This window comes from Scyliorhinus canicula, chromosome 6 (assembly GCF_902713615.1).
Source record: "Scyliorhinus canicula chromosome 6, sScyCan1.1, whole genome shotgun sequence".
NCBI classification, from domain to species: domain Eukaryota; kingdom Metazoa; phylum Chordata; class Chondrichthyes; order Carcharhiniformes; family Scyliorhinidae; genus Scyliorhinus; species Scyliorhinus canicula.
In genome coordinates this window covers 101,839,452-101,911,540 of record NC_052151.1, presented here as the reverse complement: position 1 = coordinate 101,911,540, position 72,089 = coordinate 101,839,452, and the positions used below count along the sequence as shown (strand labels likewise).

The following is a 72,089-nucleotide window of genomic DNA, read 5'->3' as shown; positions in this document are numbered from 1 at the left end:
TTGTAACTTAGGGAACTTTGATGTGGAGATGCCGGCGTTGGACTGGGGTGGGCACAGTAAGAATCTTACAACACCAGGTTAAAGTTCACCAGGTTTGTTTCGAATCACTAGCTTTTGGAGCAGCTCCTTCCTCAGGTGAATGAAGAGGTGAGTTCCAGAAACACATATATAGACAAGGTCAATGATGCAAGACGATACTTTGAATGCAACTCTTTGCAGGCAATTACGTTTTTACAGATCCAGAGGTGTGAATTGTCTCAAGCCAGGACAGTTGGTTGGATTTCACAAGCCCAAGCCAGATTGGGGGGAGGGGGGGAGGGGGGGGGGGGGGGAATGTAATGCAACACAAATCCAAGGTCCCGGTTGAGGACGTACTCATGTGTGCAGAACTTGGCTATCAGTTTCTGCTCGGAGATTCTGCATTGTCGCGCGGCCTCACGGCCGCCTTGGAGAACGCTTACCCAAAGATCAGAGGCTGAGTGCCCTTGACTGCTGAAGTGTCCCTGACTGGAAGGAATTGTTCCTGCCTGCCGATTGTCATACGATGTCCAGTCATCCGTTCTCACAGTGTCTGCATGGTCTCGCCAATGTACCACCCCTTGGGACATACTATTCTGCAGCGTATGAGGTAGACAATGTTGGCCGAGTCGCACGAGTGCAGATAGGACTTTACACTAAATAAAAGCAAATTACTGCGAATGTTGAAATCTGAAACCAAAGAGAAAATGCTAGAAAATCTCAGCAGGTCTGGCAGCATCTATAGGGAGAGAAAAGAGTTAACGTTTCGAGTCCAGATGACCCTTTGGAATTCAGAATGTCCAATTCACCTAACAGCATGTCTTTCGGGACTTGTGGGTGGAAACCGGAGCACCCGGTGGAAACCCACGCAGACACAGGAAGAACGTGCAGACTCCACACAGACAGTGACCCAAGCTGGAATTGAAGCTGGGACCCTGGCACTGTGATGCAACTGTGCTAACCACTGTGCTACCGTGCCATCCTACCGTGCTACCAATGGTGAGCAGGTTCTTGTTGGGGGCGCCGATGGTGCTAGTGAATGTTTATGCGCCCAGCTGGGACAATGTGAAATTTTTAAGGCACCCATCCTGGACTTACGTTCACATCAGTTTGTAATGGGAGGGAGGTGTGACTTCTGTGGTGAATATAACATGGTAATTCACACTGTATCTTTGTAAGCGCAGTAGCGTTATCCAACCACTAGGGGGAGTAGCTCTGGGAATGCTCAGGAGCTTGTAAGGACTCCACCCTTGGCTCCGCCCATGACTCCTCCCCATTGTGCTGCTGTATAAATACCCTTGTCCAGAGTCAGCCTGCAGTTCACCGAGAGTTCATCAACGGGTAACAGGCTGGCTCTGTAGTAAGTGGATTAAAGCTTATATTCATATCGGAAAACACGTGTCTGGTGAATTACTGGTTCCATCAACTTCAATTGCATGTTAGACCCCAGGGTGGATAGGTTGAGCCCCAAGTCACTGGCCAAGTCGGGTATGGCAAGGGAGCTGGGGGGATTTATGAACCAGATGGGGCGTGGATCCACTTAGGTTTAGGCATCCGGGAGAGGGCGATTTCCTTCTTTTCCCATGTACATCAGGTATATTCCCGCATGGAGGTTCAATTCAGCGCTCTTGGCAGACACAAAAAGTTCTACGAGAAGGTGGTCTTGGTGATAAAGACTACGTGGAGTTCAACCAGAATGAGACGTCTCACCCTCCACATTTTGGGAGGCATTGAAAGCGGTGGTCCAGGAAGAGGTTATATCCTACAAAGCCCACAGGGACAAGTCGAGAGGGTAGAGAGACAGACGTTGGTGGATGACACTGTTGAAGTGGACCAACGTACTCGATGGCCCCGACTGAGGAATTGTTAGCAGAACTGAAGAAACTACAAGGGGAGTTTGATCTAATGATGACAGAGATGGGGCTGGGTCAGCTTTGTCGCTCAAAGGGAGTGTTTTATGTGTAAGGCGAGGCCAGTCGACTGCTAGCCCATCAGTTGAGGCAACCAGAAGATTGCGCAGGTGAGGGTTGGGGATGATGCAAGAGAAAATGGCAGTGAAATTGAGATTGAAGAAGATAATGGAATACATTGGGTTGATGCAGTCAGAGAAGGCACCGAGGCTGGATGGCATTCCAGTCGAATTTTATAAACAGTTTTAAGTAGCGTTGGCGCCCCATCTTCTGATGACGTATATTGATCCGTTGGCGCGGGAGTGTTACCGGCCACGTTGGCACAGTGGAGTGCGGGTCTCATAGGCCCATTTCTCTGTTCAACACCAATGTGAAGCTGCTGGCTAGGAACAAAGAGCAGTACAGCACAGGAACCAGCCCTTCGCCGATCATGACGCCTGTCTAAACTAAAACATTCTGCATTTCCGGGGTCCATTTCCTCTATTGCCATCCTATTCATGGATTCATCAAGCTGCCTCTTAATCATTGCTATCATATCTGCTTCCACCACCTCACCTGGCAGCGCATTCCAGGCACTCGCCACGCTCTGTGTAAAAAACTTTCCTCGCAACCTCCTATAAACCTTCCTGCTCACACCTTCAACATATAATAATCTTTATTGTCACAAGTAGGCTTACATTAACACTGCAATGAAGTTAATGTGAAAAGCCCCTAGTCACCACATACCGGTGCCTGTTCGGGTAGATTGATCCAGAATTCAGAATGTACAAATTAACTAACAGCACGTCTTTCGGGACTTGTGTGAGGAAACCAGTGCACCTGGATAACGAGGAAAACATGCAGACTCCACACAGACAGTGACCCAAGCGGCAATTGAACCTGGGACCCTGGCACTGTGAAGCCATAGTGCTAACCACTATGCTACTGTGCTGCCCTAGTATGTTCCCTAGTAATTGACTTTCCACCCTGGAAAAAAGCGTCTGACTAGTCACGCTGTCCATGCCATTCATAATTTTGTAAAGCTCTATCAGGTCGCTGCTCACCCTCAACCTCCAACCTTTGCTCATAGCTAATCCCCTCCACACCAGGCAACATTCTGGTAAACCTCTTCTGCACCCTCTCCAAACATCCACTCCTTCTGATTGTGAGATGACCAGAATTGTACACAATATTCCAAATGTTGCCTAACTAAGGTTCTGTACAGCTGCAGCTTGATTTGCCAATTTTTATACTCAATACTAAGGTGCTGGCAAGGCGGCTGGAGGGATGTGCGGACTCATCTCTGAGGACCAGACAGGTTCTGTTAAGGGGCAGCAGTTGTCAAGCAATATTGGGAGAATGCTAAATGTAGTAATGACTCCGTCGAGAAGTAAAGCGCAGGAAGTTAATATATCAATGGACATGGAAAGGTGTTTAACCGGATAGTATGGAATTACTTGTTTGAGATCCTGAAGCGGTTTAGGTTCGGGTCAATGTTTATTTGTGGGTACGTTTGCTGTATGCTGCCTCCATGGCAAGCATGAGGATGAGCACGATGAGTTTGGGATATATTAGGGGTACGAGACATGGATGCCCGCTGTCCTCGGTGTTGTTTGTGCTGGCTATTGAGCTTTGGGCTATTGCGTTCCTGGTGTCAAAGAGAGTGGAAGGGCATTGAAAGGGGAGGTAGGGAGTATAGGGTGTCATTGTACGCAGATGATCTGTTGTTATATGTTTCAAATCTGCTGGAGTGTATGGGGAAAATAATGAACCTATTAGAGAAGAGTGACACTTTTTTTGGGTATAAACTGAATGTGGCAAAGAGTGAGGTATTCTCGGTGAATGCCCATAGGGTGGAATGCTAATTTGGAAACTTGCAATTTCAGCTGGCCAAAAGAACAATTTGGTATTGAATTCAGGTGGCCCATGACTGGGGAACGATGTATAAGTGGAACTTTGCCAGTTTGGTAGAGGGGTAAATGGAGATTTGACGAGGTGGGATGTCCTACCACTGTCCTTGGCGGTGAGGGTGCAGAACATAAAGGTGAACATTCTGCCAAGATTTTAATTGTTTTCCAGTCCCTTCCGATATTCCTTCTCAAGGCGTTTTTGGCAGCGTGGATAAGCTAATCTCGGAATTTGTATCGGCAGGTAAGACGCCCAGGATTCAGAGGGCTCTTTTGCAGAGAGGATGGTGGCTGGGGGATTGGCGCTTCCAAACCTGATATATATTACTATTGGGCGGCAAAGTGGAGGAGGGGGCGACTGTGGTGGGGAGAGAGGTTCGGAATGGATGCAAGTGGAGGAGTGTGGTTAAGAGCCCTGGCGACAGTGCCGTTCCTGTTCTCCCGGATAGGTACATCAATAGCCTGGTCGTGGTGTTGTGCCTCAAGGTATGGAACCAGCTGAGGCAGCACTTTGGAGTAGGGGATATGTCGGTGCTAGCCCCAATATGCGGGAATCATAGGTTCATACCAGCAGGGATAGACGCAATGCACAGGAGTTGGCATAGGGAAGTGGTAGAGAGGGTAAGGCATCTGTTTGTAGAAGGGATGTTTGCAAGGCTGGAAAGGTTGCAGGGGAAGTTCCAGCTGTCGAGGGGGAGTGAATTTAGGTACGTACAGATGCAGGATTTCATACATAAGGAGCTCCGCTTGTTTCCACAGCTGCCAATGTATACTCTACTGAATAAGTTGTTAACTCAGGATGAGCTGGGGAAGGGAAAATTGCTGATATTATGGGTGATTGTTGGAAACGGAGAAGGTGCCAGTGGAGGAGATAAAATGGAAATGGTGGGAATAGCTGTGGATAGAGCTTGGAAGCGGGGGCTTGGAGCGAAATTATGCACCAACCCTCTGAAAGAGCAGTTTACTCATGCCCACTCTTGCCTCATCACCATAATCTGCACATTCCTGGATACTAAGGGGCAATTTAGCATGGCCAATTCACCTAACCTGCACATCTTTGGACTGTGGGAAGAAACCAGAGCACCCGGAGGAAAACTATGCAGATACCGGGAGAATGTGCAAACTCCCCACATCAAAGAGGAAATCGAACCTAGGTCCCTGTTACAGTGGCACAATGGTTAGCACTGCTGCCTCACAGCACCAGGGTCCCGAGTTCAATTCTGACCTCAGGTGACTATGTGGAGACACATTTCTCCCTGTGTCTGTGTGGGGTTTGTGGTGATCGTAGATCTGACTAGATGCAATACAACTGAGCAAGCACTAGAGGGAGCACGGGAGAGCTATATATACACAGGGACAGGAAGTGACGACACACTTCACGGAAGGCAGAACTGAAAGCAGGACACAGACACAAGCAGGCAGCATTTGAGGTAGCCGTAAGTTAAGCTCTGAAGAGAGAACGAATTCACAATAAAGCATCTTCTCCACATTTGAGACTACGAGCTTTATTAAGACACGAGGAACAACACATGGTACCACAAGTGGCTTCAGACGCTTACTACAGGACAACTCAGCTGCAGACACAGAAAGAACAAAATGGCATGGAAATCTCCCACTGGACATTCGACTTGGGAAGACATCGCTAATTCGAGGATGTGGATACCCACCTCAGCTGGACACGACTGGCAATGTAAGAAATGTCTGGAAAATGTTTAAACAATTGTTCAATTTTTATATCACAGCTAATGATGCAGCAGCAGCCTCAGATGAAATTAAAATAGCAATGCTCATCGCAGGACATGAAGCTAGGAAAGTATATAATGGATTTAAATACTCAAAAGGTGAAGACAGCAACAACTTACAAACAATACTAAACAAATTTGAAGAGTACTGTAAGGAATTTGAACAGCACGTTACGCTCAGAGGCCAAACTGCACAGAGACAGAGTGATGCAAAACTCAGACAATCACTATCAAAAAAAGAAATCGCGAGTGAAAAGTACAGATCAAAAAGAAGAAATAACATGAATTTTTCACAAAGCCAAAACGCTGAAATCCAGTCCAGATCGAAAAGAAAAGGTAACTTACAACTTTCAGAAAGAAAAAACGCTGAAATCCGCGATAAAATGGCGTCCGACCACATTTTTTTGGGCAGACAAAGAACTACAAACTGCGTCTGCGCATGCGCAGGGAACGGAAGCCGCGCATGCGCAGTTCCAACCACCCGTTTATCGCTCTGCGCATGCGCCAGCCATGCATGCGCAGTCTCAAAATGTTTCGGTCGCGGATCGTTATGCGCATATGCAAGCCACGCATGCGCAGTGGACACAAAACCGCACGGTTCAGGAAGGCCGATTCGCGCATGCGCAATGGACACAAAACCGCACAGTGAAGGAAGGCCGCATTGCGCATGCGCAATTGATTCCTACGCATGACGTCACGAGCGTCATGACGTCTGAACATCCGGACCACGCCTACTTAAAAGGGAAATGCCCGAAAATTGAAAACAAGATACTTAAAGCGGTAAAACCAAACTTTCTTGCCTCAGAAGACAAAAAAACGCCTGAACTTAAACCAGCAGTTAAAAACAACTCGCACAACACCCTGAAAAAAGCAGGCTGCACAACCCAAAGTGAAGAGAACAAAAAGAATTCCGAAACAACAAAAGATGATTTTTTTCGAAGATTATTACTCAGACATGGCTGAATTATTCAGATATGCTGATTACAGCATCAGCGACACGGACGCAAAGCTCAACACGAATCTACTCGTGGTAGATGAATCCAACAAAGATGATTTGGTTTTCGAAGAATACTACTCAGACATGGCTGAGTTATTCGGATATGCTGATCACAGCATCAGCGACACAGTCGCAAAGCTCAACACGAATCTACTCGTGGTAGATGAATCCAACACCATGGTGCCATGGCAGATCGTCGATACATTGGATGACAGCAATACCCAAGACGAAGACGACGCCATACAGAGCACAGAAAGACTCCACAGAGCGAGCGATGACAGGCTCCACAGTGCGAGTGATGAAAGACTCCAAAAGGGAAGCAAGCAAACACTCCCTGGTGAAAATCATGCATGAACAAGACCATGAAGGTCAACCCGCCGTATCTGAGCAACCGCAAGCAGACTATGAAAGTCTACCAAGCTCACATAAACAAGAAGAAGACAATGTACATCTACCCACTGCATGTGAAAACAGTGACAAGGTGATCACACTCGACATACAGGAGTTACAGGATCACAGCGAGACTGACAGTTCTCAGCTTGTCTGTACAGAAGCACAGAGTCGGGCCACCCAAGAGTCCAGAGAGACAACGCCAACAGAAACCATGCAGATTTTGACTCCCGAAGAGGAGCACCTAGAGTCCAGAGAGACCACGCCAAAAGAAACCATGCAGATTTTGACTCAAGAAGAGGAGCACCAAGAGTCCAGTGAGACAACATCAACAGAAACCATGAAGATTTTGACTCCAGAAGAGGAGCGCCAAGAGTCCAGAGAGACCACGTCAATTGTAATCATGAAGATTTTGACTCCGGAAGAGGAGCACCAAAAATCCAGAGAGACCGCGTCAAATGAAATCGCGAAGAATTTGACTCCAGAAGAGGAGCACCAAGAAAGCAAAGATGAGGAATCAAATCCTCCACAAATGACTGATGTCACCAGCATCGATGCAACATCAAATCATTCTCACCATTCTCGAGACGAAACGTTCAATGACTCAAATTATCCACACGGGACACTCATTGAGCATAACAAGAAAAACAAAAGCCAAAAGAAGCACAGTAGAAACGAGAACAACAGCAAGAATAAAAGCAACATGAAGCGCGACAAGAACAACAAAAATCGTAAGAAGCACAGCAGAAATGAGAACAACAACAGCAAGAACAAAAGCAACATGAAGCGCGACAAGAACAACAGAAATTGCAGGAAGCACTGCAGAAACAAGAACAACAACAGCACCAACAAAAACTAAAAGCACAACGACAAAAACTACAAGAAGAACAACAAAATCAACAAGAAGCATAACAAAGATAGCGACAACAAAGACAGAAACGACAAAAACAGCAACAAGAACGGCAACGAAAACAACAAAGACAGGAACGACAGAAACAACAGCAATGAAACGACTTGTACAAAATGGTACAACTCTGCACATGAAGGATAATGCCACAGCACACTGCAAAACAATGACAAGACTAAAAACATGCCATGGGATGACAACAAATCGCACAAACTCACATCTGCTCCAGAACAAGCAAGCACACCAGCTTTCAAGACGGATGAGGTAATAAATCGATACCACAAGCACAGAAAAAAGTCCATGTCAGTCAACATCAGTGGTTCGACCATGCAAACACCTCGGGATGACGCATTGGTTACTTAAAATAACAGGAACACCGACAACATTCACCACGTCAACAACAACAAAAGAAAAAACTCTGAACAAATTCATCAAGTTTGGACTCATAAATGTTTTTATTGAGTGGACTCATAAATATAAATTGGCTTTGTAAAATATGCAATAGCACCATCACTTGTATAGATACACATATCATAAGTAACTGTTTTGTACAATTTCTTTAACGATGTACAGAAAATATGTAAAGAAAAAGGGGGGGGTGTGGTGATCGTAGATCTGACTAGATGCAATACAACTGAGCAAGCACTAGAGGGAGCACGGGAGAGCTATATATACACAGGGACAGGAAGTGAGGACACACATCACGGAAGGCAGAACTGGAAGCAGGACACACAGACACACAGGCAGGCAGCATTTGAGGTAGCCGTAAGTTAAGCTCTGAAGAGAGAACAAATTCACAATAAAGCATCTTCTCCACATTTGAGACTACGAGCTTTATTAAGACACGAGGAACAACACAGGGTTCTTCCGGTTTTCTCCCACAATACAAAAATGTGCAGGTTAGGTGGATTGGCCATGCTAAATTGCCCCTTTGTGTCCAAAAGGTTAGGTGGGGTTACTGGATTATGGGAACGGGGTGGGGGTGTGGGTCTATGTGGAGTGCCCTTTCAGAGGGTCAGTGCAGACTAAATGGGCCGAATGACCTCCTTCTGCACTGTAGGGATTCTATTCTAAACAATGCTAACCTCTGTGCCACAGTGTCGTCCCCTACTTGATATCAAGTGGAACAAAGTGAATTGGCTGATGATTGGCATATGTGATGGTGGGGACCTCAGGAGGATGCCAAGATGCAAGCAAAGTACTGTACACACCCCTGTCAGCATCAACGGGGCCGAGGTGGAGGTGGTTAGCAGTTTCAAATTCCTAGGGGTGCACATCACCAAAAATCTGTCCTGGTCCACTCACGTCGACGCTATCACCAAGAAAGCTCAATAGCGCCTATACTTCCTCAGGAAACTAAGGAAATTCGGCATGTCCACATTAACCCTTACCAACTTTTACAGATGCACTATAGAAAGCATCCTATCGGGCTGCATCACAGCCTGGTGTGGCAACTGCTCGGCCCAGGACCGCAAGGAACTTCAGAGAGTCGTGAATACCGCCCAGTCCATCACACGAACCTGCCTCCCATCCATGGCTTCCATCTACAGCTCCCGCTGCCTGGGGAAAGCGGGCAGCATAATCAAGAATCCCCCCCACCCGGCTTACTCACTTTTCCAACTTCTTCCATCGGGCAGGAAATTCAGAAGTCTGAGAACACGCACGAACAGACTCAAAAACAGCTTCTTCCCCACTGTCACCAGACTCCTAAATGACCCTCTTATTGACTGACCTCATTAACACTACACCCTGTATGCTTCAAACGATGCCAATGCTTATGTAGTTACATTGTATATTTTGTGTTGCCCTATTATGTATTCTCATGTATTTTCTTGAATTTAGTTTAGTTCCCTTTTCTTCCATGTACTGAATGATCTGTTGAGTTGCTTGCAGAAAAATACTTTTCACTGTACCTCGGTACACGTGACAATAAACAAATCCAATCCAAGATGGATCATCCACTTTGCACTTCTGGCTGGAGATGGTTGTAATTTCTTTTATAGTGCTCGGCTCCCCTATCATCGAGGATAGGGATATTTGTGGAGTCACTGCTTCCAGTTAGTTGTTTAGTGCAGAGGCTATTTAGCACAGGGCTAAATCGCTGGTTTTGAAAGCAGACCAAGGCAGGCCAGCAGCACGGTTCAATTCCTGTAACAGCCTCCCCGAACAGGTGCCGGAATGTGGCGACTAGGGGCTTTTCAGAGTAACTTCATTTGAAGTCTACTTGTGACAATAAGCGATTTTCATTTCATTTCATTTTCATAATTGTCCACCACCCTTCACAACTGGATGTGACAGGATTGTGGAGCTTAGATCTGATCCATTGTTTGTAGGGTCAGTTAGCTCTGTCTATCGCATGCTGTTTGGTGTGCTTCACTAGATTGCCATCTCATTTTTAAATATGTCTGGTGTTGGTCCTGGAATGCCCTCCTGCACTACTTATTGGACTTGAAATGTTAACTGTGTTTTTCTCTCCACAGATGCTGCCAGACCTGCTGAGCTTTACCAGCACTTTCTGGATCTATCATTCATAGTTTACCCATTGGGTATACGTCTCCGCAAGCCATTCAAGGTTCATATTCGCACTGAATGAAGAGGTGGATGGTTACTGGAGTGTAAATATGTATGATGTCCCGTTTGATGTTTTGTGTTTTTTTTCATCAAATCATGGGATGGTATTAATGTACAAACGCTCATCAGATCATTCAAAAATTAGGACTATTAAATACAATGGATGAAGGGGAAGAGATGATTTGTTGTGGAGGATGGTTCTGAAATTGAAGGCACCAAATCTGATCCACAGTGCAATTCTTCCAATGATTATATAGTCGGCGATTCAGAATGAATTTGATGAGCTGTTCACATCAGATGCTGAAAACAATTAATTTGTTAGTTTTTAAAACAATTTGATTATGTTTTAAGGTATCCCTTTAGTATTATTCATTCAATAAAATGTGACACATTGATTTTATTTCAATTGCCGCCATTATGTTTCCTCTCACCTTTCAAAATGGCGACCACTTATCCCGGCATTTCAAATTGTATACTCAGCTTATAAATAGAACACTGTTTTGGAAGGATTTTTCGAGGCTTCAAACATTGACTTATTTGTCCCGATATATAGTACTTACAATCTATGTCAATTTGGTGAAGGGGCTGTAAGAAATATTTCCAAGATTGTTGATGGTACAAAGCAGGGTGGGAAAGTCAAGTGTGAAGAGTACACAGATAGGCTGCAAAACAATACAAACTGCTTAAATGATTTGGCAAGAAGGTGGCAGATGGAGTGTAATGTGGGTAAGTTTGAAATCTACTTTGGTAGAGGGTAAGAGTAAATGTCGGTATTCGGAGGGATTTGGGGGTCCTTGTACATGAATTACAGAAAGTTTTTAAAAAAATTTAGAGTACCCAATTATTTTTTTCCAATTAAGGGGCAATTTTAATGTGGCCAATCCACCTAACTTGCACATATTTGGGTTGTTGGGGTGAAACCCATGCAGACACGGGGAGAATGTGCAAACTCCACACGGACAGTGACCCAGGGCCAGGATTCGAACCTGGGACCTCAGCACTGTAGACAGCAATGCTAACCACTGTGCCACCGTGCTGCCCGAATCACAGAAAGTTAACACACAGACAAACAATTATGAAGGCAAATACCATGTTAGCCGTTTTTTGTAAGGGGCTTCAAGTGCAACAGTAAAGAAGTATTGTTGCAATTATATCTGGCCTTGATGAGATCACACCTGCAGCTTAAGGTTCCTTACCTAAGGAAGGATATATTTGCCTTAGAGAGGTGTAAAGAAGGTTCACTAGATTGATTTCCATGAGGAGACATTCAGTAGGATGGCCCTGAATTCTCTACAGTTTATAATGAGAGGTGATTTCACTGAAACATAAAACTCGTAGAGGGGTTGAGAGGATAGATGCTAAGACGTTGTTTCCCATGGCTGGAGAGTTTAGAACTAGGGGATCGTATTCTCAAGATAAGGGGTTTAGCATTTCAGACTGAGATGATGAGAAATTTCTTCACTCAGAGGATTGTGAATCTTTGCAATTCTTTGTGAGTTGTGAATGCGTCGATAGATTTTTGGGCACTAAGGGAATTGAGAAATATGAGGATATGGTGGGAAAGTGTAGTTGATGTAGAAGTTCAGCCATGATCTTACTGGATAGCCGAGCAAGCTTGAGGGGCTGGACAGCATTTTCCTGCTCGTATTTCTCATGTTTTTATGGTTAGTTATCTCCTTCTTTTGCCTTTCTGTTTATCTCCAACTTTTCATAACTACCTTTTTCTCTATCTGCCTGCCTCTTGAGACACTAATTATAGTTTATATTTAAAATTCAGATTATATCTAATGAATTAGATTAAAAATTAAATCACTGTAATTATATCATAACCGATGTAATTATCAATATAACTCTGTAAAATTAAGCCTGAGAATACATAAACGAGAAAGAAACTTTGCAGGTTGATAAACTGCATTTTTTGAATTGCACAGGAAGACTAGTGATTAATCATTTCCAATCTTCTGCCAGAGGCTTGTATCAATACACAAGAAGCATAGCAAAACTGTCACTCTTGCCCATGAATCTGAAATAAGTTTTGTAAAGATGGAGACAAAAGCAACAATCTTCGTGGCTCACAAAATTAGGCTAGAAGCTTACTAATGCCAGACCCAATCCCAGCAGTAGCAAAGATACTGGACCAGAACCGCAACATTTCTTTATATATTTAAGACTGTGCGAAAGATCGATTTGTATGAGAAATAGGGCTTGCTTATTTAAAAAAAAACAGAACTTTATTGTAACAAAAGAAAAATAATATTTAAACCTTTAAACTTCAAACCTAACAAAAACAGCTTTCATGTGTCTCTTAACCCTAACACACAATTTCCCAATAAACAGCATGTACAATGAGCATACAGCTCTCAACTCCACTTACCCAGGCATGCGAAAATGTTACTTGCGTTGCCGAACATATTCCTGCTGTTACTGAGTCTCATTTAAACCGTTTCCAAAAGCCTATCCTGTGGCAGTTTCTTCATGGCCTCTCTTGATCGGTTACCAAATCCTTCCCCTCCCACCTGTTCAAACATTCTTTTATCTTTCTGAGCTCCACCCAGTCCCTCAAAGATAATTCTGTCCAGACTTGAACTTATCATCGCTATTTGGTCTTTTGACTGCCCATTCCCATTTACACAAAAGAACGGGGCCATGCTATGAATATGCAACTAACCTCTAATTTACAGACAAAAGAGGTCATCAAACTTTGTAATGGACTAATGACTGATCAGACCAGAGGGTCCCAGAGGACAATGGGTCTTGAGGGAATCACCCCGGCTGAACAGGGGAATCCCATTAACAAGTTTAAGTCTGAATGGGACAATATTACTCAGGACATATACCCTCATGACTGTGGACATATACCTCTGACTCACTTTTACCCTCAAGATCTTAACCCCTAAATGGCCCACTACATCTTCGATCCAATTGTTATTTGGCTTTTGTAGCCTATAGTTAGACCAGATCTTCCTTATAAAAAGCCTTTACTAATTACAGTAATATTTGTCTTCCAACTTTTTGTTTAAGTATTGTTTAGGTTTCATTTTAGTAGTTTATTTTCAATAATCTCTTAAAACACCAGCCTGAGTACACAGACAATTGCTGCTTTGCTGAATTCTAAATTTATGAAATGGACTCAAAATTGGCATGGGTGTCAACTGGAAAAAGTAACAATGTTTTGAAAAGATGAAACAAATCTTTCTGAAATTGTACAATTATTTTTATAATGATCATTTTTGCCAATTTCAGAACAATTTCATTGTTTCAAACCACATGCAGGAATTACTGTTCTGCAGAATAAATGGTAAGGCTACCAGCACTCAGCTGTTAAGTAATAAATCAGGTAGGCAGATATGAGAAAGTTGCTGTCTAGTTTACCCTGCTCCTCCATAAACACTGCAACAACCATACTTCACCGAGATATTTGGCATTCAAATGAAGGGGATGAAGTTGCAGCACGTACCCAATAGTTACCATTGAACACATCAAAAAATGTTACAAACTTATCGATTCAAGTCTAAATTAATTTATAAAGCGTGTCATAATTCATAATTGCTGCCAAGCGACCTCTATGGCACTGAAAGTTAGATTTTTCAAATGTGGAATTTCATTCCTTCAGCTTTTAATTATTGTTGCATAGAGATCCCTCACCACATAAATGGAGGCCCTCCATTTGCACCTCAGCAATCCTTTGAATATTGTCATTCACAGCCATGAAATCAGCAGCCTGAGATTGCATGTCAGAAAGCTGACCTTAAATAACATAGAAATTGTGATAAAAGCAGAAAGTGCTGGAAATACACAGCAGATCTGACACCATTTGTGGAAAAAGAAACAGTTAATGTTTTAAATCAAATATGACTCTTTTTCAGAAAGGGAAAATAAGATACTAGTCATCAGACACTGCATCAAGCTTGAGTCCACAAGTGTGCTACGAGAATCAACTACCACTGTCATGGTGGAAAGAATGAGCTCCAAGCTCTGCACAAAACCCTGTGCGAGTTGAGTGCTGGGCGTCTGAATGTACTTGACATTGCATGCTTTCTAACAGGCTGGCTAATTCACCAATCATTTTATTGTACATATAAATCAGCCTTCTTTGATAACTGCTCCATTGAAGTGCCCATGAGTTCTCTGCAGCAAAAGTTGTGCACACCTCGCCCTGCAAGGAACTGGCAACTATTCTATCCTTTCTCCCTGCCCTAGCTCCAGGCTAGTTGTGCCCAGTGTCTTGCCATGTGTATATCCCGCTTCTAAACTACTATCTAATGATGTGCTATGTCAGTGTCTGAGCTGGTGACTATGTGTACGATATTGAGTGATGGTGTTTCTTCCACATCACTGGTTTCTTGCTCTTTCACCACTGCCTGGCCAGGTGACACTTCTAGGGCATCTGAAAGGGAAAAGGCACAAGAGTAGAACTGTGGTGCAGGAAAATGGTGTGAGACACTGGTAGGGGTTTTAGAGGTGCCTGTTTACGCCATCTGAAGTTTCCAAATGAGAAGAGATAATGTGACGTGTATGAAATTGGATGTGAAAAATGTATTAGGTGTGCAGATAACGTCACCTTCGATAGATTCAGCTCCCACTGACCACGGCTTTAGCAATGCCTGCTCCAAGAATAGCGAGCACTGTTTCCCCCAAGGAAGTAAGGACTTGCAGCGGCACCTCTCTTTGTTGGTTAGCACCTACTGCCTCCGTTTGTGTGTCACCTTCCCCTGTAGGAGAGGATGGTGTGTCAGTGCATGTAATGCAATCTGTTTAGATAATGTAGCTGTCATGGTGAAATAGCTGGCAATCTGTGTTAACAGTAGAGATGTGGATGTGAGGTTGCAGCAGTGATGAGTGTGTGAAGGTGAGGTGGTTCTATGAATGTGAGGCATGAGCCCTGCTTGACAGACATTATTGATAGATCAGTAATGGGGCTGTGGTGCCTTGAGCAGTGTCTGAGACGAGTAGAGCAGTTGGTTTGATGTGACATTTGAAGATGCATTCCCTGATCTTGACCACTGGTATGAAGTAATTGAACCGTTTGCAGCATAGCAGTCAGGTCCTCGGGGTGAGACTCCTGATTTCCACCACTATGTGGTCCCATATGTCTGTTTCTCTTCTGTCCCTTCTGTGGATAGAGCACGACTCTCCACTGCACCTGCTCAACCAAAGGATCTTTACTCCTTTATTCGAAATGTTACTATTAAAGGTGCAATTCCTTTCTTTATTCTTACTTCCAAAACATATTCACTCAACTTCCTCTGCCATCTATCTGCTATCCTAACCTATGCATCACTTTCTTTAAACTGGCACGATCTTCAACCCATTTTGGCATCTTCACTAAATTTCTTCACATCAGACATCAGTGAAGAACTTCTTACCAAGCCGTTGAAGAATTTTCTTTTGCCCTTACCACCTTCCAACAATCAAGAGGCTGCATTCCCTTTAATCCAATACACTGCAATTTTCGCATTAAGTATCTTTTTAAAAAATGAAGTGGAAAATAATGGCTCCTTAATGTAGGACTGAAATATTTCCTTTGTGTTACAAAAATTTAGGAAACATTTAATTCTTTGCTTTATTGAAAAAACATGGAGTTCCTAAATTCGATACCATAAAGAGTTTCCAATTCTTTAAGTATAAAACATATGCTATTGTGCATGTGATGTTTTTCGTACATTTTGACATAAATACATTGGAACAATAAAGACAAATGGTGAAAAATAGTCCAAAAAATGGACACTTTTTTCGTTGAAAATCCTGTAGCTGTCAATAAAATCTGATTATAAATTGACCTTTTTATTCCTAACCCACCTTTTAAATATGATTTCTTTCTCAACTGACTTATCTTTCTTCCTTCAATAACAATCATCCGAGCAAATTGGAAAAGGTTAAACAAAAATCTTCAGCAGAACATCTATCAATTTCTTATATACAATCCCTTTGTGATATTTATTATAACATAAACCACTTCAAAACTATATATTAGTGTTAAAAAAAAATCAAAATGTGCTGCAAGCAAAAGCCCATCAGAGTGGCAAAATTGAATCCAGCTGCAAGGCCTAACATGTCAGTGCAGTCTGTAAAAGGTTATTCTTTTATACATTAAAACAATCTACTGCAGATCACTAGAGCATTGCCAAATGCCATATGTTTGGCATCATTGTCACAGCATCTGGTATTCTTTAACAAACAACAAAAAATGTAAAACACAATAAAACAACTGTCAGTCACATAACATTTACTTTCTCATGTTTCAAATAGTTGATTTGCATTTGAAAGTTTATATATAAAAATAAACAAGTGTCAAAAATCCAAGTTCTATTTTCACACACATTATTCACTGCCTCACCTTTGGCTTCAGTGCTACTGTAGGGAAACTTCGGTAGACTTATAGCAAATCAAAAGAAAAGCATGCAAGGTCAAGAAAAGAGTTCTGCATTTGAACTGTAAAAGCAGGCTCTACCTGCATTGTAGTGATTTCCCCCCCTGCAATATGTGGATAAAAAATTGTTGAAAACTTACAACTATTTTCACAGCAGAAGATCACTACAGGTAATATCACCACTAATTATACAGTGATTTTGAAAGTAAACTGCAGAAAAATATTATGTATTAAGGCTATTGTAAAATTAATCACAAATTATATACCGTTTAATGTAAGATTGAATTCATTGACAAAAGTAATCATTAACACAAGTTTCAATTATTGCAGGCAAAATGGCGATGTATTTTCAAAGCAGCATTATTGAAGGTGGCTATAAGTTTTTATAACCTCGCGACCGATCCATGAGACACTCTAATCCACACATTTTCATTGAGAAACCTGTCCATGGTGGTAACCCACCTGTAGAGGTTGAAAACCCATTGTTTCCCAGGATCTCCAAACTGAGATTGCTTCTTTCCCTCAACCTTCCTTTTCTCCTACTATCTCGACTTTGAGAGCCCAAGTTTGGCTCTCAATTTTGCTTTACCAGTCTTCAGGACAAGAATATGCCGTTTAGCCCGCAAATCTAGCTCTGTCATTCAATTACATTGTGATTATTCTGTACCTCAATTCCATTTATCTTCCTAAGTTTCAAATCCTGTAAAACTGTATGTATCCCTACCCAACAAAAACCTGTCAATGAGTTTTGAAATTGTCCTAGCACCCACAGCCTTTGCGGAGTGTAAATTCCAGTTTTTTATACTCGTCTTCAACCACCACCTCCCCCCCCCCCCCCCCCCCCATTCAGATATCCGACATACTTTGCAACCTCCTTCAAACCTGTATCCCTCACAGGCTCTGTGCCTCCAACTCTACTCTGCTTTTCTTTATTCTCACCCTCTAGTTTATTAAATCAGCCAATCTCTTTTTTTGGAATTGTCCTGACTCCTCGTGTTCAAGAAAGTCTATCTGGCTGTGTTCAGTTACTGCATCTAAATGTTCCAATGCTTGTTCCAACGCCACTGTCAGATTGTCACCAAACTCGTGCATAAAGCATGCGTTAAATTGTAGGTTTAAGCACCCGATTATTATTTTCAGTGAGTAAAATGTATCAAAGCTGTTTTAAATAATCAGCCTGATTAGCATTAATTGAAGGAAATGGCCATTCTTAAACATACAGGTGTCAGAGCAAGGGAAGAACCTTGAAGTTTAAAAACTCGGAATGTAAAGACTGATAAATATGAAAATTCCACTTGAAGCAATATTTATCTTTGATTATTCTAGTGCAGCTGGTTCAGTAGCACAGAAAACCCCAGAGAATTAGTTCCAAACTATTCCTAAAATGTTTCATTTTTGCAACATTTTAGGCACCGACAGAATACAGAAACAAAAAGAAAACTAGTAAATTGCTCCAGGCAACAATGCAGATAGTTATGTTAAATATAAGTCACTAATTTCAGCTTCAAATTCTGAAGATGAAAACAATAGACAGCCACATATGATTTCTATTTTAGTATACTATGCCCTACATATATAACCTCAGTGTAAAAAGGAATACAAACCAGACAGTTTATTGAATAGTCCATATAAAATTATCTCAGGCACAAAATGTATTAAAGGCTACCAAGGTTCCACATCAAATTGTGCAGATTGAGGTAATTTTACATTCAATGGTTTACAAAGTTCTGCAGATCATTTTCTCAGAATAATTTTACATAAATTGTCCTTTTAAATGATTCTAAAGCCTATGTTATATATTTATTTTTGTTTTGAGGGCTAGTGCTGCAAACATATTATATAGGTGATCATTTTAGGGGAGATGGTGGTAATGACACTGGACTGGTAATCCAGAGGCCCAGGTTAATGATCTGGGGACATGGGTTCAAATCGCACCTTGGCAGCTGCAGGACATTGAATTCAGTTAATAAATCTGGAATATAAAGCTAGTCTCAGTAAGGGTAACTGTGAAACTATCATGGATTGTTGTAAAAACCCATCTGGTTCACTGATGTCCTTCAGGGGAGGAAATCTAGTATCCTTATCCGATCTAGCTCCAAACCCACAGAAATTTGATTGACTCTCAACTGCCTTCTGAAACGGCCGAGCAAAGTCACTCATCTCAAGGGCAACTTGGGATGGGCAACAAATGATGCCCTCACCCCATGAAAGAATAAAAATGAATAGATATGCAAACAGTACTGAGAATGTAGGTTCTCAATCACATAAAATGTTTCAGATAAAGTAGCATACTGTGTTTTAAATGGAGCTGTTTAGGTAATATATAACTTCCAAAATGTACTTCAAGAAATACCTGCATGATATGTCCAATTTTTCTCAGCAAAGAAAACCCCCAAAAGACTATAATCTCATTTGGTATTGCCTTTTTAAATTTGTTGGAAATAGCACAAGTCCTGCGTTTGAGGAACAATAATGTTGTCGGGTTGTTGGGAGGGGGTTATTCTTCAAACTGATTGTAGACTTTTCAATTTTAGTATTTTAGTGACTCACATAAGTGAGGCCCAAGTCCTTTACCCGAGAGCATTTAGCCAGTCTCAGTATCGAGGGAAACTTACTTTTTTAAAATAAATTTAGAGTCCCCAATTCATTTTTTCCAATTAAGGGCAATTTAGCGTGGCCAATCCACCTAACCTGCACATCTTTGGGTTGTGGGGGCGAAACCCACGCAAACAAGGGGAGAATGAGCTTGGCCTTACCGTGTGAGTGAGGGAGGGGCTATGTTAATTGCTGGGGGGCAGGGTCCTTTTTCTTTTTTTTGTAGGATGGGTTATGTAATTTAGCTTGTTCTCTTTAACTGTTTTACTGCTGTTGTTTCTATTTTTGTATTTTATAAACTGAAAAGGATTAATAAAATACTTATTTAAACTGAAATGATTATATACTTATACAGGAGCTTTCTCCTGCCTTCAATGTGTGATTCAGTTTGAAAACATCAGATATATCTATGTACAAATGTATGTACATACATGTGTGTACATACCTTCATGTACATACATCCATGGGCATATCACTTTAGTCATTCTTCTATCCAGCTTCTGAATTATCCTTTTGTAATTTATTTTCTTGTGTATTTTACCGCTGTAGGATTTGTGTTATGCAGCAACATTTGAGAAGACCGAAAATGTGTAGGGAGGAATGCAGTGCGAAATGCATCTGCTGAACCTGCATGCTAGTTTCTGTGATTCAAGTAGGACACCCAGATCCCTCTGCATTGAAGCACTCTTAACATTTCTCTCCATTTAGATGATAAGTTGCCATTCCATTTTTCCAACCAAAATGGATAACCTCACCCTAAACCATGTTAAACTCCATTTGTCAAATTTTGGCGAACTCACCCAACCTATCTACATCCATTTGTAAATTTCTTATTTCCTCATTGCAACTTACTGTCCCACCTGTTTTAGTGTCATCTGCAAATTTGGCTATAGTACCTTCTGTCCCTACATCCAAGTTATTCATATATATTGTAATTAGTTGGGGCCTGAGGATCGAACCCTGTGGCACCCCACTAGTTACATCTTGCAAACCAGAAAAAGAAACATTTATCCTGACTCTGCCTTTTGTTGGTTAGCCACACTTCTATCTAAGCTAATAAATCCCCCTACACCCATGTGATCTTACCCTGTGTATTAATCTTTTGATTGCCATCTTTGAAGTGCCGTCTGAAAGTCCGGGGCATGGTGGTACAGTGGTTCGCACTGCTGCCTCACAAGGACCCAGGTGCAATTCCGGCCTTGGGTAGCTGTCTGTGTGGAGTTTGCACTTTCTCCCTGTGTCTGCGTTGGTTTCGTCTGGGTGGTCCGGTTTCCTCCCACAGTCCAAAGGTCGATTAGGCATAATCAATGTGAAATGAAAATCGCTTATTGTCACAAGTAGGCTTCAAATGAAGTTACTGTGAAAAGCTCCTAGTCACCACATTCCGGCGCCTGTTCGGGAAGGCTGTTACAGGAATTGAACCGTGCTGCTGGCCTGCTTTCAAAGCCAGCTATTTAGCCCTGTGCTAAACAGCCCCTAATGTGTGGGATTATGGGGATAAGGAGGGGAATTGGTCCTATGTAGAGTTCCCTTTAGAAGCTTAGCGCATGCAAAGTTAGAGACAGCCTGAGTGAGGCAGACAGAGTGCGGATTGAAAGCTGGTAATTTGGAGCAGTGTGGCGATTCGATGCAGTGGGAGGAGGTGCTTTTTCCCTTTTTGTTTTGCTTTCTTGCTTTGTAACTGTTAATCTGCAGGGAGAAAACCAGAGAGCATCCTGGGAAGATAAGTGATATAAAGACCTACCTCGGGTATCTGCAGCGATAAGTGAAGGTAAGAGTATAATAAATGTTCTTAAATAATTTAATTGGTGATTGAAATGTCAGTCAGTGGAGTTAAGTACTGCACTTGTGAGATGTGGGAGATATATGAGGCTTCCAGCATGTCAGCCGACTACATTTGCAGGAAGTGCACCCAATTGCAGACTGCATGGATGGGTGGAAGCAGAAAGACTAAAACATAGGACATTTGGTGAACAGTGGATATCTCACTTGAATCAGGGTCAAAGGAGGAGAGGGCAATGCGCATGTCAGGTGCAGACTTCAGCCAGCTCCTTTGTGCCGTCTTCATCTTTATGAAAATGGAAAATCCAACCTCGCATATGTAGGTCGTTGTGAAGTGCAATAGCAACAAAATGCTTGTTTTACTTAGCACTGGATACTCCTGGGAGTTGCTACTCCAGAATGCTGACAACCCTCGCGGGCTTTTGGCGTGTTTTTCATGTGGTATCACAGGTCAAAGATTGCAGCGTAGTCTCTTAATTTGGAGTGAACTGAAAGTTACTAATTGACTCTGGAGTCTAAACCTCAAAAGGAGTTTTTCATCCGCCACTTCTTTCAAAATCTGAAACTTCTCTCATTTGTCAGTGCTTCTCTGCATTTAACATACCTTGCTTTGCATTCTTTTTTGCATTTGGACAAATGACAAAATCCATACCTCAAGCAATCATCTTTATACTTCTTTGTTCCTGAGTTAAGTTTCTGGCTCTGTCAAGCCCTGGAATCTCCTGCGCAGCTCTCTCCATCAGATTGTGTCATGATTCCAGTAGGTAAACTGCCTACGAGTCTTGATTGTCTCTGACATTTAAGAAAAAGATCCACCTTTGCAGTCCTCCTGCCAACAGTTGGAAGATCGGAACAGCTCTGCTCCGTTATTTGACACTAAATGATCAACAATGATCATTTAGGAGCAGGCTCAATGGGCTGAATGGTCTCCTCCTGCTCCTATTTTTCTATGTTTCTAAAAGCACGTACATGGAGGGTACTTGGAGTCAAGTGTATGTGCAAGGCACGTGACTTGTTCTTGGTTGTCGCTTCTGACCGGAAGATTGCACACAGTCTAATTTCTTTTAATTTAAAAGGCGACCCTGCCAGACGCAACACCGGAAACATAACCAGCGCCCTGCCCCCGCCAGCGCCCCAACCCCTGCCAGACGCAATCACCTACCTTCCACAAGATTAGACTTCTTCCATCAGATCCCGGGACCATCCAGCCGAGGAAGTGAGGGAAACGCGGTGGTCTGCAGGTGAGACTAAAGCAACATGGTTTCAAGACTCCTGTCCCCAGCATACTCCTGGCAAACATCGAAGCGATAGAAAACAATCGGGATGAACGTAACGCCAGACGTACCTCTCAGAGGGAAGTAAGAGGCTACTGTTTGCTCTGTTTCACATAGACATGGCTCACCCCTGCCTCGCCAGACTATGCCATACAACCTGAAGGCTTCTCAATTCATCAGGCGGACTGCACCGTATCATCAGGCAAAGCGAAAGGTGGAGGGGTTTGCCTCCTCATCAACTCCTCCTGCAGCTTGGATGTGGCGACACTGGCAACCTACTGCTCCCTGGACCTGGAATACCTAACCATGAAGTGCCTCCCATACTACCATCCACGTGAGTTCACTTCAGCCATTATCACAGCGGTCTACATCCCACCTCAGCCAGAAGTGAAGAAGGAGCTGGATGAACTGGCAACTGCTCGGCCCAGGACCGCAAGGAACTTCAGAGAGTCGTGAATACCGCCCAGTCCATCACACGAACCTGCCTCCCATCCATTGATTCCATCTACACCTCCCGCTGCCGGGGGAAAGCAGGCAGCATAATCAAGGATCCCTCCCACCTGGCTTACTCACTTTTCCAACTTCTTCCATCGGGCAGGAGATTCAGAAGTCTGAGAACACGGACGAACAGACTCAAAAACAGCTTCTTCCCCACTGTCACCAGACTCCTAAATGACCCTTTTATGGACTGTCCTCATTAACACTACACCCTGTCTGCTTCATCCGATGCCAATGCTTATGTAGTTACATTGTATATCTTGTGTTGCCCTATTATGTATTCTCATGTATTTTCTTGAATTCTGTTCAATTCCCTTTTCTTCCCATGTACTGAATGATCTGTTGAGCTGCTTGCAGAAAAATACTTTTCACTGTACCTCGGTACACGTGACAATAAACAAATCCAATCCAATCCAATCCACAGTTATAAACAACAATGAAACAGAACACCCAGAGGCCTTGTTCATCGTGGCCGGGAACTTCAAGGCCATCCTCGATAGTGTACTGGCAAAATTCCACCAGCACATCTCCTGTCCCACCAGGGTGGCAACACTCAAGACCACTGCTACTCAAAAATCAAGGGCGTCTACCATTCCATCCCCCGACCACACTTTGGAAAACCAGACCATAAGACGGTGCTCCTTCTCCCTGCATACAAGCAGAAATTCAAGCGGGAGAATCCAGCTAAGAAGGCCGAGCAGTGCTGGTCCGAGGAAACAGAAGAGCTCCGACGTGACTACGTAGCTTGGAGACAGTGGACTGGTCCATAATTAAGAACTCAGCGATTAGCCTACATGATTATGCCACCACCGCCACAGACTTCATCAGCAAATGTGTGGACGACTGCATGCCAAAGAAATCAGTACGTACGTTCCCCAACCGGAAACCATGGCTTAATTGGGAGATTGACTCCCTACTGAAGGACAGGTCTGAGGCATTCAAGTCAGGCGACCCTGACCTATACAAGAAATCCAGGTACGACCTTCGCAAAGCCATCATGGATGCCAAGAGAGAATATCAGACTAAGATGGTCACATACTAGCGTTACAGACTCTCATCGGTTGTGGCAAGCCTAAATAACATAACGGGCTACAAAGCGAAGCCAAACAGTATCTCAGTAGCAGCACACCCTTCCTCGATGAACTCAACGCATTTTATGGTCAGTTCTAGCAGGAAACCATTGATCCACTGTCGAGTGCCCCAGTAACACACCCATACTCACCGTCACAGCTTCCGAAGTCAGATCGGCCTTCCTGAAAGTGAACCCTCGGAAGATGAGGGGTCTGGACAGGATCCATGGTCATGCACTCAGAGCCTGCGCAGACCAGTTGGCAGATGTGTTCACTGACATCTTTAACCTGTCCCTACTCCGCATCTCGACAACAAGGACTCCTACATCAGACTATAAAGGATCCTACCTGGCTGCATCACTGCCTGGAATGGCAACTGCTCAGCCCAAGACAACAAGAAACTTCAGAGTCGTGAACACAGCCCAGTCCATCACACGAACCTGTCTCCCATCCATTGACTCTATCAACACCTCCCGCTGCCTGTCAAAGCGGGCAGCATAATCAAAGACTCCTCCCAGCCGGCTTACTCACTCTTTCAACTTCTTCCATTGGGCAGGAGATACAAAAGTCTGAGAACACACTCGAACACAGACTCAAAAAAAGCTTCTTCCCTGCCTGTTACCAGACTCCTAAACGACCCTCATATGGACTGACCTGATTAATACTACATTCCTGTATGCTTCACCTGCTGCCGGTGTCTATGTATTTACATTGTGGACCTTGTGTTGCCCTTTTATGTATTTTCTTTTTATTTTAATTTATTTTCATGTACTAAATGATCTGTTCGGGCTGCTCGCAGAAAAATACTTTTCACTGTACCTCGGTACACGTGACAATAAACAAATCCATCCATCCAACTGGCTGTCTCACTTTAATATGCAGATTTTCTAAAATGTGATCCTGCCCACAATGAACAGGATTTACATCGCAACTTCACACAAGATCGTATTAGATCTCACGAGGCACTGCGAGCCGGGCTAATCGCAGGAGCGGGGTCTCCCAGCTTCTATCGGTCATGCTGTGCCACGTCGAGTTGCTTTTCAGGCGCAGCATAGTGTAAAGTCGCGCCCAATATCTTGGATTTTGTTGACAATGGATTGTGGCTGAGTGACAAATTAGAAAACACGAGCCTTCACCAATTGACATTTTTGAAAAAAACAAAAACTAGAACCTATAATAAGAAATATATCAATGTCTTCCTTCAAAGTAAATTTGGCTTTATGGTTTTACATTGAGTATTAAGCATAATTCATGAGGAAATTGCTTCACCTCAAATCATTGCCTGTACTTAAAAGCAAGAAATATTATCCCAAATTCTCATAGATATGAAAGAGTAATTCTATGAGCATGCTGCACTTTCAGGAATGGAAATATAACTTAAAATATGTCGACATTGAAGGACAGGACATATGCTTGGAATAGACAAAGCAGTTAGAATTTTCTACCAACAATTTCTAAATTTAGCTATTTGTTTCCTTGCCAATATTTTTAGTAAAATCCCAAGTGCAGACGGAAGCATTTAATCCTACCCATTTTTCATTTGCATTAATATGCGTGTGATGCCATTTTCTCATCAATATGTGATCCTTTACGTGATAACATTCAGGAATACACTGAGCCTCCAAATCCGAGTAAGCCACTTGAGAGATGTTTTAATTTGGAATCACTCTGCTGTAATTCTATCAATATCTTTGAACTAAACACATTGGTTTCTTGCCCTTCATCTGTTCCATCTTCATTCAGCTTACTAAAGATCATGTCAGGTAACCTTTTTTCACTTTTCTCATCCTGAGTTCCTAACTCCTCCACCTCTTGTCTTACCTTATGTGCCTCTGACCTTGTTACAACACGATTAGGAAATATTCTGGGATGGTCTGTTTGCAATTTTCTTAGCTGGATTGTCTACTTGCTGTTCATCCACAGTAGGCAGTCTGTGATCCAGCTATATAATTCCCAAGAATTGAATCCTTGCATTGGGAACTGTTTTTACTACTCCTACAACCACTTCTCCCATATTCAAGCTACTCCTTAAGTTTATTTCACCAATGGAATTTTCCTAATTTCTCAGTGAATACTGCTGACCAGAAACTTGTCCTTGAATATTCCATCTGGACAACAAATATCCTTATCCCATATTAAGGATTCACTTGTTCCCGTGTCTCTTAAAAAGAAAAAAGATGCATATGCGAGGTACAGGCAACTAAAAACAGATAAAGCATTTGAGGAATAAAAGGAAAGTAGAAAAGAGCTCAAGCAGGGACGTAGGAGGGCAAAATGTCCCTGGCAGACAGGATTAAGAAGAATCCCAAGGCATTTTATACGTATATTAGGAACAAGAGGGGAGCGAGAGAAAGAGTTGGTCCACTCAAGGACAAAGGAGGGAAATTATGTGTAGAAGCAGAGAAAGTAGGTGAGGTCCTTAATGAGTATTTTGGATCGTTATTCACAAAGGAGAGGGACACGTTGATTGGTGGTGTCTCAGAGGGATGTGTAAATACTTTAGAACAGGTCGTTATTACGAATGAGAAAGTGTTAGGTGTGTTAAAGAGCACTAAGGTAGACAAATCCCCAGGGAAGATGGCATCTATCCCAGATTACTGAGGGAGACAAGAGAGGAAGTCACTGGCCTTCTAACAGAAATCTTTGTGTCATCATTGGCCACAGGTGGGATCCCAGACAATTGGAGGACAGTCAATGTTGTACCGTTGTTTAAGAAGGGTTGCAAGGATAATCCGGGTAATTATAGGCCAGTGAGCTTTACGTCAGTGATAGTGAAATTGTTGGAAAAGATTCTGAGATAAGGGCCGGGATTGTCCAATCCTGCGGCCAAGATCTGACGCCAGCGTCAAAAGCGACGCGGGCCACTCCGGCGCCAACGGCCCAGGTATTCACCCCTTCCAAGGAGGCTAGTACGGCACTGGAGTGGTCAGTACTGGGACCTCTGCTCTTTGTAATATATATAAATGACTTGGAAGGAAACGAGTCTGATTAGCAAGTTTGCGGATGATACTAAGATTGCAGATGAGGCCCACAACGAAAAATGGGTTTTAAAAAGGTTGTCCCACGCTTGGGAGCAATCCGTCCACAATAAACCCGCGTTTAGGAAACCCGATGAAGAGCAGGCAGATGCAGATATTCACGCAGTAAAAGCGCACCAGAACCCCACATGGGTGAACGAAGGTAGAAACAGCCCCCCACAGAAATGTTTTAACTGTGGACAATTAGGTCACTTTGCACGAGCGTGCAATGCCCCACAAAAGCCACAGAGAGCCCAGCAGACAGGCACTCTAAATAGGAATAGGACAAAGCCTATTCACAGTGTAAGCGCCCGTTCAGACCAGACAGACATGAACGGAACAGACTGACGGTGTTTGGGCTCCCCAACTTGGGTCTGCGACACCCTTTGGGCTAGGTCCGGCCGACCGGTCGTTGCAGTGAAAATACGGGGACAGCCCATTGAACTTCTCTGGGACACAGGAGGGTCCCGCACCACAATGAATTCCTCCACCATGTTCCAAAAAGACACGTGGCCCACTACAGACTCCATCACCCTCAGCGGCTTTACAGGCCACTCACAACAGGGACACATCACAGCCCCTGTACCCATTCAGATAGGCAATATTACTACCAAACACCCCATAGTTTTAGTCGATCTGCCCCACACAGCAGAACACATTTTGGGCATTGATTTCATGAGCTCCCACAACCTGTCATTCAATCCAGTGAACAAATGTGTCTGGAAGATGGCAAAGTCAGCAAGTGCCCCCGTAACGTTCACAGTAGGTGAGTATGCTAATATGATTAGCGCAGTCGGTGATTTCTGGTTTGACCCGACCACAATTAGCACAGACAAACAGGTTAGGGCAGTTCTGCAGAAAAATAGGGAAGCATTTGCAAGTCATAAACATGACTGTGGCAGGATGGCTGGCTCAGTTCATATTACAGGACCTGACCCTAGACCCCAAAAGCAATATGGATTTCCCCAAGAGGCAGAGGGAGAAATCTCAAAAGTTATTGATAGTTTATTAGAACAGGGCGTACTAAGATCAGTAGCCTCTACTAATAATGCCCCGATGTGGCCAGTGAGAAAAACCGTCGGATCATGGCGACTGACCATCGATTACCGGGAACTCAACAAAATCACCCCAGCAGCAGCCCCCACTGTAGCCACAAGTCCCGAGACCATGCTCAAACAGGGACTCAACTCACGATATTTTACGGTTTTGGACATCAGTAACGGATTCTGGCCCATTCCATTGGCAAAAGCATGCCAGTACAAATTTGCCTTCACATTTAAAGGTCAGCAGTACAGGTGGATATGATTCCACAACTCCCCCTCCATTTTCCACCGACAGCTAGCAAATGGTTTATCTAAATTTTCTCGCCCCGAATGTCTGGTCCAGATCGAGCATAAAAGGATTGACACGATTGTCAAATTGCCCCTTCCCCAGAATGTATCGGCCCTCAAGTCATTTTTAGGACTGGTTGGCTACTGCCGAAACCACATAGACGGTTTCGCCACCAAAGCAGCACCCCTCCCAGATCTCCTAAAGAAAGGAGCCCCTTGGGAATGGCTTCCGCAGCATACAGATGCTGTGGATGCTTTGATAAGAGCCCTCATCGCAGCCCCCGCACTACAGGTTCCAGACCGGCTTTTCCCCTACGCTATAGAGGTAGCTAGCACAGATCACACCCTTTCGGCCGTGCTCCTCCAGGAATGGCACGAACAGTTAAGACCCGTGGCTTACGCCTCCAGAGTTTTAGATCCTGTGGAGCAGGGATTTTCGGCCTGTGAAAGGCACCTGCTCGCAGTTTTCTGGGCAGTTCAATATTTCTCATATATCACCGGACTAAACCCCATCACAATCCTCACGGAACACACCCCCACCCAACTTTTACTAGACGGACGACTAAAGGACGGAACAGTAAGCCAGATCAGAGCAGCCAGATGGACCCTTCTTTTGCAGGGACAGGACATCACTGTTAAAAGAACTAAGACCCACACTTTCCTAGCCCAGTACCCAGGCACCCCCCCATGAATGTGAAATCATCTCACCGCACCACAACACAGGCCCCTTCATCGCGAAAACACCCCCCAAAAAGAAAGGTAGTTCACCCCAGAGCCCCCAGAACACAGACATGTGCGCACCCTTGAGAATATATGTGGATGGTTCTTCCACTATATTAGATGGGAAACGCATTTCAGGATGCGGCATTTATGTGGAGGACCCGCAGGGACGCACCCTAGAGATTTCATTAAAGCTACCAGGACATTTAGGCTCGCAGGCAGCAGAATTGGCAGCCATTGCATACATCGTAGATCACCCAGATTCGTTCCCTAGCCCAGCAGACATATACTCGGACAGCCTCTATGTCTGCAACAGTCTTACAGAATTCCTACCCCTGTGGAAAGCAAGAGGATTTGTTTCCTCAGACGGGAAACCCCTCCCTTCAGCCCCATTACTCCACCACATTTTAGACAAAGCAAAGGACAGGGCATTTGGAATTATAAAAGTTCGAAGTCACCACTGTTCTTCCCCACCTGGAAATGTAAAAGCTGACGCACTAGCTAAAGCAGGCTCCAGGCATGGTTATTTTTGGAACCCCCCCCCCCCCCCCCCCCCCCGAAAGCGCCCCAGTACACGCAGTACAGGTTTCACAGACCAATATCGAAGATTTAGTGCAGGCCCAGAAGCAAGATGGAAATCTCAGGGAGATTTTAAAAAGGAAAAAAAAAGATTTTAAAAGCCCCGTACGATAGGTTTAGAAATTCTCTGACCACACATGACGGTGTGATCCTAAAAGTCACTCTTTATGTGGTTCCTGAACAGGACAGGAATCAGCTTATTTGTTTGTTCCATGATAGTCATGGGCATCAGGGAATTGATCCCACTACAGCCCACCTCAGGCAGCTCTGTTGGTGGCCAAATTTAAAGGAAGACATCGCCCACTATGTTGAGAATTGCCTTATCTATGCCCAAAACAATCCGGACAGATACGCGAAAAAAGCTCAACTCAGCCACACCCGCCCCGTTTATGGACCCTGGACTAACCTCCAGATTGATTTTATAGGACCCCTGCCCCCTTGCAGGAATGGTTACAAGTATGTGTTGGTGGTTATCGACACATTTACGAAATGGGTAGAGGCATTCCCATCAAGGACAAATACGGCAAAGACTACAGCTAAGATTTTAACCCACTACATCTTTACGAGATGGGGACTACCCCGCAGCATTGAATCCAACCAAGGTTCCCATTTTACGGGACGCGTAATGAAGAATGCCCTCACTATATTTGGCATTACCCAAAAATTCCATATCACATACCACCCCCAGTCAAGTGGTATTGTGGAACGAATGAATCGGACCCGAAAAGCAACCCTCAGAAAAATGGTCCAACAAAACACCACTTGGGATTCAGTCCTCCCTTTTGCATTGATGTTTTTGCGTAACACTGTATCCACGTCCACAGGATACACCCCACACACTCTCATGACCGGACACCCCATGAAAGGCACAGAATTTTTATTAGGACTTGACTTCACCAGCCCCGAAGTGACGGCCCTCACCCACGAGAACGCAGTGAAACAATTGGTGGAAAATGTTAAAACGGCTCAGCTAGCAGCCGCAGTAAAATTGGGCACCAGGAAGCAACAGAGCAAGGCCTGTTTCGACAAGACAGTGCATGCGACTGAGTTTGATGTAGGACAGCAGGTCATGCTCTCCATTTACAACTCCAGCACATTCCTGTCACCTAAGTATTCGGATCCGTACTCCATTGCAGACCAAGTAAGCCCCTCTGTTTATAAAATAAAGTACCCCAATGGAAAGACTGCGTGGTTTCATATTAACCAGCTCAAGGCATATGGCTCGCAGTCTAACCACGCACACCACGTCATGCTCGACGCAGCAGAACACCACGCCCCGCACACAGGAAACGTATTCCTACCTTTCCCCAGCACGACCAAACCATCCACGGACTCGACCTCGACTCCGCCCCGGAACGCCCACAGACAGCAGCAGCAGAGACAGCGACAGACTTCAGCCACAGCACACCTCCCTTCTATCCCCATGCAACAGGCCCCACTTCCAGCGACTCTGACCACAACTCAAGTGATCCCTTCCTGATCACATTCCTTAACAACCCTCACCCACGATCTCCGCCCTACGATGACGACCCCGACTCCATTTCCACAGAACTAGACACGACCATTTGGCACCGTGACAATTCGTACAGGCTCATCCGGAACGACGAGATGAACCCTAAGTCACACAATGCAGCTTTGGCAACCCTTCTCCATTCAAGAGTATGGCATCCGGGAGAAGATGATGACGTTGAGTCTGACTCCCAAAATGAGAATCCCTTTGCGACCCTGTTCGCAACAGATAACTGAGGTGTCCAGATGATGTTTTAAAAGGAACCGCTTGAGAGAGAAACGGTGTCCTTTCTGATGGAACCTGCACGATGTTCGTTGCATATTTGTGTAATGTTTGTTTGACTTTAAACAGCCTTCCACAGCCCCACGCCAAGTTTGTCCGCAGATACCTATGAGAACTTACCGGCATGCTTATCAGCTGAAACCGCTGAGAACTTGCCCGACCCCTGTTCATAACTGCTCTTCTGGTTCGACGGTAGAACCATTACTGCAAACCCCCCACGATGGCATTCTTGCCTGTTCTTGTCAGTTACTCAGGCAGTGGAGAAACGGCAGTGGTCCCCACCCTGTCTGAGGACCCCCCCTCTGGTCAGCTAAGCTCAGGTAGAGCACAGCCCGCCCTACCGGGGATTCCATCCAAATCTTACACGTCGCGGCCCATACGCACCTCATTTCGGCACTCTTGGTTCAAAAGTTTTGTTTTTCGGTTGCCACCCCTCCTGCTATTTACATCCTCAAACATTTGGATGGTAAATCGCACAGCCTGCGAGATGGCTCGCACTGGTTCAGTATTTTTGAGTATGTCTGGTCCTGAAATTCATTTTTTTTTTAAATGAGGGAGTCACAGATGGTGACCAATTATAAAGGGAAATTGGCACTACAGGACAGACATGCTAACGTACAAGATAATAACAGAAATTATGCTTGTATCCACAAAAAATTCCAGAAGCTCCAGGAAGAGAAAAGAGAAAGATGAAGACGTCCTCCATTTTTCTTTGTTGCACATTTTACATGAGGTTGCGCACAAACACGAACCCCGACCCCCCCCCCCCCCCCCCCCCCCCCCCCCGGCCGTCAATGATTCACTCTCCCATAGCACCCAGAGACAAGTAACTACACACCAATATGGCGTGATAGGTTTATAACATGGTACTCCCCTACATACGTAGTTGAATCACTTCTGGCATTGGCGATACTCTGCAGCATTGTGCAGACTATCCGCATGAGGAAATGGCGAAGGAGAGCCTACCGCTCTCGCACCCCGGTATATAAGATAAGATCCCCTATTTTCGGTTTTCACCAGGCCCCCGAACCCCTTGATCTACAATAAAGAACATTCGTTTTGCGTGATTTGTAAATAAAGAAATGTGTTCCGTTTGCGACTAAGATTGTAAAACCCTGTGCTTGACCGCCAAGCCAGAGGAAAATGTGAATGCTGCTATTATTTTTGTATTATTAGGAAGTTAATATAATTGGATGTTTAAGTGAGTGTAGTTTATGGAGGATAGTTAGAGGTTCCATTTTTCTTGTGTTGTAATGCATGTCCCTTTTATGACATAGCGCCACTTAGAATTGTTAGTTAAAATTTTTATTGCATAGTTATGGTCAGTGTAGAGGCCAAGGAAAAGTGTTCGCTGGGTCAGGGAGTGAAGACAACGCAGTAATGTGATCCTTCACGCTTCGCGTTAGGGATCACGAGGGAGTGTAGCCACCTGGGTTGGCCACTTCCCGATTCCAAAATGGAGGTCTGCTAAGAATGCAGGGAAATTCAGCCAGATACAGGGAAACAAGCAGGTACAAGGTTTCCTGTGTATTAGGACTTGCAGAAACCCAGACAGAACTGAAGCCAGCAACTATCTGCATATTAATGAGCGATCCCCGGGAACAATTGGAAATATTAAGAGTAATCGAGACCAAACCAGACTCCCCGGTGCCAGTGGGAGCCAAGACAAAGGAAGGCCAACGGACACCTAGGAACCGTCCAGCAATCAGCTCCAGTATTGGAGAAATCGATTCAATTGATTGGAACTTAGTCCAATCAATTAGAACCAAGTCCGGGGTCCGCCCAAAAGGGTGCAAAAGCCCTGGGGGCTATAAAATAGAGCCATCAAGTTCAATTCGTCCTTTTTGGCACGGTCTCTCAGCAGCTCGAAACAACTCTTGACCGTGACTGTCAACAAGGAGAGACCTGCCTAGCAGCTGCACCAACCAAGTAAGTCTCCAGTCAACGCACGCTACGAGATAGGCGCTCCTAGCTACTCTTCCATACCAGCTTGAAGCCTGCAGATTCAGAATCGAACGAAAGGCCTTTGTTCCCCTGACCTGGTGGGCCATTTCCAAAGCTAAGTATAGGCCTTTTAGTGTTAGAGATAGTCTAGTAAGTAGAGTTTTATGCATGAGTAGTGATTGACTGTGTATATAAATGTGTTTTGATTTGAAACTTACTAACTGGTGTATTGAGTTATTAATCAGCACTTGAACTTGAACCTCGTGGTGGTATCATAAAGATACCTGGCGACTCTAGAGCAAGGTGATTAAACAGAGCAAATTAAGTACAAGCAACAGAGTACAGAAAAGGTTTACCAGGATGTTGCCTGGTATGGAGGATGAAATGAAAAATGAAATGAAAATCGCTTATTGTCACGAGTAGGCTTCAATGAAGTTACTGTGAAAAGCCCCTAGTCGCCACATTCCGGCGCCTGTCCGGGAGGCTGATACGGGAATCGAACCGTGCTGCTGGCCTGCTTTAAAAGCCAGCGATTTAGCCCAGTGAGCTAAATCAGCCTCATATTAGCTATGAGGAGAGATTGAATGAACTGGGATTGTTCTCCCGAGAGACGGAGGCTGGGGGGGGGCGACCTGATAGCAGTTTATAAAATCATGAGGGGTATAGATCAGGTGAATATTTGGAGGCTTTTTCCCAGGGCGGAAATGACAATTACAAGGGGGCACAAGTTAAGGTGAGGGGGGGGAAGTTTCAGTGGAGATATTGGGGGGGGAGAAAGTTTTTTTTTACATAGAGGGTGGTGGTGGCCTGGAATACACTGCCAAGTAAGGTGGTTGAGGCACATACATTAGCACATTTTAAGACTTATCAGCATGGGCACATGAACAGATGGGGTATAGAAGGATACAGGCGGATAGTCTGGATAGGACACGTGATCGGTGGAGGCTTGGAGGGCAGATGGGCCTGTTCCTGTGCTGTATTGTTCTTTGTATTCAAAAACCTTTGGGCATATAAGCAGTATTCAAGTGTAATTCTAAATTGTGTTTCATTGTCTTATTTAAAAATATACATTAGCTAACATGAAGAGATAACAGTAGAGCATTTCTGTAATTCTTCTGAGTGTTAAACAGTCAGCTTGATCTCCGATGTATTAGATTCTGATGATATTACATCCCCTTTGGGAAGCACAAGTAGGTAGCACTGTGGCTTCACAGCACCAGGGTCCCAGGTTCGATTCCCCGTTGGGTCACCGTCGGCACATTCTCCCCTTGCCTACGTGGGTTTCCTCCGGGTGCTACGGTTTTCTCCCACAGTCCAAAGATGTGCAGGTTAGGTGGATTGGCCAATCTAAATTGCCGTTGGTGTCCAAAAAGGTTAGATGGGGTCATTGGGTTACGGGGATAGGGGGACGTGAGGGCTTAAGTGGGTCGGTGCAGACTCGATGGGCCGAATGGCCTCCTTCTGCACTGCATGTTCCATGTTCTTTCAGCACCCTTTCCATTCAAAATTGTTTAAAACAGTAAATTAAAAACTCTGAAATTACCTCCAGAGCGATTATTTTTAATGATTTCAAAACAAAAGTGGCCCAAAATAATTGTTTGAAAAAATGTTTTATGGAGGGGTTAAACGTTTTGCTCGGCTAATCATTGACTGCTTTTTCAGTTTTCACTGTATTTTCTCTTGTTCATATCGCACACAAAATAAGTATTCCACAGTGGTGTTTAATAAATAGGAAATAAACCCAGCATTTTTTAAAAGACAGACACTGTTAACTGTATTTTATACATTATAATCTTTATTTACAGCCAAGTTAAAATGTACTGATCTTTCAATCATTTATTGATTACGTAGCACAGTATATCGAAAGCCAAACGAATCCAACAATTCTGTCAAGATGATTCTTCATCTGAAATCGGAATTATTCATTTGCTCAGAGAGACTACCAAACATAAGTACACTGTTTTTGTAAAAGTTTTAATACATTGTAGAACAAATAGTTTGAAAAAAAAGTCATGTCATATTAAAGTAAAAGAATAACAAAAATCGAATTATTTCATTAGAAACTGAGACAAAGAAACAACTGTCTCTTCAAAAAGAAACATTTCCTTTCCTTGATTGCATGCAACTCAGTATTTCAGTTGACAATAGTTTATCAAATACAGAAAATAAAATAGTGCTGGTAATATATGCATCGCTTCTCTTCAGCCTCTGCTCTTCTTCAGAACAGCCTGTAAATTAAAAATAGAAAAACACTCAACTACGAAAGAAGCCTGTATGTTTTATGATCTATCATCATGCTTTGTACACAATGATCTGAGAACAGGTTGTCATGTCTTAATTACAACGGAGGAGGTCACAATAAATATTTCTACAAGAGTAAATTTTATTTAATTAGAAAACTATCAAAGTATTACAACCATCTAGGATCATCTATACAAGGATCATGCACAAATATTTTAATCAGAAAAATTGCTATTTTACCCTAAACCATCATATATTTTCCATAGTAAAAACAATTTAAAGCAAATATGCCAACTAACAAGTGGAAAATTGGCCAGGTATGTTCTGTGCACAAAAAGCATGGCAAATCCAATCTGGCCAATTACTGCCATCAATCGCAATCATCAAAGTGATGGAAGTTGTCATCAAGTGCCATCAAGCGGCACTTATCTCACCTACTTCCTCACCGATGCTCATTTTTAGTTTTCAGGACCAGTCAGTTCCATCATACAGCCTTGGCATAAAATGGGCAAAAAGTGTGAAATGTTGGAAGTGAGGTGAGAGCTCATGGGATGTGAGTGCAGCCCTTCTAAAATTTAGGGCAATGTGAATCCCCGGGGGGAAACTCCCCAATGGCTGCATTCAAACAGTACAAAAGGAAGACCACACGGTTATTGGATACCAATCACCTCAGGAGTTCCTCAAGGCAATGTACCACGTCTAACCATCTTCAGATGCGTAATTAGTGACCTTCCCAATCAGAAGAGATGTTCAATAATGATTACAGTATGGAGTACTATTCATAACACCTCAGATATTGAAGCAATCCGTGGCCACATGCAGTAAGGTGTGGTCAACATTCAGGCTTGGACTACAAGTGGCAATTAACATTTGTGCCATGCACAAACTAGATAATGCATCTCCAGCATGATACAATATAACTACTTCCCTTTACAAAATGATGAGGGGCATAGACAGCGTGGATAGTCAGAGGCTTTTTCTCACGGTAGAGGGGCATAGTTTTCAGGTGCGAGGGGCAAGGTTTAGAGGAGATGTACGAGGCAAGTTTTTTTTACACAAAGATTAGTGGGTGCCTGGAATCCGCTCCGCTGTCGGAGGAGGTAATGGAAGCAGGGACGATAATGACATTTAAGGGACGTCTTGACAAATACATGAATTAGATGGGAATAGAGGGATATGGACCCCGGAAGTGTAGAAGATTTTAGTTTAGACGGGCGGCATGGTGGCACAGGCTTGAAGGGCCGAAGGGCCTGTTCCTGTGCTGTACTTTTCTTTGTTCTTTGTCACACAGCGACAGTATCATCATCAAATTTCCATCATTAGCACTGACCAGAAATTAACTGGACCAGTCACATAAATACCGTGACTCGATAAGCAAGCCAGAAGTTGGGGTATACTGTGGCAAACAACTCATTTCCTCACTCACAAAAGCCTTTTCACAAAAACAAAACAGGAGTGTGATGGGATACTCTCCTCTTGGTGAGTGCCACATAATAACATGAATCATCCAGGAAAAAGCAGCTAACCTGATTGGCACTCCATCTACCACCTTAACAATCACTCCCTCTACCACCAGCTCATTGTAGCTCATGTGTGCCATTTAAAGGATGCACTGCAGTATCCCACCAAGGCTTAACAGCACCTCCTAAACCGACAACCTCTGCTGCCGAGAACATAAAGGGCTACAGGCACATGCAAATACCACCATCTAAAAGTTCCCCTCCAAGACATACACCAGCATGACTTGGAAATTTAACACTGTTCCTTCATTGTCACTGGCTCAAAAATCTTGAAACTCCCTACCCAATAGCACTTTGGGGGGGCCCCTTCACCACATGGACTGCAGCAATAAGTCAGCTCACAACCAAGGGAAATTGGGGACAGGCAATAAATGTTCCAGCAGCACCCACATCCCATAAGCAAATTAAAAAACTGGTGGGCCACACTTTTTGCTAGATGTTAGGTTGAATGTGCAACTTTAGTAATGGATAAATGAAAAAAAAAAAATGGCTTGATGTACATTTTCATCACTCTTTCCTCTCCATACTAAAAGACAATATATCAAATAGGTCTACAACTGGGTTTAGTAAAGCCTTATAACTTGGCAGGGCTCAGTGTTTAGTCTTGTGATTACAGGTATGGCGACGGTCTGTTAACGTTGTACCTTTGTTTAAAAAGAGGGTGAGATACAGACAAATAATCAGAGGCCAGTCAGTCTGACCATTGGAATCAAGTCACTTAGAAAGGCACGGATTACTCAAGGACAGTCAGCACAGATTTAAGGGAAGACCGTGTCTGTCATATTTGACTGACTTTTTTGAGCAAGTAACAAAGAGGATTGATGAGGATGGCATTCATTCTAGCAAGGCTATTGACAAGGTGCCAAACTGATTTAAAAAATACAAGCCCAAGGGATCTCTGGGACTATAACAAGCTGGATACAAAATTGGCTCAGTGGCAGGAAACAAAGGGCGATTGTGATGGATGTTTTTGCGATTGGAAGGCTGTTTCTGCAGAGTTCCACAGGGCTCAGTACAAGATCCCCTGCTTTTTGCGTGTTACAGTACCAGACCAATTTCCAATTTATGTTAGGAGACTGGACAAGACCCAAACAATTTTTCATTTTGTAAAACTGTGAGGAAGGGTACTTTGTTTCAGGAGTGATTCCACTGACAAATATTGTCACAAGTAGACTTCAATGAAGTTACTGTGAAAACCCCTAGTCGCCATATTCCGGGAGGCCGGTACAGGAATTGAACCCGCGCTGCTGGCCTTGTTCTGCATTATAAGTCAGCTGTTTAGCCCACTGTGCTAAACCAGCCCCTGGCAGGACAGGAAAATTGCAGCTATGGGGGAAGATTGGATAGGCTTGGTTGTTCTTGGAACAAAGAAGGCTGAGGGAGATTTGATTGAGATCTACAAAACTGTGAGGGGCTTGGGTAGAATGGATAGGAAAGGCATATCTACTTTAACAGAAACTTCAGAGACTAGGTAACATAGATTGAAAGTGATTGATAGAAAGGTTACAGGGCAGTTGAGGGAAACCTTTTTCGTCCAGAGGGTTGTAGAAGTCTAGAACTGTCTGAAAAGGTAGGAAAGGCAGAAATCCTCAACTCAAAAGTTTGAGATGATGCATTTTGGGAGGACAAACAAGGCAAGGAATCAAAATCCAGAACTGCCTCCCTAATAGTACTACACCACATGGAGTGCAGCGGTTCACGAAGGAACATTCTCAAGCGCAATTAGGGATGGGCAATAAATGCTGGCATGGCCAGCGAAGCACACACTCCAAAAATATGAATTAAAAGGGAAGGCTGAGGGGGACATTGTCGAGTTGTACAAAATTATGAGGGCTATGGATAGGGTAGATAGGAAGGAACTTTTCCCTTTAGTAGAGGGGTCAATAACCAGGGGCATAGATTTAAGTTAAGGGCAGGAGATTTGGAGTGGATCTGAGGAAACATTATTTCACCCAGAGGGTGGTGGGAAGCTAGAGCTCACTGCCTGAAAGGGTGGTAGAGGCAGGAACCCTCATCATTTAGAAGCAATTACATGAGCATTATGGACCAAGTTCTGGAAAATGGGATTAAAATGCCACTCAGCCTTCCCTTAAATCAGCCCTTGTTTAGCCCACCCAAAGCGTGTTGTGGCTGCAGGTCAACATGGAACGGGCTGACTTTGCTTCCGGGATGCAGGGGGAGGATAGGGTGAGCCATCCATCATCCCGTAATTTTCAGCCCACGGTGCCCAATAAAGGAAGGATGAGTGGTAGTGGTAGCACCGATTGAGGAGAACATTATAATGCTGGGGATAGAGGACACTCTGAAGGGATTAAGGATATAACCTATTTGGTTCAAGCCAAGAATAGAGGTGTATTCTATCGACAAGCAACTAGCAAGAAATATATGGAGGAACAAATTTGCAAGGAAATTACAGAGATGCAAAAATATGTAGTATAACGAGGACTTAAATAGAGGAGCAAGAGTTTCTGAAATGTGTTCAGGAGAACTGTTTACATCAGTCTGTTTCTAGCCCAATGAGAAAGGAGGAGGAGGCACTGCTAGCTCTGAGGAATGAGATGGGCCAAGTGAGTCAAATATTAGTCGGGAAACATTACAGGGACAGCGATCATTGTATCATAAGGTATACATTAGCTATGGAAAAAGACAAAGAGAAATCCAGAGTAAAAATAATGAATTGGGGGTGGGCCAATTTCAGTGAGGTGAAAAAGAACTCAGCGACTAACTTAAATGAGTATGTCACCACCGTCACAGACTTCATCAGCAAATGTGTGGACGACTGCGTGCCAAAGAAAGCAGTACGTACGTTCCCCAACCGGAAACCATGGCTCAACCGCGAGATTGACTCCCTACTGAAGGACAGATCTGAGGTGTTCAAGGCAGACGACCCTGTCCTATACAAGAAATCCAGGTACGACCTCCGCAAAGCCATCCGAGATGCCAAGAGAGAATATCAAACTAAGCTAGAGTCACAGACAGACTCTCGGCGGTTGTGGCAAGGACTAAGCAACATAACGGGCTACAAAGCGAAGCCGAGCAGTATCTCTGGCAGCAGTGCACCCCTCCCCGATTAACTTAACGCATTCTATGCTCGGTTTGAGCAGGTAACTAACAACCCGCTATCGAGTGCCCCAGCAACCCATAATTCACCCATACCCACCATCACAGTTTCCGAAGTCAGATCGGCCTTCCTGAAAGTGAACCCACGGAAGGCGATGGGCCCGGACGGGATCCCTGGTCGTGCACTCAGAACCTGCGCGGACCAGCTGGCAGAGGTTTTCACAGACATCTTTAACCTATCCCTACTCCACTCCGAGGTCCCCACCTGCTTCAAGAAGACCACCATCATACCGGTACCAAAGAAGAACCAGGCAACGTGCCTCAATGACTACCGCCCGGTGGCCCTGACGTCAGTTGTAATGAAGTGCTTTGAGAGGCTGATCATGAAGCGCATCACCTCCATACTCCCGGAACGCCTTGACCCACTTCAATTCGCATACCGTCGCAACCGGTCCACATCAAACGCCATTTCCCTGGCCCTACACTCATCCCTAGAGCATCTCGAAAACAAGGACTCCTACATCAGACTCTTATTTATTGACTACAGCTCCGCCTTCAACACCATAATCCCAGCCAAGCTCATATCAAAGCTCCAAAACCTAGGACTTGGCTCTCCACTCTGCAACTGGATCCTTGACTTTCTGACCAACAGACCACAGTCAGTAAGAATGAACACCAACACCTCCTCCACAATAGTCCTCAACACCGGTGCCCCGCAAGGCTGCATACTTAGCCCCCTACTCTACTCCCTGTACACACATGACTGCATGGCAAAACTTGGTTCCAACTCCATCTACAAGTTTGCTGACGATACGACCATAGTGGGCCGGATCTCGAACAACGACGAGTCTGAATACAGGAGGGAGATAGAGAACTTAGTGGAGTGGTGCAACGACAACAATCTCTCCCTTAATGCCAGCAAAACTAAAGAGCTGGTCATCGACTTCAGGAAGCATAGTACTGTACACACCCCTGTCAGCATCAACGGAGCCGAGGTAGAGATGGTGAGCAGTTTCAAATTCCTAGGGGTGCACATCACCAAACATCTATCCTGGTCCACTCATGTCGACGCTATCACCAAGAAAGCACAACAGCGCCTTTACTTCCTCAGGAAATTAAGGAAATTTGGCATGTCCACATTAACCCTTACCAACTTTTACAGATGCACTATAGAGAGCATCCTCTCGGGCTGCATCACAGCCTGGTATGGCAACTGCTCGGCCCAGGACCGCAAGGAACTTCAGAGAGTCGTGAATACCGCCCAGTCCATCACACGAACCTGCCTCACATCCATTGATTCCATCTACACCTCCCGCTGCCGGGGGAAAGCGGGCAGCATAATCAAGGATCCCCCACCCGGCTTACTCACTTTTCCAACTTCTTCCATCGGGCAGGAGATTCAGAAGTCTGAGAACACGGACGAACAGACTCAAAAACAGCTTCTTCCCCACTGTCACCAGACTCCTAAATGACCCTTTTATGGACTGTCCTCATTAACACTACACCCTGTCTGCTTCATCCGATGCCAATGCTTATGTAGTTACATTGTATATCTTGTGTTGCCCTATTATGTATTCTCATGTATTTTCTTGAATTCTGTTCAATTCCCTTTTCTTCCCATGTACTGAATGATCTGTTGAGCTGCTTGCAGAAAAATACTTTTCACTGTACCTCGGTACACGTGACAATAAACAAATCCAATCCAATCCAATCCAATGGATCTGCCCCAGCTAAATTGAAATCTAACATTTAGAAGGAAAAAAACTTATGGAACAAAACACTGCCTTTACAAGAGTTAATTCAGATACAATCAAAGTACATTTCAATGACAAAGAAAGGGAGAACAACGTTAGAGTTCTCTGGATGCCATACGGGGATGCCGTATGCCAAACTAAGCCGAAAAAGGGCATGCATGACAGATGTCCCAGTGATGACACAAGTGGCTGAATCGACAAAGTTCAGAGAGGCAGTGAAAAAAGAAATGAGCAAAGAGAGAATACAAGATGAAACAAGCAGCTAACAGAAAAGGGAATTAAAAGTCTTTGGTAGGCATATGAATAGTGAAAAGGCATAAAAGGAGTAATGGGGCAAGTTCGGGATCTAAAAGATCCACACTTGGAGGCATAGGGTACAAGTACTCTAAGGAAGAAATCACAGCAAAAGAGGAGGTAGCTGAGGCACTCAATATGCTAACAATTGAAAAGAGGTACTGTATCAGAAAGGTTGACTGTATTTACAAGTTGATACAATAGGATCAGATTAAATGCAACCGAAGATGCTGAGGGAATCAAGGGTGGCAATTGTGATGGCACTGGCCATAATCTGACAATCATCCTTAGCTACAGGGGTGGAACCAGGGGACTGGAGAATTGCAAATGGTACACCCTTACTCGCAACACAGAATTGGGTTAAACCAAGCAACTACAAGTCAGTCAGTGGTAGAAAAGCTTTTAGGAATAATAGTCCAGGACAGAATTAAGTCACTTGGACAAATATGGATTAATTATTAAAAGCCAGTACAGATTGTTCAAGGCAAATCATGTTCAACGAACTTGGTTGAGTTATTGGAGGAGGAGACAAAGAGGGTTAATGAGGATAATGCAGTCAATCTACATAAAGGCCTGAAGTGTACCAGTGGACACCGCTGCTCCCTCTCCAAGGCCACTCAGCCACAAGTGTTGCCGTTGCAGAATGGCAGGTACTCAGGTCAAATGACTACCTTGACTGCCCGTTCCCTGGACCTGTTATTGGCCACCTTGGCATGGCCCAGGACAAGGCTAACGAGGAAGTCCACCTCTGTCACCGACTCCCTCCGCACTGGGTGACCAAAGATTAGGAGCGTGGGGCTGAAATGCAACCAAAGATTGAGGAGCAACCCCTTCAAATAAATAAGAAGGGGCTGCAACCTCGGGTAATCTATTTATTTGGAAGACAGACTCCCTTTGGTTGCATAAAAGAGCAGCATGGGAGTCTGTGAAACACCTTAATCCAGTTAAATGGCAGTGCTACCTGCAACACCTGCCGCAGTAGGGCAGGTTGAGAAAGTGGTTAACAATACATAGATACACAGAAGAGAGGAGCAGGAGGCCTGTTGGCCCTTCCAAGCCTGCTCTGCCATTCATCATGATCATGGCTGATCAACCAACTCAATAGCCTAATCCTGCTTTCTCCCCATAGCCTTTGATTCCATTCTCCCCAAGTGCTATATCTAGCCGCCTCTTGAATATATTCAAAGTTTTATCATCAACTACTTCCTGTGGTAATGAATTCCACAGGCTCACCACTTATCTCCTTACATCTGTCCGAAATGGTTTACCCTGAACCCTGTGATTGCTGGTTCTGGACACACCCATCATTCGTAACATCTTCCCTGCATCTACCCTATCTAGTCTGTCCTGTCTGGGACAGTCTAGTCCCATGTGCAATCCCAGGCTTTATAAATAGAGACATCGAGTACAAAAGCAATGAAGATATGACAAACTTTTTTCAAAAAGTGGTTCGGCCTCAAATTGATTATTGTGCCAATTCTGGGCACCACACTTTAAGGAGAATGTGAAGGTATTAGAGAGAGTGCAGGAAAGGTTGACATGGATGTTTCCAAGGCGAGGGGCTTTAGTTACATGGATATTTTGGAGAAGCTAGGAGTGCATTCCTTAGAGATGGCTGAGAGGATATTTTATAAAGGTACGCAAAATCATGAGGGATCTGGACAGAGTCGATAGAGGGAAACTTCCCATTGGCAAAAATTCAAGAACCAGAGAGCATTGATTTTAGGTGAATAGCATAAGAACCAACATGGTGTCATGGGGAAAAAGTATTTTATGCAGCGAGTGGCTGGGATCCGGAATGCACTGCCTGAGAGCGTGCTGGAGATAGATTCAATTGCTGCTTTCAAATGGGAATTGGATAATTACAAAAATAGAAAAAATATCAGGGCTATGGGCAAAAAGCGGGGAATGGTACGAGCCGAGTTGTTCTTACAACTAGATGGCAAGACACAGCAAGCTGAATGGTCTCCTTCTGTGCTGTAACCATTCTAAGGTGGGAGAACTCTTAGCATTCATTTAATGGGACACAATAATCCAGTTCAGATGTAAAGATTTATAGCAGGTGATGAAAGAACCACACTAATTATGCAATTAGTTGAGAATCAATGTCAGAAGCTTGCTGAACAAATATTCTGCAAAAAAATTGATAAGCATTTGAAACAACTTCAGGAACAGCAAGAACTGAAGATTGGTCTGTACGTGGGAAAGCCAGAAAGGGGCAGCCGCCTGGTGAGATGACTTTGCAGTGCAGGGTACTCTCACAAATGCTAAAATTGTTCCAGTTCTCCTCATTCCCAACTTGTGCTTACTCCTGCAATGTATTTATTATATGACATTCTCCTTTTAAAAAGTACTTTTGAATCAATTTCTGTAATCTTTAAAATCACAAACAAATTAGGGTCTCAAATAATTATTTCAAGTCAATAATTATTTTGTGTAATGATCACAAAATCATTTGCAAATTTTAAAACCTCTTTCGTTATAAACAATGTTTTTCATTCATATAATCCCTACAGTGCAGGAGGCCATTCGGCTCATCGGGTCTGCACCAACCCTCCGAAAGAGCACCCGACCTAGGATCTTCCCCCGACCCTGTCCCCGCAACCCCACCTAACCCGCACATATTTGGACACAAAGGGCAATTTTAGCATGGTCAATCCATCTAACCTGCACATCTTTGGACTGTGGGAAGAAACTGGAGCACCCACCCAGACACAGGGAGAACATGCAAGTCACCCAAGGCTGGAATTGAACCCGTGTCACTGCCAACCACTGTGACACGATGCAGCCCTATTTACCCTATTTTAATATTATAATTTGAAACAATGATGGCACCATATTACATTTTTTTGCATGTATGTTAAATATTTCTGAAGTAACTTAAATTTTGGTTAAATACATGATCCAAATTACCTGCAACATAAAAAAGGAAAATAAAACTGTTTTTAATAAGTTTATATTCTAAGGTTACCATAAATTGCAATGCAAGATAGATGAATCACCAAAACTAATGCTTGTAACTATAGTTTACATAATCAAAAGCAGTGCTCAGGTTTAAATGTATCTTAAGTCACTTACCACACACTGTTTAGGGCCACTAACCTTACTTCATAAATTCAAATTCAAAGGTTACAACAATTATGGACAACCAGAGGGTATTTCAAGAGGATTCTGAACTAATTAGTTCCTTAAGTATCTGGTTCAAAATAACCCTTGAAGGACAAATCAAAAAATGGAAATTAGAGTACTGAATCTGTACAAAATGCGCACCCCTGATAGTGAGCTCCCCTATAGAACTTCATCTGGGTTACATTACTTCAGTTCTCGTTTGAACGACTGATTAACTGAGCCACTTGTTCCTCTTCTAATAAGAAAGATGTAAAGTGAGGTATGTAAACCAAGCAAATGTATTTCTTTAACCATGTAGAGTTCAAGGGAGAAAAATGTGATTCAGCCAGATATTGCACTGATGCATGATTACCCAATGTCCTTTCCTGTTGAGGCAGGCAGCACACAAACTGATGCCATATTTCTAGAGTGGCACAGTGGTTAGCACTACTGTCTCACAGCACCAGGGACCCAGATTTGATTCTGGCGTTGGTTGACTGTGTGGAGTTTGCACATTCTCCCAGAGTCTGCATTGGTTTCCTCCCACAGTCCAAAGACGTGTAGGTTAGATCGACTGGCCATGCTAAATTGCCCCTTATAATCCACGATGTGGTCAGGTTACAGGGTATAAGGGCGGGGTGGATGGGGGAAGTTGACCTGGGTCGCGTGCTCTTTCAGAGGTCAGAGCAGACATGATGGGCCAAATGACCTCCTTCTGCACTGCAGGGATTCTACCATTCTAGTGGACCAGGAAACCCTCAATGAGTATCCTGAGAAGAGAATGGGTACATAGAATCATAAAGGGTTTGGCTGCAGAACTGGCAATGACTCAATAGCCTCACAAGAGCGATTAAGGTCAGCAAATACATCTTCAAGCAACATCACCTATCAACAGGCATAAGTCCATCCTTTCCAGTATGAAAGGGGTGGCCAACACCATGAGAGCACTTGCAGACCCAGCCATGATGCAATGTCTGACGGCTGACATCTTAGCTGCCATTGCAGCACATGGAGAAGCCATCCAACATTTGAGTACTGCATTGTAAGCTCAGACTGGAGGTCATGAAAGCCATCCAAGTCAAAATTGGTGCAACGCAGGGTTGAGACTGCTGTAATCATGACTATGGATATCTCTACTCAAAAGGAGCATTCAGAGTTTCTAGGGAAGCCCAGTAAGTGAGTTAAAGGAAAAGGGCTTGCATTTACATAGTGCCTTTCACCATCTCAAGACATTCCAGTATTTTACATCTAATGAAAGCACTATTGCCTGTAGGAAAAGCTGCAGCCAATTCACATAAACTCCCATAAACAGCAGTGTAATAAATGAGCTGACAATTATTGTTCTAGTGATGTTCATTGAGGGATAAATATTGACCAGGACACTGCTGCTCAAGACAGTATAACAGGATCTTTTTATCACCTTGAGAAGATGGGGCCACAGTTTAACGCTTTATGTAAAAACAAACTGCACCACTGACAGCACTGCATTGAGTGCCAACCTAGATTTTTGTCTGTTCAAGTCTCTGCAGCAGCAAAAGCCTCATCAGACTCTCATCCTCCACACGTATCTTATTCCAAACAAAATTACAATCATTCATCACCCACGTCCACTGCAACCTATCTGGCATCCAGATTCTCAAAAACTAATTTAAAAGAATCACATTTATGCTTTAATTTCTCTAAGATCTTGCTCCTCCCCATTTCTGTAATCTTCTCTAACCTCTGAAATATCTCCACCCTCCTAACCACAAATCTTATTCCACTGACTCTAATATTTTGCCTTCACCCTAATATTAGCAGCTGATGCACACCCACTTAGGTCCAATGCTTGAACATTGCTTTTTCAGCTTCCTCCTAAATACCACTCCATTGAGTAAGTGTTCTGTTTCTTATTTTTCTTCACACCTCTGTGAAGTGCCTGGGGACATTTTAAAAGTACCATATAAAAAAGTTAATTAAGTTTACTTGGCTACTGGAACATATCTACGTGAAATTTCCACTTTGCAAAAGGTTGAAGAAATAATATATAGCTATCACAGCGACATCAATTTCTCTGCCCACACCACCCCCCCTCAACTCCGTTTTCTGATAGACACACGCGAGGAGAGTGTGAGAAAGGAAATGGTGAGGGAGAGGGAATATCCATAAAAATGCGAGTTGTAGAGTTTATGGCTCAAATTCTAATCTAAAGGGGAATCTATTTTAGCTCAGTCCTTAATGAAATGTGAATTTAATAGCACAACACCTGGGCCTCGCGGTGTCACAAGCAGATTTCTGTTTGACAATGTAATAATCCACTACAGAAATATTATTTCTTTTTTTATAAATTACATTCAAGCAACAAAGGCAACTTGCTACAAACTGCCTTTTCAAATTGATTTTCTCCGAAGGAGAAATGCATTTCTGCCTATCTGTATCTTAACACCTACCATCAGTTAACACATCTTTAAAAAGTCCCTCCTCCCTCTATTTTAATTTACCTTTCAGCACATTTACCTCAAATTATAATGTCGAGTGCAAACTTAGAATGATCTCAATCCTCACCTGTTCCTCACTGCTCTGAACTTACACTTCTTTTAGGTGGCATGGTGGTGAGCACTGCTGCTTCAGAGCACCAGGGACCAGGGTTCAATTCCAGCCTTGAGTGACTGTCTGTGTGGTCTTTGCCCATTTTCCCCATGTCTGGATGGGTTTACTCTGGGTGCTCCGGTTTTCTCCCACTGTCCAAAGATGTGTAGGTTTGGTGGATTGGCCATGTTAAAATGAGCCCTTAAGAGTCCAAGGACGTGCAGTTTAGGTGGGATTGCGGGGATTGGGCAGTTGGAAGAGGGTCGGTACAGACTCGATGAGCCGAATGACATCCTCCTGAACTGCAGGGATTCTATGGGGAAAACATTCCAAATAAACCTTGCTTTGCCTCCCACTCATGTTCAAAATTCTGAATAACCAAGAGTACGCGAGTACTTCAAAGTTGAGCTAGAACCCAATAGGTTGCTCAAAACATAAAATGAAATCAAGCTTTAATATCTGTGCAACCAAAACTACCTACCAGTAGTTGAATCAGTAATATTGAACCATTAGGCTCACTTCAGAGCAAATTACCATACTTCCACACAATGTTAGACGCAGGATTGCATTCAGTGAGAAAGATCTATCCACTTTCAAACCAGCAAACCCATAACCTGTGGCCAAAGTAGGGCCAACCAGTTAGTTTTATTGCTGCAGTGTCAAGGTTGATGCAGAAGGAAAACTTACAAGATTTTGCACGTTAGTTATATAGAGAATCAATTAAATGATAGCACAGAAGACCATTCATTCCATATTGCCTGTGCAGGCTTTAGCTGAACCTGAGCTTCTGGAGAAGTAGAGTTGAAGGAAACTCCTCTCAACAAGCAATTGATAGCTCTGCCATTGTTTTCCCTAACATTAGTATATAGAAAAAGAAACAGAGCTTCAGGAGGTTCAGTGAAACAAAGTTTGTTCAGTTGAAGAAGAACAGTATTGAGCTAACAAACTGAGAATGTTTAGATTCTTTCCATTCACATTGAGCATTAAATATTGTCATTAATATTTCAGTAAAGCATATTTGAAAGTTTAAAGTTTTTGTACCATGTCCACTGGAATGGATGACCACAGAATATCTAACATTTGATTAAAAATTCTATGCCATATTAGCGTGATTAATATTAAATAGCATCAATTATTGCAACTTAAAAATGTTTGTTTTACCTTTGCCACTTCCTTGACATTGTTTGGTTGAATGGTAGAACTTTTTGATTCAACAGCTTTCGTCCGTGCCTCCACTGCTAAACGATGAAGGAACAAGAGACAGTCTAAATGCACCTGCAATTCAAATTATAAAAAGATTGCTTTTGTCACAATAGATGGTCAAACAATAGAAAAGAAAGAAGAGGAATGAATTCATGTGCACAACCCAAGCAATTCGCAATACCAATGGTTTTGAATTGACATTTGAATGACTTGCTAAGTAATTTCAGACGTAGTGATTTTTCAAGGATGGGGCATATTATGTAAAGAAAATCATGTAAAACTTTCCCTCCCCTTTCACATGCCATTCCTTGGCTTGTTTGAATTCAATTTACAGAACATTAATTTCATACAAGAGGGAAGTTAAAGATTTTACTTTAATCTCAGTGTGTAGAAGATTACGCAGATGTTCTCTGCACTATATATATTAAACTAAAAACATATAACTTAAAACATGATGCACAGCAGATACTTTGAAATTTGATCAATTCATCATACACAGGTTATATAAAAAACAGATATCCTTGCAAGTTCATTTGAAAAACTATTAAAGCATTGTTTCTGATTTCTGGTGTTTTTTTTAATTGAAGAAACTTTCTAAAGGATTAAAAGCCCTCAAGTACTTTGCTATCGCAACCTGCTGGTTTTGACATATCACTCACAGGGAAGCATCTCTTAATCAAAATCCTTCAAAACCATCTATCAAATCTTCTGTTTGTCTTTTCTATTCTAAAGATAAAAACCCAGTGCTGGATTCTCCATCCTGCCGTGCCAGATTACCAAAATGCACCAATTGCAATACTCAAAATGTTAATTTATTAGAAGAATAAATGAAAAAAGCATGAACAGGAAAAGAGAACTAACTTCAAAATAAAAACTTTGCGTGTGACTCTAAAAGATACAGAAAGGTGGATTATTAGTGCAATCTGTTTTGATGCACAGCATTAAACAGCTGGTCAAAGGGGTTTCCCATCGTGGGGCAGCCCCACGCCATCGGGAAACCCCCGGGCTACCGGCAAAACGGAGCATCCCCACGACAGAGAATCCAGCCCTCAGTTTCTCCAGTCTGTCCACAGATACATCTAGTTTAGAGTAATTGAGGCTTACAGCACAGAAAAGGCCATTCGGCCCATAGTGTCTGTGCCAGTCAAAAACAACCACTTAACTATTCTAGTCCCATTTTCCAGCACTTGGCCCATAGCCTTGTATGCCTTGGCATTGCAAGTGTACATCTAAATACTTCTTAAATGTTATGAGGGTCTCTGCCTCCACCACCTTTAAAGGCAGTGAGTTCCAGACTCCCACCCACTTTGGGCGAAAAGGTTTTTCCTCACATCCCCTCGAAACCTCCTACTCTTTACCTTAACTCTATGTCCCCGGTCATTGATCCTTCCACCAAGAGGAAAAGTTTTGTCCTGTCCTACTCTATCCATTCTCCTCATTTTACAATCTCAACCATGTTCTTCCCTCCCCCGGCCCTATCTCCTCGGCTCCAAGGAAAACAATCTCAGCCGATCCAATCTCCCTTCATAGCTAAAACTCTCCAGCCCAGGCAACATCCTGATAAATCTCTTCTGCCCCCTTATTTGTTAATTCAAAGAACTCTATTATTTTTCCCTCCCCATTTAAGGGACAATTTGGCATGCCCAATCCACCTACCTTCCACATCTTTTGAGTTGAGGGCGAGACCCACAGACACAGGGAGAACGTGCAAACTCCACACAGACTGTGACCCGGGGCCGGGATCGAACCCAGGTCCTCGGCGCCGTGAGGCAGCAACGCTAACCACTTCCTCACACAATAAAGGATAGTATTATTTTAGCCTTCTTAATTACATGATACACCTCCGTAACCTTTGTGACTAATACGCTAGAATACCCAGATTCCACTGTGCCTCAGCATTCTGCAGTCATTCTCCATTTAAGTAATACTCTGCTTTTTTATTTTTCCTGCCAGTGAACTACAAATTTTCCCATACAATATTCCATGTGTCAGATTTTTGTCCACTCCCTCGACCTATCTATTTCCACCTGCAAACTCCATGTCTTTCTCACAACATACTTTCCCACCTATCTTTGAATCATTTGCAAACTTAGTTACCATGCCTTCACTCCCCTCATCTAAGTTATTAAGTAAATTGCAAAATGTTGAGATCCTAACACAGGCTCCTACAGGACGGCACTTGTCACATTCTGCCATTCAGGCAAAGACCCATTTATGCATACTGTTTTCTGCCAGACAGTCAACCTTCAATCCAGACTAACATGTTATTTCCTGCATCTGAGCTTTTATTTTTGGCAATAACGTTTGACGTGGCACCTTATTAGATGCTTTCTGGAAATCCAAGTACAATACATCTACAGGCTCCCCTGTCCACAGCACATGTTGCACAATACCTAGTCACGTTATAACCCGGTCTACATCCTCCCAGATTAGTTTGGACCCCCATTGGCATGAGGTGCAACAGTGTACACAGTGGAAATTATATACAGATATGTGTGTGCAAAAGCAATTTGGTATACAACAATGGTTTGTGTGAACAATGAAACACAGATTGGGGTCTTGCAATTTGATTCATTGCCCATTGTGACTACTGCTCCCCCTTCTTGCAGCATGTGGTGTGAGGGAACAACAAACAGAGAACAAAATAATGTTTTTCAACCTGAACAGTCTGAGGAGACGAAATCTCGATATTTTGTTGGGCCTGCTAAGGCACTCAGAGCGTGCGGTAACTCAAAGAGGTGGAAGGGAGACTGTTCTATGGTCCTTGTTCATTTCACTGGTCCCACCAGACACATTATGTGTGTTGTAGACGTGGGACCCGTCGCTTCAGACTCCGATGGGGTCTGCATAAATGTGGGTATGGAGGGCCTGTGATCAAGACAAGGTGGTTGAATTGCAGAGTCAACTGTCGGTGACGGCCCTGAGATAATGGTGATTGAGCACGTACTGGTTGCTGTTGGAAGCGACCACGCAGAAGCTACTTCTTAGCTGTTGGGTTGTGGGGCCTTGATGTTGACCACCACCATCTGGTCATGGAGACGTGCAGTCTGGGCTCAGATCATTTGACCCGGTGCTAGGACGCTAAGGCCTCAACGTCGATCCTAATGTGCCTTGTTGTGCAGTATGCGTTACAAAAGTGCACCTTGCACCTCAATTTTGGGCTGCAAGAACCTTAGCAGTGGGAATCATGGTCCTCGTGCACCTGGGAAAAAAGGTGTTGTGCTAACAAGGGCACACCCTGTCGGAGATTATTACAGGCTAAGCAGCGCAGCATCATAATGTGGTCCAACGCACAATTTCCCCAAGAGGTGTTTGGCTGAGTGTACCTCTCTTTCTGCTGGCCCGTTTGACGGTGGGTGGAGGGGGCTGCTTGTGATGTGCTCCAAGTCCCAGATGCGTGCAAAATTCCAAAACTCACAGACAAATTGTCGAGTATTACCTATCATGATTCTCTGCAGAATGCCATGTGTAGCAAAGCATTTCTTGAACTTGATTATCACTGAACTGCTGGATGTATTCGGAAGGTAGTGGAGTTCGAATCACCCAAAATCTAAGTCAATGAGGCCAAGTGCTGTTTATTATTCTACTGAAAAATATGAGCCGGTGAATGCCCACAGGTCTGGGACCTTATGCAGATATACCAGTTCCTTTGCTTGGTGCAGCTTCAGCACATTACAAGGTGAGCATCTGGAGACTTCCTTGTCCATATTACTGTAGATAGTCAGTATTGCAATGATGTCATTTGAATTTAATAAAAATCTGCAACTAAAAGTCTAATGACAATCATAAAGCCATTGTCGATTGTTGTAAAAATCCATCTGGTTCACTAATGTCCTTTAGGGAAGGAAATCTGCCATCCTCATCTGGTCTGGCCTACATGTGACTCTAGACTCACAACACTATGATTCACTCTCAAATGCCTCCGAAATGTAGGGTTGTTAGGGACGGCATTAAAGGCTGGCCCAGTCAGTGACGCTCATATCCCATAAAAATGAATTTTAAATAATGAATTTCTAACATGCAAAAAATAAGGCAAGTTCTTTCTCTTTTTTTTTTATAAATCATTTTTATTGAGAAATTTTGATTTTATACAACATTGACGCACCTTAGTAAAATACCGAAAATAACAATAATATTAACAATCATATACATTCGCCCCATCCCCATGAACAACCCAGCATTTTAACAACAACGCATATTAACACACTATAAAGTTACAGAATAAACACTACAATAATGCACCCCCCCCTGGGTTGCTGCTGCTATTGACCCAGTTACCTATCTCTGAGCCAGGAAGTCCAAAAAAGGCTGCCATCGTTTATAGAACCCTTGTATTGATCCTCTCAGGGCAAATTTGACCTTTTCCAATTTTATAAATCCCGCCATGTCACTGATCCAGGTCTCCACACTTGGGGGCCTTGCATCCTTCCATTGTAACAGAATCCTTCGACGGGCTACTAGGGACGCAAAGGCCAGGACACCGGCCTCTTTCGCCTCCTGCACTCCCGGCTCTACCGCAACTCCAAAAATCGCGAGTCCCCACCCTGGTTTGACCCTGGATCCAACCACCCTCGACACCGTCCCCGCCACCCCCTTCCAGAATTCTTCCAGTGCTGGGCATGCCCAGAACATATGGGCGTGGTTCGCAGGACTCCCCGAACATCTGGTGCACCTGTCCTCACCCCCGAAGAACCTACTCATCCTAGTCCCGGACATGTGGGGCCGGTGCAGCACCTTAAATTGGATGAGACTAAGCCTCGCACATGAGGAGGAAGAGTTGACTCTGTCCAAGGCATCCGCCCAAGTCCCGTCCTCTATCTGCTCCCCGAGTTCCTCCTCCCATTTAGCCTTCAGCTCCTCCACTGACGACTCCTCCACCTCCTGCATTACCTTATAGATGTCAGACACCTTCCCCTCTCCTACCCACACCCCCGAAAGCACTCTGTCCATCGCCCCCTGCGAGGGCAGCAAAGGGAATCCCTCTACCTGTCGCCTAGCAAACGCCTTTACCTGCAGGTATCTGAACATGTTCCCCTGGGGAAGGCCAAATTTATCTTCCAGTTCCCCCAGGCCCGCAAACCTCCCGCCAATAAACAGGTCCCTCAATTTGCTGATGCCCGCCCTTTGCCACCCCCTGAATCCCCCATCCGTGTTTCCCGGGATGAACCGATGGTTGCCACCCAGTGGAGCCTCCATCGAGGCCCCTGTTTCCCCCCGATGCCGTCTCCATTGTTCCCAGATTCTTAGGGTCGCCGCCACCACCGGGCTCGTGGTAAACCTCTTAGGGGAGAGCGGCAACGGTGCCGTTACCATGGCACCCAGGCTCGTACCTCTACATGACGCCATCTCCATTCTTTTCCACGCCGCCCCTCCCCCCTCCATCACCCATTTACGCACCATTGACACATTGGCTGCCCAATAGTACCCCAGAAGGTTGGGCAGTGCCAGCCCACCTCCATCCCTTCCTCGCTCCAGGAACACCCTCCTCACTCTCGGAGTCCCATGTGCCCACACAAAACTCAGAATACTGCTAGTCACTCTCCTAAAGAAGGCCCTGGGGATAAATATGGGCAGGCACGAAAAAGGAACAAGAACCTCGGAAGCACTGTCATTTTGACGGACTGCACCCTCCCCGCCAACGACAATGGCAGCATGTCCCACCTCCTGAACTCCTCCTCCATCTGATCTACCAGCCTGGTAAAGTTATGCTTGTGGAGAGTCCCCCAGTCCCTGGCCACTTGCACCCCCAGGTACCTAAAGCTCTCCCCTGCCCTCCTAAGCGGGAGCCTACCAATTCCTTCCTCCTGGTCTCCAGGGTGCACCACAAACACCTCGCTCTTGCCTAAGTTTAATTTATAACCTGAGAAGGTCCCAAACTCGGCTAGTAACTCCATCACTCCCGGCATCCCTCCCACCGGGTCCGCCACATACAGTAACAGGTCGTCGGCATACAACGACACCCTATGTTCCTCTCCACCTCGCACCAAGCCTCTCCACCTCTCTGAATCTCTCAATGCCATCGCCAGCGGCTCGATTGCCAGTGCAAACAACAAGGGGGACAAGGGGCAACCCTGCCTGGTCCCTCGGTAAAGCCGGAAGTACTCCGACCTCCTCCTATTCGTGGCCACGCACGCCATCGGGGCCTCATATAGCAGCCTTACCCATCTAATGAACCCATCACCAAATCCAAACCTCCCCAACACCTCCCATAGGTACCCCCACTCCACTCTATCGAAGGCCTTCTCCGCATCCAGCGCCACCACTATCTCTGCCTCCCCCTCAATCGCCGGCATCATAATGACATTCAGCAATCTCCGCACATTCGTGTTCAGCTGCCTTCCCTTCACAAAACCTGTCTGGTCCTCGTGCACAACCCCTGGCACACAGTCCTCTATCCTGGTGGCCAGGATTTTTGCCAGCACCTTAGCGTCCACGTTGAGGAGAGATATGGGCCTGTACGAACCACACTGCTGGGGGTCCTTGTCCTTCTTTAAAATTAACGAGATCAGCGCCCGTGACATCGTCGGGGGCAAAGTCCCCCCCTCCCACGCTTCATTGAGTGTTCGCACCAGCAAGGGGCCCACTAGATCCACAAACTTTTTATAAAATTCCACCGGGAACCCATCCGGCCCCGGTGCCTTCCCTGACTGCATCTGCCCGATCCCCTTAACTAGCTCCTCCAGCTCAATCGGCGCACCCAACCCCTCCACCTTCTCCTCCTGCACCTTCGGGAAAGAAAGCCCGTCAAGGAACCTCTCCATTCCCCTCCTCTCCCCCGTTGGCTCCGACCGGTACAGTTCCCCGTAAAAATCCTTGAAGACCTCATTCACCTCTACCCCCTTCCGCACTACATTCCCACTCTTATCTCTCACTCCAGCAATCTCCTTAGCCGCATCCTGCTTACGCAGCTGATGAGCCAGCACCCTACTCGCCTTTTCACCATGTTCGTACACTGCCCCTTGTGCCTTCCTCCACTGTGCCTCCGCCTTTCTAGTGGTCAGCAAATCAAATTTAGCCTGCAGGCTGCGCCTCTCCCCCAACAGTCCCTCCTCTGGTGCCTCTGCATACCTCCTGTCCACCTCCAGCATCTTTCCCACCAGTCTATCCCTCTCACTCCTCTCGCTCCTCTCCCTGTGTGCCCGGATGGATATCAGCTCCCCACGAATTACTGCCTTCAGGGCTTCCCAGACCATCCCCACCTGAACCTCCCCCGTATCATTCACCTCAAGGTACCCCTCAATACTTGCCCGGACCCTCCTACACACCTCCTCCTCCGCCAACAACCCCACATCCAACCGCCACAACGGACGTTGGTCTCGCACCTCTCCCATCTCCAACTCTATCCAATGCGGAGCGTGGTCTGAGATTGCAATGGCTGAATACTCGGCCTCCTCCACTCTCGGAATCAGTCCCCTACTCACCATGAAGAAATCTATCCGAGAGTAGACCCTATGTACGTGGGAGAAGAAAGAGTACTCGCGTGCCCTCGGCCTTACAAACCTCCATGGATCCACCCCACTCATCTGGTCCATAAACCCTCTCAGTACCTTGGCCGCCGCCGGCCTCCTACCCGTCCTAGAGCTGGACCGATCCAGTGAAGGATCCAACACCATATTAAAGTCCCCCCCTATGATCAGACCTCCCGCCTCCAGATCCGGGATCCGTCCCAACATACGCCTCATAAAGCCCGCATCGTCCCAATTTGGGGCATATACACTAGCCAGTACCACCTTCTCTCCTTGTAGCCTGCCCCTAACCATCACATACCTACCCCCCTTATCCGCCACCACCTCCGATGCCTCAAACAACACATTTTTCCCCACCAGAATCGCCATCCCCGGTTCCTCACATCCAACTCCGAGTGGAAAACCTGCCCCACCCATCCCTTCCTCAGGCGGACCTGGTCCGCCACCCTCAGGTGGGTCTCCTGAAGCATTGCCACATCCGCCTTTAGCCCCTTCAGGTGAGCCAGTGCCCTCGACCGCTTCACCGGCCCATTCAACCCTCTCACATTCCAGGTGACCAACCGGATCAGAGGGCATCCCGCCCCCCTCCCCCGTCGGCTAGCCATAGCCCGTTGACTGCCCGCCCCAGGCCAGCACCCCCTGCTCGACCCCGTCCCCATAGCGACAACCCCTCACCTCTGTCCCCCCAGCCCCCCCCAGCTCCTTCTTGACCCTACCAGCAGCAACCCGGTATTCCCCTTTCCCCCCCTCCCTTCCCCCCCAGGCTAGGAACCCTCCCAGCCGCGAACCGTCCTCCATTGTACTTCCGTGGGTCAGCTAACTTCTGCTGACCCCGGAAACTCCCGCCAATAGCCCGACCCCTTCCGAAGTGGGATCATCCCCCAATCTATCCCTCCTCCTGGCACCGCTCCAGCGCGGGGAAGAACCAGTTAAGGCCCCGCCTCCCCCGTCACCATCTCCACCCCCCAGCCCCGCAGCACGGGAAACCAGAGGAAAGCCCGCGCTTTTGCACTGCCCCACCACACCCTTCTGACGCAGCTCCCAAATACCAGCCCCACTCCATACCCCCAACCCGACATAGAATACAACATACCCCCCCGACCCTCCCCTCAAGATACACAGCCCAGACAATGTCCCACAGCACAAAAACAAAAACATAGCAGAACAACCCCTCCGTAAATAACCATATCAAAATTGCAAAAGTACTAAAACAAGAAGAAAACAACAGAAGAAAAAGAGAACACAGCAACAGCAGAATCCAGCACTAATATCTTACAGCCGACCTCGCAACCCCGAACCCCTAGTTCAAGTCCAGTTTCTCCGTCCGCACGAAGGCCCACGCCTCCTCCGGGGAATCGAAATAATAATGCCGGTCCGAATAAGTTACCCACAGGCGCGCGGGCGGCAACATTCCGAACTTTATCTTTTTTCTATAAAGCACGTCTTTCGTCCGATTAAATCCGGACCGCCGCTTAGCCACCTCCGCACTCCAGTCCTGGTAGATCCGCACTACCCCATTCTCCCAATTGCTGCTCTTCACCTTCTTGGCCCAGCGCAGCACGCACTCCCGATCACTGAACCGGTGGAACCTCACCAGCACCGCACGCGGGGGTTCATCTTCCTTGGGCCTCCTGGCCAGCACCCTTTGCGCTCCCTCCAGCTCCAAGGGCAGATGGAGAGATCCGGCCCCCACTAGCGAATTCAGCATTACAGCCACATAGGCTGTCAGGTCCGATCCCTCCAGCCCCTCTGCAAGGCCCAAGATCCGCAGGTTTTTCCGCCTCATGCGGTGATCCAGCTCCTCAAAGCGTTCCTGCCACTTCTTGTGGAGTGCTTCGTGCCCCTCCACCTTACTCACGAGGACCACGGCCTCCTCCTCTCGTTCAATGGCCTGCGTCTGCAACTTCTTGATGGCAGCACCCTGGGTGGACTGAATCTCTGACAGCCTTCTGTTCGTTTCCTGCAGAGAGCTCAGTACTTCATCCTTGAATTCTTTAAAGCAGCGCAGGAGATCAGTTTGTTGTTCCTGGGCCCAGAGTCTCCATTCCTCTGGAGCTCTGTCGGCGGCCATCTTGGATCCCTTCCCCCGTTTTTTCTGAGGAGCTGCTGCTGTTTTTTCCCCCTTTCCACTCCAAGTTCGAGTCATGGACTGCAGGGAAAGTCGTTCAGCACACCTTCCCCCACCGGGAGACGTCGAAAAATTTCCGTTTTGGGCTCTCAAAAGAGCCGAAAAATCTCTTTAAAACGGGAGCTCCCAGATGTGTGGCTTACTGATCCATCACAGCCACCGGAAGTCCGGCAAGTTCTTTCTCAATTTATGCATAGCGAGTCTCAGTGCCAGTGAGTGCCCTTGAGGCAAAAGACATTTTGTGTACATGCTACACCAAGTCCATACTGGGGAGGCTTCTGCCGAGATTATGACAGGGGCTTGAACAAAGCATTGTAGTACCGGAGGGGTTGCTAATGCTCGTTTGAGCCTGTTGAAAGATGTGTGTGGTGTTCTTACCAACACCATTAAATAGGGTGGCATAGTGGATAGCACTGTTGCCTCACAGCACCAGGGTTCAATTCCGACCTCGGGTGACAGTGTGTGTGGAGTCTGCACAGGTTTCCTCCGGGTGCTCCGGTTTCCTACCAGTCCAAAGGCGCGCAGGTGAGATGGATTGGCCCATAATAAATTGCCCTTTAGTGTCCAAAGGATTAGGTGAGATACAAGAGATAGGGTGGAGGCATAGGCTGGTGCAGATCTGATGGGCTGAATGGCCTCCCTCTGCACTGTAAATTCTATGATTCTACAATATCCTGGAGGAGGAGTTGGCGAAGTGGTCCAGTAACCTCACTGTAGCACAGAATACATTTGGAGATAGGTCATGTCCAGAAAACGCTGTAGTGTGCTCATCCACAGGAATATCCATTTGCCACTTGGCTGAAATTCTCCCTGGGTCAGGTTTCACACCATCCACCATTACTGGGTGGCATAGTAGCACAGTGGGTAGCACTGTTGCTTCACAGCACCAGGGTCCCAGGTTCGATTCCCATTTGGGTCACTGTCTGTGTGGAGTCTGCACGTTCTCCCTGTGTCTGTGTGGGTTTCCACCGGGTGCTCCGGTTTCCTCCCAAAAGGCGTTCTGTTAGGGAATTGGATATTCTGGTTCCTACCCTAGTGTACCCAAACAGGTGCAGTAATGTGGCAACTAGGGGCTTTTCATAGTAACTTCATTGTAGTGTTAATTTAAGCCTACTTGTGACAATAATTATTATTGTCACCAACATATAAAACCAGACTTCATTTCATTTCACACAAAAGTGTGCTGAATAAACACAAATTGTTGTTTTAAATCCTCATCTCTCCATACAAAGTTGGCCCAACCCACTCTTCCCCTCATGGCGCATTATCCCAATCCCCTGCTGCTGATAAGATCCCGTCGGCGAGAATGTAAGAAGCGTGAATGGAAGGAGGTAATTGTAATAATAATCTTTATTAATGTCACAAGCAGGATTACATTAACACTGCAATGATGTTACTGTGAAAAACCCCTAGTCGCCACACTGGCACCTATTCAGGTACAGAGGGAGAATTCAGAATGTCCAATTCCCTAACAGCACATCTTTGGACTGTGGGAGGAAACCGGAGCACCCGGAGGAAACCCACACAGACACGGGGAGAACGCGCAGACTCTGCACATTGACCCAAGCCGGGAATGGAACCTAGGACCCTGGAGCTGTGAAGCCACAGTGATACCACCCCCTCCCCGGGCTACCGTACAGTCCTACTGTGAATCCCTCCCAACATTCCTGCCGTTTAGGTGGCACTCAAATCCGCTTTGAACACAATTTTTAGTTTGACTGGACCACCTCAGACCGAGTGGTACCCAGAACCGGCGGGGTGGGGCAGGAAACCCTTGTTGGCCTACCAGAAACAAACAGAGCGGTTACCGGCCCAGCCATCCAGCTGCGAATCCAATGACTGGGGCAGGAAGTGGGCATACAGATCAGGACTTTCAGACAGGGGTTCAGGGACCGGTGCTAACACGGCGAGGGACGGAGAGAGGTTTAGTGTGGGCGGCCTCACCATTATGTGGACGTCCTTGCCGTGCCGCAGCTGCGGTTTGTGCTTTTTCAGCAACGACAGGAGGCTGCTCCGTGGCACCGCGCGATGCACCATGACTAACGGCTCCGAATCTCCGGGCGCCTTCAAATCCCCGCGCCAACCAACCAACCAACACTCAGAACCAGATCAGGCCCCGCCCCCTCCGTGCGGACACCCGCTCGACTCCTCCCCGCCCCCTCCGCGCGGCGCCCCGCATGACCCCTCCCCGCCCCTTCCGGCGGCCCCGCCTCCTCCACGCGGCCCCGCCTCTCAATTCAGTCTGGAATCAGCCTTGTATCTGAACTCTGACGTAAAACGGTATTGTGTTAGTTGTAAGGCAATATTCTAACTTGTACCCTCCCCCGCGTGATAAAGATGCTTTAATGTGCACTCTAATGATTAGGTTAAAAATCACAATTTTAATTGAATATGATGTGGAGATTGAATTGAATATGTCACTATAGTTAACGCATGTCACTGGGGCTGGTTTAGCACAGGGCTAAAGAGCTGGCTTTGAAAGCAGACAAAGGCAGGCCAACAGCCCCTTACCAGTCTCCCCAAACAAGCGCCGGAATGAGGCGACTTGGGGCTTTTCACAGTGTAGTAATCCACGGGAGGCAGGAGTTCACAAAGCCTACACAGGTGATTATTATGGGCCCCCTCAATGAGCTATCATTGAGGGAGCTCATACTCCAATTGGCCAGCCAATAAAGCCAATTGGAGTTCATTAAACCCCTCCCCCCCAAGGTCCGAGGAATTCCTGCCAGCTGGCATTCCTCTGAGCTTCTTCCTGCTCCTCATGTCTGGGTCTGTCACCTCTGTGTCGTCCGCCGGGTCGTTCTCCGAAGTGGTCGGGGTGTACTTTATAGGTGCCCGTCTTTTCCTTGACGACCTCCTTGGAAGTTGTTCTTCCTCCTCCTCGGGGAGAGGTGTCGCGGCGGCCTCGTCGAGTGTATCCATCTCCGACTCTGATGACTGGATGACGGGGTCTGGAGAAATTGCTCGGGGCTGGGATGTGGGTATCCTTTCCGTCTGGGCTATCCCAGCGTGAGGCAGTCCTGCTTCGCCTGCCTCCAGGTGTGGTTCCGCCGCCCTTATTTGGTCTAGGTGTTTCTTCAGCACCTTACCTCCTATTGAAACCTCATAGGATATGGCCCTGTTTGGGACTCTACCGTGCCTTTGACCCACATTGGTCCATTCCCATAATTCTTGACCCAAACCGGTGCCCCCACCTGGAAATGTCTCTGCTGCCGACTATTATCATGCCCCCTGCGTTGGGCCTCCTGATGTTGCTCCACTTTCCCCGTTAAATTTGGGAAAAGGAGACTCAGCCTCGTTCGCAGCCGCCTTGCCATTAAGAGTTCAGCTGGCGGTATGCCCGTTGTGGAATGCGGTGTGGTCCTGTAAACAAACAGCCAGCGGGAGAGCTTTGTGTCTATTGACGCTGCCGGCTGCTTCTTGAGTCCCGCTTTAAGTGTCTGGACCGCTCTCTCTGCCAGGCCGTTGGTCGCTGGATGGTAAGGGGCCGTTTTGATGTGACGGACTCCGTTTTCCTTCAGGAATTTTCCAAATTCCCCACTTGTGAATGCCGTTCCGTTGTCCGACACCAATACCTCCGGAAGTCCATGTGTTGCAAACGAGGCCCTGAGCTTTTCAATTGTTGATGCTGTGCTTGCCGTGTTTACCCGGCGGACGTCCAACCATTTGGAGTGGGCGTCCACTATCACCAAAAACATTGAGCCCATGAAAGGGCCGGCATGGTCAATATGCAGGCGGGTCCACGGTCTGCCTGGCCATTCCCACGGGTGCAATGGCGCCGCTGGTGGCACTCTTTGCCCCTGTTGGCACTCCTGGCGCCGACGTACCAAGGCTGCTATGTCTGTGTCCAAACCTGGCCACCAAACGTAGCTTCGAGCTAGCATCTTCATTATAGACACCCCTGGGTGTCCGTGATGTAACTCAGTTAAGATTGGCTGACGGCCCTGAGCTGGGACGATTACCCGGGCTCCCCATAATAGGATACCGTCTTCTACGGTTATTTGGTCCCTTCTGCTCCAGTATGGGTGCATCTAGGGCTCCACTGGTCTTTCCAGTTCCCCTGTTAGCAGTAAATGCTTCATCTTGGCAAAAACTGGGTCTTTTTGCATCCACAACCGAATATGTTGTGCGTCTACTGGTAGGGTGTCCAAAAAATTTAGAGTCATTACTGTCTCCTCTACTTTTGGTATTTGCGGCGGAGTGTCCGGGAGGGGAAGTCTGCTCAAAGCATCTGCATGTGCTACTCGCGTTCCCGGTCTGTGCTCCAGAACGTATCTATATGCCGCCAGTAGCAACGCCCAGCGTTGGATTCTAGCTGATGCAATCGGGGGTATTGATTTGTCTTCTTTTAATAACCCTAATAACGGCTTATGGTCCGTCACTATGGTGAATTTGCGCCCGTACAGATAATGGTGAAATTTTTTTACTGCGAATATCACCGCCAGTCCTTCCTTCTCGATTTGGGCGTACTTCCTCTCAGCCATCGCCAAGATCCTCGAAGCATAGGCTATTGGCCGTTCTTCCCTATTCCTTCCTCTATGGGCTAAGACGGCTCCTACCCCGTATGGGGATGCATCACAAGTGACCACCAATTCCTTCCTTGGGTCATAATGCTCTAGGACATTTTCGGATGACAGCTGTTCCTTAATGTCCTTAAATGCTCGGTTTTGGCGGGTGGACCATTTCCATTCTTGCCCCTTTTTTTGTAGCTGGTGGAGGGGTTCCAGGATGGACGCCCTATTTTCAATAAATTTTCCATAATAGGTTACCAACCCTAGAAATGATCGTAACTCCTGGACCGTGTTGGGAGCTGGGGCTTCTTTTATTGCCCTTACTCTGTCTTCTAATGGATGTAAGCCTGACTCGTCTACTTTATATCCCAGGTACGTCACTTGTGGGCCAGAAAAACACATTTTTCCCTTTTTCGCCGTACGCCTGCCTTTGCGAAATGCCTGAGCACTGCCTCCAGGTTCCTTAAGTGTTCCCTGTTTGTCCTACCCGTGATTAAGACATCGTCCAAATAAATCGCCACCTGCGATAGTCCCTGCAGAATATTTTCCATCGTACGCTGGAATATAGCGCAGGCTGATGACACTCCAAAAGGTAGCCTAGTATAACGAAAAAGGCCCTTCAGGGTGTTGATCGTAGCGAACTTCTGGGAGCCCTTGTCCAGTTTTAACTGCAGGTAGGCGTGGCTCATGTCTAATTTCGTGAACAAAAGCCCACCTGCCAATTTGGCATATAGGTCCTCTATTTTCGGGATTGGGTATTTGTCCAGCAGTGCGTATTTGTTTACTGTCTGTTGGAAATCTCCACAGAGACGTATCGAGCCGTCTGGCTTCAAAATTGGTACCACCGGCGCTGCCCATTCCGAGAATTGTACTGGTCTGATAATGCTGTCGCGCCGTAACCTTTCTATTTCGTCATCTACTTTCTTTCTTAATGCAAAAGGTACCGGCCTGGCCTTACAAAATTTCGGAAGGGCATCTGGGTCTACGTGCAAAGCTGATTTGGCGCCTATGATTTCCCCCAAACCTTCCTGGAAGACCTCCGGGTATTTTTGGAGTACTCCACTCAACTGCCCGCTTCCACTCTGTAAAATTTTCACCTAATCTAATTTTAGATCTTTCAGCCAGTTCCGTCCAATTAAGCTCGGTCCGGAGCCCTCTACTATCGTCAACGGTAATCTGAGCAATTGTTTCTCATATTCCACAGGTACATGAGTCGTGCCTAGAATTTCCAGGGGTTCCCCCGTGTAGGTTTTAAGTTTTGTCGATGTTTTTGTTAGGGTTAGTGGCTGGAGTCCATCTTTGATTTTTCTAAATGCTGCCACTCCCATTACTGATACGGCCGCACCCGTGTCTATTTCCATTATTGTCGGCCGCCCGTTCACCCGTGGAGTAATCCTAATGGGTTCTGCTGTCTTCCTTGTAATATTATATAATTGTTCCCCTTCGGAGGAGGGTGGGGCGTCTAGGTTGTGTACTTCCCTGCATCCCCACCTGCTATTCCTCTTTTGCCACCTCCTTCTAGGGTTTCTGTCATTGTTACCCCACTCTGGCTGGTGCCAGAAACGGTTCTTCTCTGTTGGGGGAGCCTCAGCCGGTACTTCCCTCTGTCTCCAGTTAGTCCTGGCAGACTTGGGGGCAGTTCTGGGGTTTTCCTTTTTCCCTCTATTCCTCAGATTTTTCCTGAGAGCGGCTATCTGGTAGCAGGACCCGTTGTGGTAGTCCCTCTCACAGGTATCTACCTCCACTGGCGTGCCCTGTAGTTCCTGCGCCCCACTTGCTGCCTTTTCTAGGGACAGTGCGAGCTGTAACGCCTGCCTGCAGTCTAGCTCCGTTTCCGCCAACAGGCGTTTCTGTATTGTGAGGTTGTTTATACCACACACTAACCGGTCCCGAAGCATTTCATTTAGCGTCGGGCCGAACTCACATTTTTCCGCCAGCCTTCTCAGGCGGGTCAAGAAATTTGTCACTGACTCCCTGTCTTCCCGCTTCGCTGTGTAGAATCTGTACCTACGCAAAATGAGGGGTGGTTTTGGGTCACAGTGCTCTTTCACCAATTCCGTTACTTCTTGGAAAGTTTTCGTGTCCGGCGCATCGGGATACGTCAGACTACGTATAATGGCGAAAGCGGAGGGTCCGCACGCCGACAGCAGCATAAGCCGTCTCCTTTCGTCCGTCAGTATATCATTTGCCCGGAAGAAGTAACACATTCTCTCCACATACTGGGACCTGTACTCAATAGCCGGGTCGAATGCCTCTAACCTCCCAAAAAACGGCATTTTTAAAATGGCAAGGCTTACCCTCCGAGTGCGGCAGCTGGTTTCCGCAAAATTCGTAGTTTACCTCATCGCCACTGTAGTAATCCACGGGAGGCAGGAGTTCCGTCACCACACCAATATTTATTTACAATAACGATATTACAGGAGCAGCTACAAACAGTGCTGCTAACAGTCCAGTCAACTCAAGACTGGCTCACAAAGCCTACACAGGTGATTATATGGGCCCCCTCAATGAGCTATCATTGAGGGAGCTCATACTCCAATTGGCCAACCAATAAAGCCAATTGGAGTTCATTACACACAGTAACTTCATTTGAAGCCTACTTGTGACAATAAGCTATTTTCATTTTCATATATTGTAACATTTTTAAATGATTTTTTTCTTCAGGTGCTTTACTCTAGCCAAGGGTACAGTAGCACAGTGGTTAGCACCCGGGTTCAATTCCCGGCTTGAATCACTCTGTGCAAAGTCTGCACGTTCTCCCTGTGTCTGTGTGGGTTTCCTCCGGGTGCTCTGGTTTCCTCCCACAAGTCCCGAAAGACGTGCTGTTAGGTAATTTGGACATTCTGAACTCTCCCTCTGTGAACCCGAACAGGAGGGGATTGCAGTGTTAATGTAAGCCTACTTGTGACAAGAATAAAAATTATTATTATTTTGCTTTTGTTTTCTAGCATATTGTTGCTTGTTACCTGCAAGACCTCATTGCAGTGTTAATGTAAGCCTACTTGTGACAATAAAGATTAATAATAATAATATTTATTGTCACAAGTAAGCTTACATTAACACTGCAATTAAGTTACTGTGAAAAACCCCTAGTCACCACATTCCGGAGCCTGCTCAGGTACACAGAGGGAGAATTTAGAACGTCCAAATTAACTAATAACACATCTTTCGGGCCTTATGGAAGGAAACAGGAGCACCCAGAGGAAACCCATGCAGACACGGGGAGAACGTGCAGACTCCGCACAGACAGTGACCCAAGCCAGGAATCGAACCTGGGATTCGAGGCTGTGAAGCAACAGTGCTTAACCACTATGTTATTGTGCTGCCCAATAATGGCTGATGGCCTGATCCAGAGAAGATTGCATGATGGTAATGCCATTGAATGTCAAGGGGCGATGTTTAGATTTCTAGATGGTTCGGGCAATCACTCACTTCACCTCTGGAGTTCAGCTCTTTTGTTCATGTTTGAACCAAGGCTGTAATGAGACCAGGAGCTGAATGGCGATGGCTGATCCCAAACAGCATCAGTGAGCACGTTCTATGATAGCACACTATGACCCCTTCCATCACTTTATTGATGATCAAGAGTAGACTGATGGGGTGTTAATTGGCTGGGTTGGATTTGTCCTGCTTTTTGTGTATTGGCCATACTGAGGCAATTTTCCACATTGCCATGTAGATGTGGAGCACAAATTATCAGTACAATTGCTGGAATTTTGTCAAGGCCCATAACTTTTGCCGTATGCAGTGCCTGCAGCTATTTCTTGATATGTAGGGCAACTCAAATTAGCTGAAGACTGGCATCTGTGATGCTGGAGATATTTGGAGGTCAATTTGGATAATCCATTCAGCACTTATGGCTGAAGATTGTTGAAAATCGGGGTCGCTATTCATTAAGAATGGGGATATTTGTGGCGCCTCCATCTCCAGTGAGTTGCTTGATTATCCACCACAATTCATGGATGAATGTGGCAGGACCACAGAGCTTAGATCTGATCAGTTGGTTGTGGAATTTCATAGCTCTGTCTTATCTGGTTATAGTGTTTGGCATGCAAATAGTCTGTATTGTCACTTCACTATGTTGACATCTAGGGCGCGATTCTCCGCAAATGCGGCGAATCGTAAAGGCTGCCGTGAAACTGGCCGTGTTTCACGGCAGCCTCCGCACCCCCTCCCGGGACCCGATTCTCCCCCCTGGGTGGGGCTAGCAGCGGGGCCCCGTGAAGAACGGCATCGCGGGCTTAGCGACCGTCGCTAAGTCCGCTCGCCAAGCGTCACGCCGGCTGACGCGCACGATGACGTCAGTCGCGTATGCGCGGGGCCGTCATCTCCTTCGGCCGCCCCGCGGACTGATCCTGCGGGAGAAAGAGTGCGTCCGTTACGGACGCACTGCCTGCGATCGGTGGGCACCGATCGCGGGCCCATGCCTCCCACCACGGCCGTGCCAATCGGGGCCCTGGATGCCCAGAACGGGCATGTTGCGGCCGTTTTTACGACGGCAGCAAGCAGGTGTGTTTGCTGCCGTAAAAACGGCCGTAAAGGCTTGGGAACTCGGCCCATCGGCCTGGGGAGAATCGCTGTCCGCCGTAAAAAACGACGAGCAGCGATTCGTGTCGTGGGGCGGCAGTGGGGGGGGAGAATAGCGGGAGGGCGTTAAAAATGTCGGGGATGCCCTCCCGCTATTCTCCGACCCGTCGTGGGCAGCGGAGAATCGCGCCCCTAATCTTTTGGTATGCCTGGTGCTGCTCCTCTTCCACTCTTCACTGAATCAGGTTTGATCCCTTGACTTGCCAGTAATGGTAGAGTGAGGATCTGCCAGGCCATGGAGTCACATATTGTGGTTGAGTACAGTTCTGCTGCTGCTGATGGCCCACAGCATCTCCTGTTTGCCCATTCGTGAGTTGCTAGGTCTGTTTGAAATCTATCCCATTTAGCACAATGGTAGTGCCACATAGTACAAGATATTAGAGATATATGGAAATACTGGAGAAGCTAAAATTGTCCTTTAAGAAAGAGCAGATTAAGGGGACATTGTGGGTGGCGCGGTGGCGCAGTGGTTAGCACTGCTGCCTCACGCACCAAGGACACGATTCAATCCCGGTCCTGGGTCACTGTTCATGTGGAGTTTTCACATTTGCTCCATGTCTGCGTGGGTCTCACCCCACAACTCAAAGAAATGCAGGGTAGGTGGATTGGCCACGCTAAATTGACCCTTAATTTGGAAAAAAAAAAGAATTGGGCACTTTCAATTTAAAACAAAGATATTAAGGGGACATTTATTAGAGATGTTCAAAATTATGCTTTTTTTTTAATCGAGTAAAGAGAGAACAGTTTCTGTTGGCAGAAGGGTCAATAACCAGAGAACATAGATTTAAAAGAATCAGTGGAACATGAGAATTATTTTCAACAGATCTATAGTGCACTGTTGGAAAGGTTGATGGACATGGATTCAACTTTTAAAAGGGAATCGAATGTGATGATGTGCATAAGGCAAGTTTGTGCATAATGTTATGCACGACCTCTGACCGCTAGGTGGGAGTGTAAACTTATCACGTGACCCTGGTGGTCTGGGAGTTGGGAGTATGCCGTGCTGGAGTCATAGTCATAGATGTTTACAGCATGGAAACAGGCCCTTTGGCCCAGCTTGTCCATGCTGCCCAGTTTCTATCACTAGCATCTCCTTCTCTGTAATATGTACACTCCTCAAGACATCACTTTTTATTTTCCCAATTTCCCTAACATTCGTGCCTTTCTCAACAGTAAATACTGACAAGAAAAATATTTATCCTTAAGAGGCCCTATCCTTTGCCTAGTCACTCTTTTGCCCTTTTAAAAAAAATTATCTTTATTGTCACAAGTAGGCTTACATTAAACTGCAATGAAGTTACTTTGAAAAGCGCCGAGCCCCAACATTAGTGGGCAGCATGGCAGCACAAGTGATTATCACTGTGGTTTCACAGCGCCAGGGTCCCAGGTTCGATTCCCTGCTGGGTCACTGTCTGTGCAGAGTCTGCACGTTCTCCCCCTGTCTATGTGGGTTTCCTCCGGGTGGTCCAGTTCCCTCCCACAGTCCAAAGAAGTGCATGTTAGGTGGATTGGCCATGATAAATTTCCCTTAGTGACCAAAAGCAGATAGGAGGAGTTATTGGGTTACGGGGATAGAGTAGAAGTGGGGGCTTAAGTGGGTCAGTGCAGACTCAATGGGCCGAATGGCCTCCTTCCGCACTGTATGTTCTATGTTTATTCCGGTGCCTGTTTGGGTACACAGAGGGAGAATTCAGAATGTCCAACTCACCTAACAGCATGGGCGCAATTCTCCGCACTCACGACGGTGCGGAGAATAGCGGGGGTCGTAAATTTTTACGGCCACGCTAGTCCGACGCCCTCCCGCTATTCTCCCCCCCCCCCCCCCCCACGCCCGACTCCCGACACGAATCGCTGCCGCCGTTTTTTTACGGCGAGCAGCGATTCTCAGCTGGCCGATGGGCCGAAGTCCAAGCCCTTTACGGCCGTTTTTACGAATGGCAAACACACCTGGTCTGGCCGTTCGTAAAAACGGCCATAAAGTCCCGATCTTGGCAACCATGGCACCGATTGGCACGGCAGTACCACGGCCGTGCCAAGGGTGCCATGGGCCCGCGATCGGTCTGCACCGATCGCGGGCAGCGGGTCCAATTCCCGCGCACTCTTTGTCCTTCCGCCGCCCCGCTGTATCAATTCGCGGGGCAGCTGAGGGGCATCCCGGCCCGCGCATGCGCGGGTTTCGCGCAAATGCGCGATGACATCATCCGCGCATGCGCGGGTTGGAGTCTTCCAATCCGCGCATGCGCGGCTGACGACATGCGACGCATCAGCCGTCGCAAACTCTGGCAAGCGGGCTTAACGAAATTCGTTAAGCCCGCGATGCCGGAGTTCACGGCCGCGGCATGCTAGCCCCGACCGGGGACCAGAATCGGTTCCCGGGAGGGGGGGGGAGGGGGGGAGGCTGGCGTCAAACCCGCCCGTTTTTGACGCCAGCCTTACGATTTCTCCCTGTTTGGGAGAATCGCGCCCCATGTCTTTCAGAACTTGGGAGAGGAAACCGGAGCACCCGGAGGAAACCCACGCAGAAATGGGGAGAATGTGCAGACTCCGCAACGGACAGTGACCCAAACCGGGAATTGAAGCTGGGACCCTGGAGCTGAGAAGCAACAGTGCTACCCACTGTGCTACCATGTATTTGTAACTGCTCTTTGAATTTTCCTTTGCCTTATCAGCCAAGACAATCCCATGACCCCTTTTTGTCCTCCTGATTCCTCACCTAACTCTACTCAGACAAGCCCTATACTCTTCAAGGGATCCACTTGATCCCAGTTGCCTGTGCACGGCTCCTTCTTCCTTTTGACCATGGCCTCAGTATCCCGAGTCACCCAGGGTTCTCTCCTTCTACCAGCCTTACCCTGGCATGTGATCAGCCTGAACCCTAGTTAACACCTTTTTGAAAAACCCCTGCTTACCAGCTGTCCCCTTGCCTGCAAACAGGCACCAACAATCAATTAAAGTTTTAAAGTTCCCGCCTAATACCCTTGAAATTGGCCTTGCCCCAAGTTAAAATTTTAACTTTTGGGCCAGAACTATCATTCTCCAAAGCTATCTTAAAACTAATGAAATTATGGTCACTGGTCCCAAAGTGATCCCTCGCTAACACTTCCATCACCTGCCCTTCCTTAGTCCCCAAGAGGAGGTCAGGTTTTGCCCCCTCTCTAGTCGGGCCATCCACATATTGAATGAGGAATTATTCCTGAATACACTCAACAAATTTCTCTCCATCCAAACTCCTAGTGCTATGGCTATCCCAGATAATGTTGGGAAAGTTAAAGTCCCCAACTATTACCACCCTATTTTTCCGGCAGCTACCTGTAATCTCTTTGCATATTTGCTCCTCAATATCCCGCTGACTATTTGGGGACCTAAAGTACAGTCCTATCAATGTGATCTCACCCTTCTTATTTTTCAGTTCAACCCATATAGATGCAGTGGGCGAACCCTTGGATATATCCTCTCGTTGCACTGCCGTGATGTTGTCCCTAATCAAAAGCGCAACTCACCCTCCCCTCCTATTTCCTGGCCTATCTTTCCTATAGTATCTGTACCCCGGAACATTGAGCTGCCAGTCCTGCCCCTCCTTTAGCCATATTTTGGTAATAGCTATAATATCCCAGTCCCAAGTACCTATCCATGCCCTGAGTTCATTTGCCTTGCCCGTTAGGCCTCTTGCATTGAAATAAATGCAGTTCAATCTGTTTCTCTGCCTTTCACTTTTCTTATGACTGGCTTTTGTTTCTATCCCCTCATTACTACCCTCTGACTTCCTGCATTGGTTCCCATCCCCCTGCCACATTAGTTTAGAGGATAGACATATTTTGCAGTAGTTCCACAATAGTCAATTAGTGTTAGGAGTTAATTATTTTATTTATCCTAGTTATCTTTTCACACAGTTGTTCTACAATATATTATTTAAACTAAATGTTCTGTAGTTCATCATTCACTTTGGCCAGTCTATAGAACATGACATGGTACCAGGCTTGATGACTTCACAAGAACTCGAAGATTCTGTATGAAAAAATCTGAACCACTAAAGATAACTTTAAAGGATAAGGAAAAAAATGAATTTTTCTCCTAACCTTGCATGCTACTGGCATCTAGTGCTTAGCGCACGGTAAAATCTCGAAGCCCAGAATGGAAGGCATCAAGGCACTTCAACAGCTTCAGATTACCGGTAATGTAGATGAGAATTGGAGGGTGTTTAAGCAACAGTTTAAACTCTATGTTGCAGCCCTCAGTCTGCAGTCACAGTCTGACAA

General features: G+C 45.6%; 1 protein-coding gene across 1 annotated transcript; it reads right to left on the bottom strand.

The window, feature by feature from the left end:
* Nucleotides 1-35,166: 35,166 nt before the first annotated feature.
* cenpw (centromere protein W) lies at nt 35,167-60,859 on the bottom strand. Its single transcript, XM_038799762.1, has 3 exons — nt 60,680-60,859; nt 49,100-49,213; nt 35,167-35,621 (listed from the first exon to the last, which is right to left on the bottom strand). The coding sequence occupies exons 1-3, from the start codon at nt 60,770-60,772 to the stop codon at nt 35,595-35,597; spliced, it is 234 nt and encodes a 77-aa protein (XP_038655690.1). The 5' UTR covers nt 60,773-60,859; the 3' UTR covers nt 35,167-35,594.
* Between the last annotated feature and the right edge of the window lie 11,230 nt (nt 60,860-72,089).

What these genes read in the sequence shown, in the direction of transcription:
- cenpw (XM_038799762.1), bottom strand. Translation starts at nt 60,772, where the DNA reads ATGGTGCATCGCGCGGTGCCACGGAGCAGCCTCCTGTCGTTGCTGAAA. An exon ending in GCAAGGACGTCCACATAATG is followed by an intron (nt 49,214 to 60,679) that starts GTGAGGCCGCCC and finishes TTTGAATTGCAG; the next exon opens with GTGCATTTAGACTGTCTCTT. An exon ending in ATGTCAAGGAAGTGGCAAAG is followed by an intron (nt 35,622 to 49,099) that starts GTAAAACAAACA and finishes TTTAATTTACAG; the next exon opens with GCTGTTCTGAAGAAGAGCAG.